This window comes from Daldinia vernicosa (assembly GCF_022497035.1).
Source record: "Daldinia vernicosa strain CBS 139.73 unplaced genomic scaffold F5Y00scaffold_2, whole genome shotgun sequence".
Lineage (NCBI taxonomy): Eukaryota > Fungi > Ascomycota > Sordariomycetes > Xylariales > Hypoxylaceae > Daldinia > Daldinia vernicosa.
This window is the reverse complement of record NW_025953918.1, coordinates 514081-581237: the sequence shown is the minus strand read 5'-3', so window position 1 is coordinate 581237 and position 67157 is coordinate 514081. Positions and strand designations below refer to the sequence as shown.

The window sequence follows — 67157 nt, the reverse complement described above, 5'->3', positions numbered from 1 at the left end:
TAAGATGCCCTAAAGGACGTGTTTACGGAATAAGCAAGGGTCGACATGGCTTTCAGGTCTTGCAATAACTTGCTACAAATCAGATAGATACCTTTTTTCTTGCCATTATGGCAATAAAAGCTATCATTACTGGGTCGCCTTTAGGACGGCTTAATTATGTATTGAGCTAACTATATCTTCTACACAAGATCGTGGGTTAGCCCTTTAGTATAGTCTTAATGCTGTATCTGAGTGACTCAAGGCTAATCAATTGCATTACTACAAGTGTTAAATCCACGCTGGAAGAGACCAGGACCGCACGGAACAGAATTCTACCTACTGAACTTACGATTAAAGAGAAGACTAAAAGTATTTTTAGAGAGTTCATGGTAACAAGAGCATAGGTAGTAATCAATTACAGGGACTGAACTGCGAAGTGAGAGCTTCTCTAGTTAAAGGGAATAAAGAATGAATATAGTAGACCATGCTTGAAGTGCGTTGCCTTAGGTAGCTTGGTGGAAGGCAACCGAAGAGCTTACACGAGTGAACTACCGGGGTATAAATAGGGAAACTAATACACATATGGGTGGGAGACTCTCTAGCATCCATTTAACAGGTTGGTACCAAGTATATTCCAAGTACAATATGTGACGCTTCGAGCATTGACTAGGTACTCTTCTTCAGATCCTCTACCTACTCCATTTGTCGGCTACGTTCTTTATCTCGGCCAGCAGCTTCTCCTTTCTCTCCTCGGTACACCAGCTACCTAATACGGCGCCATTCGCAATGGCCTCCCAGTCCCTTATGCTCAAGTCGAATGCGTCCTGCAGGGCACAGTAATTCTCGAGTATGTATCCCCCAAAATAAGCCGGATCGTCACTGTTAATACTAAACCTAATACCGGCATTTATCAGTCTTCTAAGAGGAAACGAGTCTATCGAATCGATGCAGTTTAACCTAACATTCGACAGAGGGCACAGGGTTAGCAGGGTCTTAGAGGAGGCAAGACGCGCAATCAATGCGTCGTCACCCTCCGTCAAGGCACGGACGCCATGGTCTATACGTTCTACATCTAGTATGTCGAGGGCTTGAGTGACGTAAGGTGGCGGGCCCTCCTCCCCAGCATGGATTGTCCTTCGGATGCCTGATTCTTTCGCGACATCGTAAAGATTCTTCCATAGGGGTGGTGGAAACGGTGCCTCAGAAGAGTCCATGCCCACAGCAGCGAGTGTACCGTTGGCATAATATCCTCCGTCTCTCGCTTGCAAAAACGTATCCATAGCTTCGGAAAGGGGTAGATGCCGTAGCAGACACATAATCAGCTGTGTAGTCATGCCGAAGTCAACCGCTGCTCTCCCTTGAGCTCGACTAAAACTCTCTATGATTATGGAGAGCTCGACGCCTCGGCTTGCGTGAGCTTGCGGGTCGAAGAAAACTTCGGCGTGACGGACATTTTGGGATGCGGCTTTGGTAAAGTAGGCGTACGCCAGAGTCTCAAAGTCGGCCTCATCTACTAGGACTGACATGCCGATATAGTAGTAGCTAAGGAAATCGTCCAGGTTCTGAAAGTTCTCGTAGCGTTTGCGGAGACATTCTGGAGAGGCAAAGGCTGGATCGGAGGAGGGGAGAGTTATATCATTCTTTGCTGCTAATTCAAACAGGAGTTCCGGCTCGAGGGAACCCTCAAGATGCATATGGTGCTCGACTTTGGGCAGAGCCTCAAGGAACGAATGTAGCGACGTATTGCACATATTTTACGGGACATAAAGAAATATACTATTTGGAAGGATTAGGGATGTCCTCCTTTGTAGACTGCTTTGGGATTTAAGAGACTGTCCGGACTGCGTGGTTTATGTGAGAAACCCTAGAAAATTCCTAATATCCTTAGTTCGATAAAAACATGACCTATAATATATTACCCAGGCAGTATAATACTCAGCGTAGTGCCTATGGCACAAGCAAGCAGCGGCAAGCCGAAACTAGGCTAGGTACCTGGATAGCTGTCGGCGCATTACGATAAAAATGTAGTACTGAGGAAGCGCCCACCTTTAAGGATGACGGTGGCTTGAAATAGGCTATCAACTCAGCAAGTACAAACGAGTATAAGTGTTACAATACCGAGAAAAGACCCGTCTGGCTAAGCCCCGGCAGGCAAGAAGAAAATGCTGAATGCTTATGTCGATAAATACATGACTACCTCTTACCTGCGCCGTCGATCAGGACGAAGTAAAACTGGATCCTCACCGGGACGCGCTAGAAAATCGCAGCAAACCGCGATGACAAGCAGGAGATCAGCGGTTATAAATTACCTCTTATAATAACACGGCTATGCACGCGCTGCCGTTTTCGGCTTCTGGACTTTGGATCTCAGCTGCAATTTCTAGGATGGCCCTGGCTTGGTGATAGCGACTTATAAGCATCTATTCGGTCGTTGCTGCAAGGGGAACGCTGGCTATTGGGCTCGCGTCATGTACTGGAAGTGCTGCTATACTGGGGATCCCGAACTCCGTTACGCATTGCGCATTTCCGACCCGTTTGAAGGCTTTCCGGACCCCCTCTTCCTCACACCCGGCATCGCGGGCTTGCTTATCTTGCAACAACGACCAGACCAATTACGGTAGGTTAGACACAGACACGTAGTGAAAGGAGCCACCGAATCTACTCAAGGGCGGAAGCAAGCGAAGGGAGACGCGGTGCCAAGGTTCCTCTACATACAGTAGCTCCCATAGCCATTGAACGATCTGGAAACCTGCCCATTCGATCAGTCAATACGGACAGGAGTGGCTTCGGAACCAAGTACGTTGTCGGCGTTCGTATGTAGGTAAGTACATGTTATTAAAATATCCGACGAAGGCGTTACTGCTACGAGGGCTGTAACGAATCGGTTTTCTCCAAGATGCCACGGGAAATCCTAAAATAGAAGTACGATACGCTCGCTCTTCTAAGCGGCGGTGAGTATTTGTATTTAATTCTCTCTCTCTTATCGTCAGCCCATGTCAGATGTGGCGCACATACTCCCCGTTTGATGGGCGAGAGGGATTCTCTTGCGAGAACGCATCAAAAACCAACCTCGAAGAACTTTCCCCCTTTTCCTTAACTACCCAATGTTTCTGATGGACTAGGTAAGTATCTGTATCGAGATCCGTATCCCGGGCGCCATGAAAAGAAAAAGAAAGTAAACCTCGTGGCACGCCTACGCCGCTCGCCTACTTGTGCATATCAAAGCGGTCCTCCCGAGCAGAATCCTGGCGCACGTGCGTTCCTCAGCCGCAATAAAGTCGCAGAAAGTGAAGAAAAGGGAAAAGAAAAACCAAATAAACGCAACAGGAAATATGCGGGTCGAATCCTATAGCTACGATTATTCCTTTCCTTTCCATTTTTCCAAGTTCCCGAATCTGTAGAGTTACAAACGCTAGGTAGGTAGGTAGGTAGTTAGAGGGTTTTCTATTTTACTATGTAGGTACTTACCTGCGGCAAGGCAAGTAATCCGATCCAATAGTCTTAGGTAGGTTGGTCACCTCAGTTTTGTAGCTGAGCCCAGGGACGCCCTAAATCGGAGTCTCTAGCTCTGGAGACTAGAGAGAGAGAGCGAGAAAAGAGAAAGGCGATACTGTTGAATAGTTGGTCGTTGTGATGGTAATACAAGGTCGTTCGTTTCACTGCATGTCATGTCTTGGTCTGTACTACTTCCATCTCCGAGACCATATGTCGTCTCGCGTAGCTTGCACGCATGGGGCGAACGGCCTTGGTATCACTTCGACGCATGCACTTGTGAAAGCATCTAGCTCGGTTGCGTACAGCGCCAATTGGTGGGCAGGTCGAAGTCCACTTTCGAGGCGCTTTTCTCTTTTCTCTCTCTCGCTCTCTCGCTCTCTTTCTTTCTCTCTCTCTCGGTGTAAATTACCTCCTTTCTCTCCAGGCCGTGCCGGTGCGGGGGTGAGTCATTTGAAGTGCCGCGGTGGTATTTAATTCTCTTGGCTGGCCTGGTGATGATTCAGGGTTCTCGTCTTGCTCTCCCTAGACGGGTGTTCACCTTCTTTTTGATACCATACATAGTACATAGTATATAGGTATGGTATGCACACGCTCTCCTGGAGGGGGACGAGGATCTCCGTCTAGGTCTTTATGCTTGCGTGCTAGTTTAGTGTATTAGACTTGTGATGCGTTGCACGAGAGACATGTTTTCCACGTCGCACGGGATGGGATGCTACTTCAGGAAACGGTCAGAGGAGGGATTCTAGCCCCCCCGCCCGTGGACACTCCACCACGTAGGAGCGCAGCGGCAGGGTAACGACGAATCGGGGTAACGACAGGAGACAAAGTAGGCAAAGTAGACAAAGATTCCATTGGGGATGAAGTCGTACGCGAGGGCTATTGTACGCATACGCATTGTGCATGTATAATGATCAGTAGGCAACCCAGGAGACGCGTCCGCTGCCGACCTATCGCTACAGCAGTACTTAGACCCCTTGAATCTCCCACGGGAGCCTCAGGTATCGAAAGAGGCAACGTCCGTGTTTCGAGTGAGTGCGGAGCCGATCTTGTCGTGGATTTGTCCCGTTCGTCCCGCGAGGTCGGCAATCGGCCGCTACCCAACTGGCACGCGGTCTCTTGGCTCCATTGGGTAAGTTTCCCCATGCGTCCTTATACTTACTACCATGCCGACTCGGTACCAGAGTTACCATCTGTGCATGTTGAGGGGGAATGGGGGAGGGGGATGCCGACACCAACAAGAATCTCGCTCGACGGAACATTATGCGTGCGTGTACCTAATGTATGTGTGCAGGTATGGTTATGTAGGTCTAGCAAGGCAAGATTTATGTAGCTGGCTTCGATGGAACTCGATCGTCTATAATGTTTCGTTCATCTGCCTACTTGATATGTATGTATCTGGCCACTTACGAGCGAGTTGAAGCTTGGTTTTCTAAATTTTCTATGCCCCGTGATTCTGTATACCTGGTCAACTGATTTTGTAATTGGCTAATTGGCTACTTGTTCCATAACCGTCCTCGTCGACGGGCATGGATCCTTGGGACCGGTAATGCCGGTGACGTGTTCATCCGCGGGGGGTGTAGGTTGTCGTAGAATCCACTTCGCCCTAGAAGAGAGGAAATATACCTGATATTCGTAGTAATGGTAATTTACTCTTCGGTTTATCCGGTGGGCTACATTTTACGCTGATGTTGGCCGTTTCACAATTTATGCGCCTTTTCATTCTCAGACCAAAACATGGAATAGGGAATAGGGAGGACACGGCTTGCTGCGGTATCGTGGCGGCATCGTGGCTTTTGGCTTTTGATCCTCCTAAATTTTCACCTCGAAACCCCTGCCTCGTTCGCTTGTAGGACAACCCGAATATTACCTCTATCTCATGCGGCTCGTAAATACAGATCGTCTCGGCGCAGCTAACGTAGGTACTGCTCGTCGGCGACCCTGCAGGCCAGTCGCGTGCGGTCCCGGAACGTGGAAGTATTCCAGACCAATATTGAAGGTGGGCAGATGCAGGTGTGATGCAAATTACCGTTGAAAGGGTCTTTTCTAGATTCTTTAGAGGTACCTAGACACCGCCGAAGCGCTGGTCTCTCATAACTAATAGACCAAGTTTCTCATTAACTTATATATACAGATCCCAATATTCGGCTAACCGGTTCCCGGCATATAGAAACCGGGGAGAAGGTCCATGTGCAACGATGATGAAACGGACCAGTCATGACCTATCATATTTCAAGACGGGTCTGGATCGAATTCGGTCCAGACTGGCCGTTAGTATGGTAATCTAAACTTATAGGAAGCACTCCAAAATAGTCGTCGCTGATGAGGGTTAACTGACTTGGTCTCCCTCGTTAAACTAGTTCGATATACTTGACTTAACTACCTAACCTATAGTAAGACTTGCACCATCCGTGGGGATAGGTGCGTGTACAAGTGCCTGGTGTTCGAAACGTCCGGAGGGAGCCGAGAAGTGATGGATGGGCGCGCCCAGTCGCACGCGATTCCAGGGATGGAGGACGCTAGATAGGTATGTTAGCTCTTCTACATAGTATGAGCTCTACAGTAAGTAGTACATACTATGTACGCTTAGGCGACTGCAGTAATAAATGTGATACAGATTTAGCCTAGGTTAGGCAGTGAAAGGGGAGGGGGATCCGTCTTCGCGGCGAGCTACAGAATGCCGGCTTAGAAAATCTAGATTAGATCGCAGGGTGAATATCCGCTAGCTTAATAAGATACCTAGCAGTAGATGCCCGATCTATCTTATTTCTTACCCCTTACCTGTTCAGCTCCATTGTCTTTCTAAATGCAGTCTTAGCTAACAAGCGGCGAAGTCCGTAAGTGAGCGAGAGAGTAACCTTCAACTAAGGATGTTAAGCCTTCCAATCCTCTATCATGGGTTATTAGATTTGTATGGTGTCATTCTCGATTGACACGGTACGCTCCTTGTATCGTTGTTGTGCAGGAATAGCTTCAATCTCCGACCAGTTTTATTACTCAACTACCTGTTACCGCAGGTCTCCGGGATGATACATAGGAAATAAAGATGAAGCTTACGTAAATAGAATCCCGGAAAGTGAGACATCATGCAAGCCGTGGGCATACGTTTCCTGTCTTGTTGTAATAGATAAATTGAATGTCAATTAAAGAACATTTCTAGAAGACCGTAGTTGGCTTTACATACCCAGTATGATTAACGTTGCTTTGCTATAGTATGTAGGTACATAGCACTCTACCGCGCACATGATGCTTAATGGAGCCCAGTCGGATGTCTTCCGCGCTGTCCCTTGGTCAATATGTACGCCGTACAAAGTAAGTTTCTATCACTGTTGATTTCGTTCGATGCGGTAACACTTACACGGCGTAACATGTGTCCTAGTTACTTTATATTTACTACCTACTTCTTAACCTACTTAGAAATTACGAACTAACCTTTACCCGCCTAACTTAACTCTCAAGTCTATGATAGTCTATATGATTGAATGATTGCTACTCGGGTTGTTTTGAAAAGTTACTGGTCATAATTTTAGCAGTTAATAAATTTATGCATACTTTCTGCATTATGTACCTATATCGAGAGCTTTTATATGACATGGATTTCGATTTTGCCGTAACAAACAACCAGTGCGGCGCAAGCATGAAACCGACAGCCCTAGAAATCGGCCATAATCCCTCCCGCTTCAGTGGAAGCCAATATATCTTCCCATGCCCGTGGCTCTCTCCTGCGAATATTCCCTAATACGTTCACACCTCCGTATCTCAATGACTGCCCTTCGGGTAGGTCGAAATCGTGCCAATAAGACACGGTACCGTCCTAACGTACAGTATATATAATCATATTCGATAACCCGGGACCGTCGAATCAGCAAGCTAGTTAGTTATAAGCATGCCTAGGTAGTAATCAGGATCCGTAACTCGGTGAAATGGACATTGCTTTATCCCTGTGATTTAACTTAGGAACTTTCTATCCTCCTAAAAGCCTCAAATCCCCTGACGATCTCGATATTTACCATGCAGCAATCTGCCGATTTTGGCTTGACTTCAACACTATTAGAACCATTGCTACTACCTAGATAGCATAGCTCGACCAGCGTTGGTGCGCGCGAGTTTGCCTAGTGGGATTATTCGCGATGAGTGGATGGGCTAAGTAGCTAGGTTAGGTTACTTTGTTGGGAAAGCCCGCAAACAGCATGCTTCTCATTCCAAGGATATGTATGCCCTAGCTCTTTAGTATAGCTCAGGTCATGAGCCGACAGAGAGAACGTGGGATAGCGTCCCGGATCTTCATGATCTGATTGACATGCTTATAGTTGTGCTGTTATTATATGATTTTTAAAGATCCCTCCCAGCCATCCATAAGCTTCGCACCTTAATACAACTTCATATCCTTGTCCCCTTGTTTTAGCTTGACGACTGGTTGCTACGTATCCGCGTGGCTTTTATCCATGATCCATTCGCAGATTCGTTATTCTCGCCCTTGCTCGAAGTGGGTTTCGGTGAAGATATTTTGGATAGCCTTTTCCCTTTGTATAAAGATATGATTAAATTTCCACACTTCCCTGCGCACCACGGCGAATTCAACCCTTATTCGAATATTTTTTTAGTGGATCATTTACTACTATATTTAAGAGTAAGGCTCATGCATGAGGCTACCAAGTAGACACTAATAATAGCGAAGCAGATGGCTTGCGATCCCAAGATGAGGCGTGTGTAAGACAAAGTCAGACAATGTCTTTCCTTATCAATGCTAGTTTGTTTGTTATTATTAACTAAAGTTTATACAACTGCAATTGGTTGTAACCGTTTACAGTAGTTTTATATAAACACTGTGGTCGAGCCCAACTACCTAGACCTGACCTAACGTATGCACGTCTACGCTGTTCATGACATTCGGCGTATTTGAGCGGCACTATTCATATGATTCTGTTGCTATCGGCCGGGGCTAGTGCTTCAAGCCAGGCTTTCAGTAATCATTCACCATCTTCTATATCTTCAATCTTGTTCTATGCTACGATGCAGCCACTACAAAGTGTATGTACGACGCGCTATGCCTTCAGGCGGCACGGTTCTCAGTTAGGAAACCCGGTAGGAAGAGCGAGTTATTAGAAAGGTGCAGGATCGTTTCGGCAATAGACTACTTAAAGCTATCTCAACCATTCATACGGCTGTAAGTAGATAGTAGGTAGCGAGAGACGTCCCATGCCGTCGCCGAGTATCTACCTATGTAGGTAGGTAGGTATGTTATGAAAGATGCGGCGCATTATCCACCCCTTCGTCGATTGGAACTGGATTTGTACCTTAGGTACCTAAGGTAGAAACGGAAAACTCCATTACCTATCCCCCTTGCCTATTCGGAATCGTCCCTCATCGTGGACTGGCGGGCTCCAAAGCTAGCATACTGATATGCAGGCTATGTATTGGTAGTGTGATCTCTTTGCGGCACCTTGCATGTTCCCCATGCCCTTTTCAACCCCAGCCAGATTACTACAGTCGAAGCCGAGGGGGGGTATTCCCATGCAAAGCGTTAGGGCTATCACCAGGACCAAACGTGCCTTGAAAATGACCAGATCGCCCCGGGATCAAATCACTAACTTAGTCGAGAAAGATTGAGGGGCGGGCTAGTAATAGTTGGGGGTCTTTCTTCTTCTTTTGTTTTCGGGATGGGACCTCCATAAAACGCCACAGGCTTTGAGAGATGCCACGAGCTCGTGGCACACCCGACTGCCTGCCCGCTGGGTCTCGTCTCCCGAAGATTGAAAGAATAAAGACGACAAAAGAACACCATCTCCAGAATGAAGGTAGGTATCGGAATCCCCAGCGCGCGACACATGGGTGCCAATGCCTCGGAGTTTATTAGTTTTAGCTTAACCAAGCGATCAGGTTACATCGGCATGAGCACGGAGAGCATTCGATCTTTGGTACGTTTCAAGCTAGCTGTCGTTAGTGACCATATTCAACCCTGTCGTGAGCCGTTGTCCACCAGTGGGACGCTCCTCTTTTCATATGCCAGGTTTTATTAAAAAGCGATCGGGTCACGGGCTCACAGACGATTGTCTACATAACTACCTACCTTACATACCAGCATACCTAGGTACATACACTATAACTAGTACATACGTTGGGTACAATACATACATGACTTGGTCCTAGCCATGCTTGTCAAAAGGCTGCTAAAACAACGGACCGGCCACTGCCGCTTACCAGGGAATCCCCCTACACGTAGCATAGGTATTATTGTTTTCCCTCGCACCACCTCTTGCTAACAGACACCTACATAGTAGCGTGTTGCCAAGTTGAGCAGCTGAAGGGCTGGAGAGCTACGGCGAATGGCCGGGCGGAAAAGATAGCGATGATGGGGGAAGAGACGTAGCGTAATGAAAGGCGCGGGAAGAGGAGGAGGAATGCGAGGAATGCGAAAAGGGCCCTCTACACCTGATTCCTGGGTTCCGAATGCACATCATGCAACCCGAACGGGCCTGGTCGAACCTGGGCACAGCCGAGGGGAGTGCCGACTCGCCAGCCAGTCCTACCTAAGATATCCCACGCTAAAACAATGCGCAGCTACTAGGTACGGTACAGCTTTCCAGTGTGGAGGTTGCATACTATGTAGTCCAGGTCCAGGATCCCTACATGGCCAGGACAGGCCAGCCGAACATTAGAACGGCCTACCGTAGTAGGGAGGGTAGAGTTGTCGCATGAATGTACTCGAGTACGCTATAGTTCATATTTAGCATCAAGCTGGGGGGAAAGGAGGGTTCCTCTGACAAGCCATTGGGCCTCTGCAAGCCAAAATGGACATCCTCTCCCTGCTAGGCGCATTCGCCGAGTTTAAAGCGCTACGGTACATGCCTACACACATGCCTACATACATACATGCTTAAGGGATCGGGGAGTAATAGTAGACAGACATCAGTTGAATATACCTATGCTATGTAGAGCAAGAACCGCGGGCCCTACTCACATATATGTACAGACATACATTATAGACATACATTATAGACATACAGACACCCATCCATCCATCCATTCATCCATCCATCCATACACACAGCCATACGTACACTACAGCTATGCTATACATACAGATATACATACAGATATATGTACATACATGGGACCTCTATTAAGCTATTTTGGAGCGGTTGCCCGATTCGCCATCGCGGCTTGCCCCCCTTGATCTGGCAAGGTCCTAGGGTTTTACCACAGTACGGCGACCTGTGCTTATTATATTAGGGTCAAGCTAGGGCCCAGGCCGGCGGCCCACCTACATACACAGCTCGAAACACCGTAGCTAGCTAGCTTCTTTTTTTTTTCCTCTGTTGTCGACGAGCCATCGCCCAAGGGCCCTGCTTTAACTGCCTTCCTTGTACTATTTACAGGGGTCAGGAGTAAGAAGGATTTAGTTCGACCCCTCCAGATTATATATTTCCGATTTTTGCTTCGGCGCCGGGCTAGGGCGGGAGAACCAGATGGATATACACCTGCGAACTAGCAGTAGTAGTAGCAGTAGCCTGTCTATCGACAGCGACAGATTTGCCATCGCCCTTCTCCTCAAATCACTGCCCTTTCCAGAACTTGCTGCTGCTTTCTTTTCCCGTCACCGGCTATCCTCGAACGTGAGGCAGCTCATTTGCCAGACCCATCGTCGTCACCCCGGAGTCCCTCCTGGAGTAACACCACATTAAACCCGTATCGTAGTTATAATACTTTACATTTGCACATGATCATTGTCGCCTACCGGCAGGCTCACCCTTCCCGTTTAGGCAATCGACCATTTCTCAATCCCTATTGATGCCGGCGAAAGCCTCCAACCGCACGGAGAATAGCAGTATTGGATCCTGGATCGCAACAGCCCCAGCCCTAGCGCTTCCGAGACTCTGTTCCCAGCCGGTCGTCCGTCCCGCGTAGTTTGGGAAACCCCCCCGCCGGAGCTGATCTGTTGGGTGGTTGAATGCTTAGAGGATGCGGGCTAGGCGAGGGACTAGAACTTGAACGAATTCGTCTAGTAACACAACGCTGCTGCAACACCGCAAAGGGCAGCTGGTCCCTAGGATTTATCGAGAACGAACAAAGAGACGGTTTTACGTGAACCAGGCTCGAACTCTTGCTCTTGTGGTCTCGGTGCGAGGATAGTGGATAGTTAGCTCTTCTCAACTCCTCTCGTCGAAAACCCACCGCTTGCCGTATGTTCATCATCCTAGGTCTGGACTACGGTGGAATGGTGCTTGGAAACTGTTCTGATACTTGGCCGTCCTTGAAGAGACGACTGCAGCACAGCTCTCTGCATGTTCCTTGAGCGGCAACTCTCCCCAGAAACCCGCCCGACTGGGGAGAGCCCGATCCGAGGAGAACTCCGCCCGACCAAGCTGCCAGCAGCTTAACCGTAAGCCTCCCAACGATGGCAGCTTCGTCGCACAATCCATTTCCCCGTTCCCCCAACCCATCCACAAGATCGTATGACTCTTCTTCGGTCTCGTCGGCAACTTCACCTCGCCCGCAAGTCCAGCAGCTTCTGGGAAACTTGATGGGCTCAAACGTGAGGTCAAACGCCGCGCAAACTCCACAACCCATAGGTATTACGCAACTACCTCCAGCATCCCAGACGGGATTTCAACCCTATACGCCGGTGACGGCAACCTCGGTGATGGGCCGGGACTCGTTGCCCCCAACCGAGTCGGTGGCAAGCACTCCAGGACTTTCTAGCGCTCAGCTGTCGGCGAACGTCTCGGCCCAGAAGCGCGCCTACCGCCAAAGGAGGAAAGATCCAAGGTATGTGTTCGGTAGCAGCGTTCTTTTTTTATGTATGTTCTAGTCTCGTAAACGAGAGAAGTTCGACATAATAATTGCTAGGCACCCCTTTTTCGCGGTAAAGAGATTTGATGCTGACTTCTCCGTACGGGACTTCGAGAGGACGGGTATTGGTTTTTTCTTTAACCACCTTAGCGTAAGAAAATCCAATATTCGCTTCTCAGTGTTCCGTACACGTGTAAAGCTGCGATGCCTGTCGGGAAAGAAAGGTTAAGTGTGACGCTACAGAGACAGCGAGTTGCTCGGAATGCTCGAGCCGCAATGTCAAATGCCAATTCACCAAGGAGACCAACCGGCGCATGTCATCTATCAAACAAGTGCAAGACCTCGAGAAGCAGATAGAGAGGGTACGGAGGGAGAATAGTAATCTAAGACGCACGTTGGCTGAACGGGGCGAGCACATGGATGTCGATGGAGAAAGTGCTGAGCAATTATCGCAGCAGTTTCTCCCGGACTTAAACTCCGAACCTAGGAGGCGGAGAAGAGCGGCCCCTCCGCTGCAGGATCCCTCACGAGCGAGGGTGGCTTTCCGGAACTTCTCAAGAGGTGTCCTGAAGCCGCCAGCAGCGTATCGACAACTACCGACGGCTGTTGTCGCGTTCGACCTTCCCAGACCACCGTTACCTCCTAAAGCTACCGTAGACAAGCTTCTCCATACGTACTACGGGGCGGCACACATCATGATGCCAATACTTCATTGGCCGACGTTGCAGCATCAGGTAGAGGAATTATACCAAAACACTACTAATATACAGCGGGTTCCCATCTCGTGGCATTCTATGTTCTTCGCGGTTTTGGCTGTGGGGAGCCTATTTAGTAACGAGCCGTATCCAGACAGGACGCTACAGGCCAGTGAGCTACTGGAGGCATCGCGAAGCTTGATGGATCCCTGGAACGATAACTTTGACCTGGATAACGTCCGAGCGTCGTTTCTTGTCTCGCTTGCTTTGAACGAACTGAATTTGAAGTCGGCGGCTTGGACTTGGTTGGGCAGCGCCGTACGAAGTGCGCAAGACCTCGACCTCCACCTGGAAGTAGTTGGGGTACGTTCCAGAGTCGAGGCAGATATGAGACGGCGGGTTTGGTGGGCAATATACGCTCTCGATCGAACGCTATCCATGGACTTTGGACGCCCCTTTATGATCAACGATGCCGACTGCGATGTAGCCCTCCCCGAGCCGTTCGATGATCATTTCCTCCATACCGAGGGCCCCGTACATCCCCCAAACGCCATACCCCTAACTCACTTTCTACACGGCATAATCAACGTGGTACGGTCTTTCTCTGCCGTAAGAGAAGCCTTCTCCAGTGCCGTGATCGAGCCGCCGCGACTAGCGACGTTCGACAACCACTTTATCGCTTGCCAGAAAATGTTTCCAGAATCATGCGAAGCGAATAATACCTCTCTAGTTGCTCCTCATGTACTAATGCCCCTTGCGTACCTCCTTAGTATTCGGTTGCTTCTACACCGTCACAACCTTGCCCCTGGCTGCCCTATAGAAGCTCGAAACGACGCAATTCAGCAATGCAAAGCGACAGCGATAGAGACGGCGAATCTAATTGCCAGGATCAACTCGACTCTCGCAGATACCGCTACAAGCCTTCTAGTAACCCATATATTCCGCTCTACGTTGTTTCTACTTCTTACGGGCTATTACGAGTTAGCATCCACGTGTCTAAGGGCTCTCAAGTCGATTGATGCGCGACGAGACATCACCATCCCCTGTGGACGCTTTTTATCATTCTTCCTACAGATCCTAGAAGCCAAGCAACGTGAATTATTAGCCGTCCTCCCACGTTCAGCTACGCCTAGCTACGCTCCGCAAATAGCTCTACCCGATCTTAGAGCCGTCCAAGATGCGTTGTCGAAAGATGAGGAGCTCCTGACATACGTGAGTGCAGATATGCAAGCTAGCACCGAAACAGCCTGGGTCTGGTTCGGGGCGGAGCGCGAGGTACCATTAACAATGCCTCCGTCAACTACTGGAGGTGGCCTAGCACATCCGGACAACCGAACGGGCCTAAACGCAAGTGAGAGGGAGGACTGGGGTGGATGGGATAGCTTAATAGAGCTTACTAGAGGTCTAGCATCAGGGGCAGCGAGCCCAGCTACGGCTTACGCGCCTCGAGCGCAAACGCTTCCGCCGATCAAAGTGGAACAAGGCGTGAATATACCAGGGAATATACTTGGGGGCGGCACGGTCGAAATCGACAACAGTAGAAATAGCCCGACTGCTGGAGCGGCGTCAGGAAGCCGCAGTACGGAGAGGATCAGCATTGCGAACATAATCTAATGGCAGCAAAGGAAGTCCCAGCTCGTTCTCACAGGGGAAAAAAAAGAAAAAGAAATTCACTAGAACGCGGAGGAGAATACCCGCCGGACGATACCCGACGAGACTACGAATTTGACGAACGAACGAACGAATGAATACTCCGTTTATCCTTTCAGACGAGAGTACTCTTGAAAGTTCCGTGACGCATTTGTACGACTGTATTTATATATATACCATTCTTTGCATCACTACGGTAATACCCATTTTTCGACAAGGTGTTAGTAGACATGTGGTAGGGGCTTTTTTTTGTGGTTTAGTATGCGATTTTGGTCTATTGTTTTCGACTCTATCTAAATCCAAGTCTTTCCAAGGCGTGCCCGAATACACGAGAACAATATAAGACTTTATTTACCGTCGCTACTGAGACTTTTCTTCCTTTCTGCCCCCCTTTTCTGGAATATGTACGACATATTTGGGCCTAAGGGGGATCAGCTTATGACATAAGCAGTCCCTCAAGAGTCGGTATCATTATATCGTCTCGAACCTAGGGCGGATCGATTGGGCTGGAGGAGCTCGGATCGAAAGGCTGTCACGGTTGGCATTCAGAAGTAAAAATGTTGCTTATACCTCATGGCCGTGCTTCGATTGGGGGGAGGAGGCAGGTAACTCAACTCGACGGACTGTAGCAGATACTCAGCGTTACAATAGGCTTGATTCCCCTAGTCCTACATGCATAATACGTGTATATGGCAACGTCCTGAACATAATTTGCGGGCGCATTGAGGAACTAATGCACTCCCTTTGCTGACCGCGGCCTCGGCCTCCTTTGTGAACGCCATGGTAACACTCGTATGTACTTACAGGCAAGGTAGAGAAAGACCTCGTCAGGTTCCAAGTTGCCGAGGGTCCGGGCTAACGAATCATACTTGCGAGTCTGATATACGGCTGTTTGATAGACTTGGCCCATATTAGCTCAGGTCAACAGAATAAACAATACTGCCAGATGTGTGCTAGCTAGATTCAAAACCTCGTCCGTCGTTTTTCCACGTGCTATCTACATAGTAACACAGGGCTTGGTGGCGTTCACGGAAAACTAAAATCTCACAATATCTGTTCCGGGCGAGTTGCCTCGGTCTCAGCTCTATTTGAATTACTTCGACAAGGATTGTTCGGCCACCCACCCGTCAAGTATGCAGCCCAACCGCCTTCATATGTAATCTGTGATGGTGTGGGAAGATATATAGCGACCTGCCGGATCTTCAAGCTGCCGGAGCCAAAATAATCGGCCCTCTAGCCGATTCCGTCTACGATAGAGTCCTTACATGGACGCTGTATACACACCACAAAGGCCGTTGTCGGCTATGAGGGCTTGATCCGTCAATGCACGTTGGTATCGATTGCTTCAGGCGACTGGGTGGGACGAAGTAGAGGGGTAGGCAACGGGCTTCCTTCGAAGAGATTCTTATTGGTAAATGCAACGGAGAAGGAGTTCTATACTGCACGCCCTCCTGCAAGACACGGGATCGTGAAACAACAAGGGTACTTGATTGCGTTGTGCCCTGGTAACCCAACGGCTAGGATGTTCAGCTCGATGTTCCGAGTGCCACCGTGACAGCCTCAATCCTATTGGAAATTCAACGTTACCACCTATACTTAAAGCGTACTTAAATCAGAGGAACTTTTGATACGGCGACTATTACGCCAAACCCGGTACATCGCGATACTATCATGCTGTTGTGTCTTAGTAAGTCGGGTATTGCGCCCTCGGGTAATGCTCTGCCGAGGGTTTCGAACGCCAATTGTAGAAGTTCAAGCGGCTACAACAAGTAGCTGTCATGTGCTATCATCATGTCAAAAGAGGCATACCGGTTGTAGATCCTATGAGGCTACACTCTACCATATGATATTCAGGTAGCCAAATAAGTAAATGCTCGTCATAAATTTTTATAATTAGAAACTGGCTTTCAGGCCCGGTAATGTATTCATCCGAGGCAGTTGGCAGATACTATACAGCTTTCAGCTATTTTATACTAAGTGGAATACACAGGCTCGGCAGATCATCTGGTGAATATGCACTGTACCGAAGATATTAACCCTAAAATTCATTAGAAACCATGATTCCGCCTAAGGGAATATTTTGCCTGTGTGAACAATGAATAGAATGGCCTCGTAACCAATAGATGTAATTAGTAAAGGGCCTTTGATCCCGTGGGGATCAAAGGCCCGTCCGATATAAGTACGATAGATAGAGCACCATAGTACACTGAATAATGATAACTCAATTTGCTCTCAGCCTGTTTATAAATACGAGAGACCCAAAGTTCTATCAAGGCCGGTGAATTACGCAGCCCCTGTAGACTACTCTAGAGTGCCATTCCCTGAGAAGCTTCAACAATATTTTCATTGTAGATTTGCTCATGTCAAGCGTCCGGTAGACATCGTTTAACTACCTGAAAATATTCTGCTCGCTCGTCCTGCAGTTCTTTACCGGTATGAACTCATTTGGTACAACCCCTGTGGTTATGCTATTATAGATATCAATTCTCCAGGTATGCCCAATGCCTTAAGTATTTCATCTACAAGCGTCACTGTCGGTATAAAGTGGTCATAATTCAACTTAGTTTCCAAGGAAATGAGCGGTAAGCGAAGTAAAAGACCGACGATGGCTCACCATAAGGGGAAATTATTTCACTTCAATCTACCTATTTGACTAAGTTGACTCTCATACCAGCCCCTATTTACATGGTTCAATATAGGCAGCTTAAACCATGACGTGAAGATAATTGTTACAGTACTCAGTCATGAGGCTACCTACCTAGCGATAGTATACGATGGATTATTCTCAGTATGTTTTGACAACGCTCTGGTTCTCTAAAATACCATCGTTAATGATACCGGCTTTTCGCCTTGGCATTATAATCATCTTTACGAAATACTGAATAAAATAGGTAAATCATTATTTGCCTTTACAATTCTCTATAACAATAAGGCAGGTAATTACCTGATCTATATATAGGTGTTTTCTATTATTACCTTCGATAGAGTGTAGTGACGAGAAAATGTGCGACTCTAATATTTGCATAAGATGTACGACTTTAGGGGATTTTAAGCGGTTAACAGGTACCTAACTCGACGCAATATATGCCCATCATTGAATAATCCAAACCTCTATATATGAGCTGCAGATTTGAATAAGTGGTATGGAAGCTATTCTCAACATTTGCACGAGAGAAAACTAACAGCATTGTCTTTTGGGGGGCATTCCTCTAGAAAGATGCTGATAAATACGAGGCTGAATTATTTCGGTAATCGGCCAAATGTCTTGTTTTATTCCGGGAAGATGAGAACTCAGGTAGACACCGGACTCATGGAATATCTTGATCAGGCTCTTCGCAAATCTCAGCGTGGAACTAAGGAGGACTTGATACATCGGCTTTATGCCTCTACTCGCTATCAAGTGGAAATAGCACCGGTATTCTCTTAACTTAACCACCACCAGGTGCGCTCAATCTTCATCGTGTGTCCCGGTCAGAGAACTAGCAAGGCCTTGCATACGTCGTCCGAGTAGATCTTCTGAACTACCTAGTTTAGTGATGCTCTTAGATTTCTGTCCCATTCCGGACCGCCCATTAGATCTTCTCTTCTTCGTGTTTCCGCTCGGCTTGTCAGCGTTGATATCCTCTCCTGTTGGTTCAGAGCTATTTGGCTTCAGCTTGGCGCTATCGCTGATGGTACGGGACCGCATTTTTGTCATATTTATCTCGAGTGGCCGATCCTCATCGCCGCTAGACTCAGCACGTGCGTGATAACGCTGCGACAAGCTCTGCTGTTCACGTTTCATGCGCGTCTCCGCTGCATCGAGAGCGTCCACCGCCCATCGCGCGCAGCGATCGATCAGCTTCCACGCAGGTGGGTACAAATTCGGGAATTGCGTGAAGCCATGGCTAATACCGGGGATCAGGACGATCTCGGCGACGTCCTTTTCATCGAAGTCCGTAATATCATCTAGATCTCTCGTCCCTTGAGAGCTGCGCTGCGAATGGTAAGCATGCTTAGCGCGGCGTAAGCGCCCGGCAAAGATGACTGTGTCGTCGACTAAAGGATCACGCTCGCCAGTGAGGAAGTAGGTTTTCGGGAATTTTTGCAATAGGAAATCAGGGGCCAAGATAGGAGATAGGAGGTAATCCTGCGAAAAGTCGGGCCGGTTGTGAGGCCCGATATACAAGATTATCATCGCACGCATCATCTCAGGGGTAAGAACCCGGTCATTGAAATAGGAGATCATGGATGCCATGGCCAAGCGCGTCTTCATTGGTTCGGGCCTATGCGACATTGACTTGGCGGTCCGGTTTGAGATCAGGGTCGGCTGTTCGGATTTCGCCCAGGTCTGGCGATTGGCGTGAGAGTATTCAGGCTGAGGGCTACGAAGTCCGCCATCTTCAGTAACGGTATCCAACGTAGATAGTTTTTCACCAGAAGGCTCTTCATCCTCATCATCGGACTGATGAGGAGTTCCCACTAAGTCGTCGTATTGTATACTCTTTTGGCGTAGGTAGTCCTTGTTCGTCGCTCGCACCCGCCGGTCCTTAATTAAAGACATCTGCTCGTCAGACATCCAGTTCCCGATGTTCATATCCAGACCAGGGTAGAGAAGTATAAGCCCGACAGGAAGAGGAAGCTCCGCCTGAGTCGGAGATTGACGTCGGTTTATGGTGTTCTCGATTATCATCAAAGTCATGGCTGTTGCGAGGTTTCCACCAGCGCTATCACCCGTTACCACTACCTTCGGGGTCTCTGTGCCTAACATCCCTATGCACCTCCCCTTGCTTCTGGCAATGGTCGTGTACACATCGAAGCACTCGTTCAGGGCGTACGGATACGGGAACTCCGGTGCTTTCTTATAATCTAGACTGAGCACTGGAAGGCCGGTTTTTCCGGCCCATGCGAAGAGCTTGTCGTCGTTGCATCGCGGATCCATAGCTACAAAGCCCCCTCCGGGGATGTCTAAGATCATCTTATTGATGTGTTCCAAGTCGGATATCGGCCCATCGTAATACAACCACCCAGAGACCGGTTCTTTGTAATCGCTAGAGCTAGGCCGAGGGATACGAATCGCTCGCGGCGGCCACCGTGTGAAACGGGGGCGCATCAAGTTTTGAACGGCTCGTAGATATGGCGTGGTGCCCTTGTTCCAGCTTACCCGTAGGTGATCGACAGTCAACGCACCTCGAACTTTCCTAACCTTCTCGTCCGCGCGTTCTGCCGCCACGAGATAAAAGAGGGAGAATGCTAAGCTAGCTATATCTCGTATCCATTTCTTCTTTATTTTCATGGCCGTCCAAAAACCCGCATCGAGCGCAGTCAAAACCCACGTTGCGCGAAAATACTTAGCATCGTACATGTTCGCCATAGGCTCAGGGCTAGCAAGCCCGACGAGGGTGCTGAAGTTCCGAGCTGCGTATAAATACATCATGGTTAGAACGACGGTCTGCCATACTGTCAGTACTTTCGAGGAGGCCTTAGACAAGTATCGAGCAACGGGCGGGCCATGTCGATTCCCCCTAAGCCATCGTTAGCGAGACTATTCCGCATGTTGACACGGAGTCCTTACTTATAAAGATATAGGGACCAAAAAGTCAGCACAGCAAGTACCTGAAGCCTGCGCGACTTTACGGAAGGTCTACCGAGAACGTGATCGATCATGCTGTGTAATAGTAGCCCGAGTTGCCCATCGAACGGAGGAAGGAAGATTAAGAGTTTAAGGAATTATGGTAACTTTAGGGCATATGAGTTGGCATAGCCATTTAATTCGTGCGAAAAGCAAAACAACAAGGGAAGTCTAGGCTGAGACCACCTAGTCAAAGTGCTCTCGCGAAGTCACGCGGCATGTGAAATACAGCATAGTTCCTTACAACGATTTACAAGGAAACCCAAGTTGGGGACTGGGGGTACAAGTAGCAGACGGGCTAGACGGAGAGTTCGGATGGCAAGCTGACAGGCTCCAAGGGCATTCGGAAGCAGACAATAGGAACGGGTTCGTAGCATAAGGTCCGAGGACTAAAAAGATGATATCGACCGCTAGGATAGAGGCATTGTGGGTTCCCGGCCGAAGCTGACATGATAGTAATGAATTTGAAGCTCGTGAATGGTGGCCTGGGATGAAACCTGGAACCTATCGGCTCTTCTGATGACGTTTGCGGCGAGAATCTAGGATACAAAACGCGAGCCTGACATGTGAAAGTCGGTTTGGGGGCAACTAATAAAGCAGGGTCACCCCCACATTCGCCTAGTTCTCTAGCGGGTTCAAGCCTGTCGAGCTCGCTGGAGTCCGGGGGTTTCACCAAGGGGCTTAGTTGGAACCCCGCGTTGGAGATTTGGAGAAACCTGTGCGATACGACATTCCAACAAGACCCGTAATCCGAGGAAATCGCATGTGACGCCTTGTTGAATCCATCGTGACTTAGATGAAGCGGATTGACCGTACTAAGCCACGAACTGCCGCAATATATATATACCTACCTAGGTATATATATATTGGTTTCCGAGTCAGACCGTATACTATCGGGCTCTCTTGGATTGGTTACGTTAGGTACCTAAAGGGAGTTAAATTCGAAAGCCTTGTTAGGCAATTGACGCGCTGTTGTTTTCCATCTCTGACATTCTCAAGGATAGAAGCCATGGAACACGACCGAACGACTCGAATTCAACAAAAATCAGTGAGAGATACCTACTTAAAGGCTCGAAGTAGTCTCGTTTGGCATTCATGTTCAAATAGTGGGAATGGGAGGTTGAGAAAAGATGGATTCGAGTGGCTCAAGCAAAACTCAATTACATAGGAGGTACCTTCAAGCCCCTCCTCTTGCTGGCCTATTACATAAGAGCGCAACTCTAGTTCTTTCCTCCTCCAATGTTCCAATGCGAGATCGGACCGATATTTAGGCTAGAGGCTAGCTTCTTATCGATATAGCGATACAGTAACAATTTGCGCATCATTTTCTACCTCGATTTGGAAGAAGGTGAGGTACATATTAGGTAGGTACCTACCTCTTAACTTAATACTTAATATCTTGTAAGTGGGTTGCGTCCTAATTGCTCCAATCGAAGCTCCTCTCGATATCTACTCCTCCTTCTACTTCTTGCTAACTCTACTACCTTACCCAGGTATTTTATTTGTTCAGCTCCAGGCCGGTCAAGTCGACAAGCTTCTTCGATATTGTTCTTCGATATTGACCAGTATTAACCAGTATTACACCGGCCTCGAGATGTTCATCATGGCTTTTCGAATTCCTACTCGACATTTCACATATGTTACGGCTAGACGCCTCTCCTCTCAGGCGACAGCAGCGTCCAATCTCCCGCGAGATGTCAAAGAGACCATCGTTCGCGAGGCAACTCTGCCAAATCCCGATCCGTCTGACGACTCGGCCAGTGCTGCCCTAGTGAAGGAGCATTCCAAATTTATGCTGGCAACTTATGCCAGGCCACCTCCGGTATTCGTGAAAGGAGAGGGTTCGTACTTATGGGATTTAGAAAACCGTAAATATCTAGATTTCACCGCCGGCATTGCTGTCAATGCGCTCGGTCATAGTGATGCCGGCCTAGCGAAGGTCATCTCAGATCAGGTACGAACCCATTCGCCAGTTCATCTCTCGTCTCCTTATATGATTCCTGTATGATTTCTATGCTAATCGACTCTTTTGGACCAGGCGAAAACACTGTGGCATGCATCCAACCTTTACTACAACCCCTGGACTGGAGCGCTTTCCCAACTTCTAGTAGAGAAAACCGTCGCATCGGGTGCTATGCATGACGCCGCGACCGTCTTCGTCTGCAATTCGGGCTCTGAGGCTAACGAAGCCGCAATTAAATTTTCTCGAAAAGTTGGCAAGGTGTTGGATCCTACTGGTGCTAAGCACGAATTCGTCTCCTTCTATCAATCATTCCACGGAAGGACTATGGGGAGTCTCTCTGCGACACCGAACCCTAAATACCAAGAACCATTTGCGCCGATGCTACCGGGTTTCAGGTATGGGAAGTATAACGATATCAACGCCATCAGTGACCTCGTGACGGATAAGACGTGTGGTGTGATAATCGAGCCCATCCAAGGCGAAGGGGGTGTCAATGTTGCCAGCGACCAATTCCTTATCGCCCTAGCGAAGCGGTGCCGCGAAGTAGGTGCCGTTCTCATCTATGATGAGATCCAATGCGGTCTGTCGAGGACCGGCACGCTCTGGGCCCACGGCCACCTACCCAAGGAGGCACACCCGGACATACTCACTACGGCGAAAGCACTTGGAAATGGCTTCCCTATTGGTGCTACTATAGTCAACCATCACGTTAGCGAGAAGATCAAGATTGGCGATCACGGCACGACCTTCGGCGGCAATCCGATAGCGTGTCGCCTCGCGCACTATGTAGTCTCACAGCTCTCGGACCCTAAGTTGCAGCAAGATGTCCTTTCCAAGTCCAAGATATTCGTAGAGCGGTTTGAGCGCATGCGAGAACGATACCCAGACCTTATAACTGAGATTCGTGGCAAGGGCTTAATCCTTGGCGTGCAGTTGACCCAAGATCCATCGCCAATAGTAAAGGCCGCCCGAGAGAGGGGATTGCTGGTGATCACTTGTGGGACAAACACACTCCGATTCGTCCCACCTCTCACAGTCAGCCAGGATGAAATCGAGAGTGGGTTAAATATTCTAGAAGAGGCCATTGATGCGACTCGGTAATATTCTTTTCGTACATAGGCATGGCGTTGAAGGTTATCGGAAAAGGATATATTTCCAACTAAACTTGAAATGTATATGATGAGATACGGTAATTCATGTCATCGGATTAACAAAACCACATTACATGTAATAAAAACATTATTCGTTAACTGCCCGTCATATATGTCTTTAATCTTTAGCACTTCGGGACTCCTAATACACATGCGGCACAATTGATTGCTGGAACTCGGCCGTTATATGTCAAGATGTTTTCCACTCCGACAACTCAAATACCTACCCAGGTACCTAAAGTATACCATAATACTATAGTAGGTGCTCTAGCAATTCTATAGTTACCAATATCTCACTCTGAAGTTCAACTTTTGCTAGTGAGAAACATAAACTGGGGTGTCGGGGTTTATCGAGAAGCATGGTAGGTATTTACTACTAAGATACTTTGATAAGTGAAGGGATATTACAATGATGGTGTAGCGCTTAAGTAGTCACAGGTAGCATCAAGTAGAAATATGATTCAGGTACCAATACTCTCATTTTCTATAATATCGATTAAATACGATATTCATCAACTCGCAATAGAACTTTCTCTTATGAAAGTAGTAAGCAGCCTTTGAATGTAATATATTTCAAAGAGCCTAATTAGCATCGCAAAACGTGGTCTCATAATAAATGCATTGATACTCCTTAGGTTTAGAATAACACTATACCCTTCCCGACAGGAAACACAAGTGAAAAGAGAAAATTCAGAATGAGAGCTTACGCGTAGAGTTCCTTACAATATAATGAATAAACCGCCTGGGTACTTTTCCAATCCTAAGAGGTATCTCTGACGTAGTACTTAGTCTAGAACAACGACTCTAAAAGGAAAAAGTTAAAGTAATAGAACGACTTAACAATTTTAAATAGCTAGCAGATATCAGTGAGATACATATACGCACCGTTATCTTAGCGAACTCCCAATAGACAGGAGTAAGTAGGTAGGTAGGTAGGATTATCGTAAGGTATCCAGGAGTATAGCTACTATAATGAAGAATAAAACTTCAATACCCTATTGGACATAAGAGTTGGGCGTGGCGTAAAATAAGAGTGGATGATGATGATAACGTTTATGTCTATTGGCCTGCTCTATGCTACCTACGTAGATACAGCGGCGCATCTTTGGCGCTTTAGACGTCTAGAGTACTCCCCAGGGGGGGACAGAGCTAGAGTATCTCCTGACATAAGAAACTAAAAAATAAGAGTGGAAGTCGCCTATAAGTCAATACCAATACATACCTACCCAACTACCCAATAACTAAGCCGCCTAGGTTGATAGTTTTGCCATAATCGACTAATTCGTATAAGAAATATTGCTATCATAAACGTATCTGTTTACTTTTTATTAGTCTCCTCCTAGTCATACCTAAAAATAGGGAGCTAGAAGATATCGTGAAGCCTGCCAGACTAGGAGTTAAGAAGCTTAACCATAATTCTACTGTAAACTCTTCAAATCAAAAGTCAAGAGTAGCACTGCAGTACACATACATTGGAACCTATCTCGTACTGAGTATTTGATCTGATAGCTTTATGTTTAATATGTTATCACATGTAGCTACGCTAACCCGACTAGACGAGTTACTTAGATAAATATACAGGCACTCGATTCTTAAGCGTGGAGAAGGCAGTAAAATGGGCTTTATTAAGTCTTTTCCGAGGAAGTATAGTTTTCCCTCTTATGACTACCTACGTACCTGTTAAACTCATTATGAGTTATTTTAGCTCTACAGAGATTAAAAAACCATTATGCTATCTCTTCTCTTGATCCTTCTATATAAACATCGATCTAACTAGACCATTAAGGCGTGCTTTCACTTTTTGCCGACACCTATTGTGCTTGAAAGTGATCATACGTACGGCCTCATTTTAAAGAAGACTTATAGGCACTCATCATAGCTGTGAGCCTTGAGAATATCCATACCGTTTGCTATCAAGGAATATCATGATATTTTACGCTTATATCAGCATCGAACATAGATACACGACGTAAAGCACTCGGGCTCTTTCAAAGACGAACAGATACTCGAAAAACGAGGGCATGCAAACCCCCAAACCGTACTGCGCTGTGCTGATTTAGCTACCGCAACATCTTACTATCTACGTACTAGTAATCCTCTATGACTACCTATCTTAGGCGCCGAGAAGATCCGTACCCCTCAAATGCCAACGAATCAAGATATAGTACCTCAACCGCTGACGGTTACCGAACCAAGAACAGTCATGAAGAGAATAGAGAAGAAAGAACGCAACGACGCCAATAGATGCAGTCCCCGGAAAATTCCCCTCCGACGTCTAGGACTTCCTCGTCCGTACCTGCATATATTAATTAATTCCTGCGGTGCCACATCTTGATCGACACGTAGGAGCTGTCAAAGGGGGTTGCATTCACCGCCTCAATTAGAAAGTGTTTGCTGCTTTGCGACTAGTTGCTTATTGACCGTCCACCCGGGCTTCGACCAAGGAGGAAAAAAAAGCCTCGTTGGACATTCCCGTTAAACTGAACAGAAAGACTTTTGAATGCGTTGTTACATTGAGAGAGTATGTATATGTGCATTCGGAACCTTACATTTCCAAGACCCTAGTTCACATACTCGTTACTTAATAATAACTCGTCAATAGTTGTCGATTCTTACGAATCTCATGATATTCATATCGTCTGGCAGCTGTACGAGCAATAAAAGACGCCTTGGGCGTTGCCGACGAGCTTGGCATTCACCAAATAGCTATCTGACCTACACATTATTCAGCCACTGAATAAGAACCTCGATAAAGATAGCTAGTGTACGATCATGTTCCCCCACGCGATATAATTAACGAATGGCGTCACCAGTCCCTACCGCCAAACGTTGATCGCCCGGAAGCTGACACGACCCGGGGTAGCCTGCGGAATTTTCTTTTATTAATTCTAGATCCGGCAGCAAGCCGCTGTAGGCAATCTGAGACTCTTGAGATAAACAAACCGGGAAGCCTTTCGCCACTAGACGGCTACGCGACTAGGGTCTAACTTTGGTCGGCGATATGTACGCAGCAGGCATCTTAACAGAAGAAACCAACACGTTTCTACATAGACTTCTCTCAACCCTGTGCTCCGAGAAGAGAGAAAAACTTTTTCGCTCCCTTCTAAATAGGGTAAAACTTCGCGGCAGCTCTCGTCAGCCCGATGTGATTTGGCTTTCGTACCTTGCAGCTGAACCATGCGTCTAGGAGGGGTTCCATCACATTCCCGCCCGTCTAGCCCGCACCGGCCGTGACGGGGCTGGGGTAAACCAATAGAAAAAGGAAAAAAAGGAAAATAAATGGGAGGGATTTCCCAAAGAAAAAGAAGAAAAATTTACTACGTATTATGTGCAGGTACGAGTACTATGTAGTATCTCCAATAGGATCGTTGCCATACGAACCCAGCAGAGTATGTAGCTTAGGTACCTAATTGCCTTGGTTCGTAATTCAAACCGCCAACAGTATCATTCACTCTCGTTCTGGTGAGGAATTGGTGATATATGCTACCTTGAGCTCCAAATAAACAGAAGAGACGATAAATCAGAGAAGCTATCTAGACGCTGATAACATGAGGCGAATTGGGAGCTGCCACACAAACGCAACCCCTGGTAGTTTACAGAATTATCCCACGCTTTTACACTATACGGTGACATCGTCCCTTGCATTAGCTCTTCGGTCTGGTCTGGCCTACGAGCCGCGAAGAAACTAGAGAGTCTTCCTTGTTCTTTGCCCTCGGTTCAGGCTAAATGAGGTCAAGTCGAGGCCCTGAGAAATTCTAGAGCTGGCTCGTAAGTAAACCGCATAAGTTATCCCGAAAACTGTTCGGATGAACGTGTGCTCTGGAAGAAAATGTCACCAACCCGTAGGTCGTGAGATGAGAGCTACATACGCAGGTAGTGTAGAACATATGAAAATAAAGTAGGGAACTCTACCCCCTTCTTAATACCATAACAGATATCTAACGTCAGCGACGTTCCCATCGACACAGTACCCCGTGCCACACCAGCACCGCACGTAATTTACCTTTCCCAGGCCCATGTACGAATTGCATTGATCCTCGAATCAATCCATGGGCTTGGGAAACCATATCCGGGATTCGGCTGAAGGATTACCCAGTATTTTATGTGCGTACCTAGTGTATGTTAGGTATGTACACGTTGTAGCCGTTCCAAAGGATCAGTCGGGAGGAGCCACTGTTATCCCTGGTATACACGTGGGTGCTCCTATCATGAATGAACGAGATGGATCTTGAGTTCGGGTTTTCTTTCGACTCGCAAAAACTAAGGGCCGAAATGGCAGGCATAAAATAGAAATAAATTTATCACATTGCGAAGGTTTCTTTGGGTAGCACACTCGAGCTCGCTGACCACCCAAGCTCTTCGAGATCCGGAGAAGTGCGCATCTACCCGACTGGATGGTCAGCAGTAGACGAGATATCAAGTGGGAGGATTGGCTCTAAAAGCGCCACTGACGTGACTCTGAATGGGGAAAAGCAATATCATGTCTAGGTACCTAAGGTAGAGAGTCGCTATCATTTGCTGCAACCGTCCGTCACACCATACATACGTGCAGGTTCGGATTTACGACCTTGTGGGGGATGCAACATAGGCTTCGAACCAATTATAGCTCTTATGATTATGATCACTCATACCAAGAGGCCCTGTTCCTAACCCGAGGTTTTGTCCCCGTTGGATAGTACATAGTATGTATTTGGGAACCGAAGTACTTAGACGGATAAAGTAAAGGAACTACCCGTTCGTCGTATCAAATCTCACGACCGTATCTCCGGGTGTATCTACGGGGCGGGTGTGTCGCACATACATAAGGGTGATGAGATATCGACTACCTGACCGCAGTGGTGTGGATGCGGCACCTCCCTCTGTTTCCATGTGAGGAGGAACAGCGACAATGATGGCATCGTGGGACATTGAAACCTTGTATTCGAGTAATCTTGTCGTAGGATTGACGACGTCATATTTATCCAGTGCCAGTAGTTCAATGGCCCAGTGCACTGGCTCGGGATCGTAAGGGAGGGGACGGGGAGCTCTCGACCGCGGTTTGGGGCCTCTGGGAACCCACAATACGGGATAGAAATGCACCTCTACCTAGCATATGCCATTGACGAGTAACTGGATATAAGCGTAAATCTGGTAGGAACAATTTGCGCATCGACTTTCAGGGTACTACATATAGGGGATACATTTAAATGGATCTTAACTTGAAAAAATTATTAAACCCTTCAAGGTATATGAGAGCATGGACTTAAAACTACCTTTAACAATCTTATGAATCCTACGGCCTGTCATTAGTAATGTAAGTCTTACATCGGTCAGCAATTCCCGTAAGCCAGACAGATAGCAGGAAAACTGTCCGTTGCGTAAACATCGGAATGTCTAATATGAGTTTTTACGGGCCCGTAACGCCATAGTCGAGTCGTGCTTAAGATAACAACCTATCCAGCTTCGAGAAAATAGTTGATAGCCTAGAACATTACTAGCGTTCGGAATAACTTGCCTATCCATAAAAACCGACGGTGCCGTCTGGATCACGCTTGTAGGATCCGCAGTTTAGTTTAGATGCTATAACTGTGTTAAGTGATAGCGGACTCCACATGAATCGTGGAAGAGAACAATTTTTTTTCTCCTTTAGAAATGCCGTACCTAGCCCATTTTCCTCCGAGGCTCTTGTATCCACTTGGGATGCTTAGATCCTGTATCCCGTAAGCCTTCGTCAAAAGCTACTAAGATCGATCTTCAGGAGTACGGCAATAAATATATTCGGGAAGACATGGTTAATGTGGTGTGCAAGTATCGATATTTGCTGCGCTCGTCAAATAGGCATGTGGCATGGCCCTACATTTCAACTAGGGCTAATGCAAGGTACGAGCGAGCAGCAGACTGCGTTACGGATAGGCTACGTACTATGTAACCTACGCGATCGGCATTGGCTTCTGGTGCTTACAAAGAAGTCGTTCAGAAATTGTTGGTGTCGTTCAATGCCTGCTTAGGGGGTTTCTATCTCGCGGATGAACTAACGAGATAGTTGCCCCTACCTACCCTAGATCCTAGGTACATACGTCGCCGGGATGATTCTGCTTCGGCCCACTCATGACTTTCTTAAAAATGTCCGCTCTCGCATTGTCGTAGAGGTGACGTATTAACAACCTGCTGGAGACTACCTATAGTCTACATGTGGTAAATCATTCCATTACCTACCTTAGGTAGTTTAGACGCGTTAGGGGGTTTCGCCCATGGAAGTGAGGCAGGCTGTAGGTTCGATGATTGTGTCCATACTAGCTAAGGGGGTTTCTAGGATAGTTCTTCTCGAGTAGGCGTGTGTCATGATCGGCGGATAATATCACGACTGTCACGAGTTGTGGCACGTTTGACAAGAGTACCTAGAAGCTCGATTCCACCAATGCAGATAAGCTAGGAAGCTTTTGAAGCTTCCCGCTAGATTGAGCACGACAGGTCTTTGCGTTACCTACCACAAGGCAAGATGACCATTGCTCTCTTAAGGTTGGATATTCGGTTACTTGAGGTTGTTGCTGAATGGACCTGTTAAATGGGCAGGCCAGATGAATTAATTTGAAGACCTCGATCAACGAGGGAGTCGCACGACTAATCAGACCTCGAAACCTGGCACGTAAGAGGTAGTAGTATTGAGTACGTGTATCCTGACAAAGTGAATATAGGCTGCTGTACGAATCTTATTACCAATTCCGACAGCATCTCAATTTTATATGCGGAATTTGAACCACGCTATCGAATAGCGTGACGGAGCGCATCTAGAGATCTCTCATTGGTGGTGCACAGCTTAGAACGAGCTCAAGCAGCTGGTTATAAGTAGGTAAGTCATCGTAGCACTGCGTATCAGAGAGGGCGGAGAAGCAGAGTGAAACGGAGTACAATGAGACTATTACACGAACACACAGTGGCAGAGCACTCCGCTTCGACTTGCTGGTTATCGGCGATCAATCTAGTCAAGACGTAGCGGGAGGGTATCGACAGTTGACGGGACGGGGCGTTCAAGGATACGTGCTTAAGAAACAGTCAGCTGCGGCTGGAAAGACGGCTGCAAAATCAACTTGCGACTTGACTGAGATAAAGTTCATCTAAAGGTATAACTATACAGATTGAAAGCGTTCGATTAAGATGCGGACGAGTCATGTAATATTCCTGATGGGAGATAGGCTTGGCTAAGACCGAGAAGTTCAACCATGGACGACCTCTCCTATTGAGGCTATGTGAGCTTGCATCCGTGTTTGTGTTTCACAGCTGATGAAAAAAAACCAAAGTATGCTAGGTTGATTTAAAGTCTTTACTGAGTTACGGTTACATAAAAGAACAGTAGAAGATACAGTATCTACTGTATATAGGCGTGGGCGTACATCATCTTATGTGTCATAGTTTTTTGAGCGTCGGTCGAAAGGCGGATAGGGCGGTCACCAAGTGTTTGTTTCTCTCCCATGTTCTCGAAAGCGTCACTTGGTTAGATAACTACTAGTTTTTGATCCTGTCCAACTATATAGCAGTGCCGGGTCGGTCTATGAAGAAAGAGGAAATCTGAATGCACTGTTTCTGCATACCTAGTACGTTCGCTTTGATCCTTTCGCTCACCCTCACCGCGTCACGCTGCGCTTAGGAAAACAACGCGACTTTCTATTCTAGTTAAGCGCGTCTCTTCTCGGCAGTTAAAAGACATGGCAATACCTAGATCCGTCAGCCGATGTGACCTAAACCGCCCGGGCCATTGCCTACTCTCTCCCCGAGGAAACACGTCCTGGTATGTAGTGCTGTAAGCTAGTTCACCGAGTCCGGACTTCACATAACCGCCGGGGTATGTGCAGCGCGAAGAATTTGACATGAGACTCCGAAAAAGTGTACCTTGGTTAATTTCTCCGATATTATTTTCGGTTTATTGAAATATGTAGTAAATTTCTATGTAGTAAATATATAGTATACCTAACTAATGATGCTTATGTTGTGTCAGCCATACTATTAAGAGATATAATAATAGTTACCCTTAAAATGAGAAGCCTTCGTCCCTTTCTACGTCTGCTGCTTTGTCTCACCCCGACAGTTGTCCGCATGAAATTTTTTTTTCTGAGTCAAATACCTGCCTCTCTCCGATATCCTGACCCCGAACGACGGACTGGAGACACAGTATTGGCAATACTTAAGTACTTGAATGCTCTTCTATTCTCACCAGGTTACCCTCTGGCATCATGTACTATTAAATAGTAGTAAAATATACACACTGTACTACGGTTTTCGTTCCATAGGTCCCCACCACTAACAAGCCTGCACTAACAAGCTTGCGCTTTGCTTGCGCTTTGAGCCCAATTCGACGGCGCGTGAGGGTGGTAATCCGATGTAGGCTAATCCGATGGAGGTTGAACTACACCCCTGTCCTAGCTCAACTAGGCAACTGGGTACCGCGTGTATACGGCGTGGCCACCAGGAATCGAAGCCGGGACCATCAAGTAGCCAAGAAAGGGAAAGTCGAAATACGTGTGTAGGTACATTAGGTATGCATATAGTGTATGAGGTATGTATGTATGTATGTACGAATCTGAAAAACATTTTCATTATGGCGTAAGTACGGATCCGTAGACCATAATCATATGTTCTGTCCACAAGGTATCAAGGTATCAAGGTAAAGATCATAATTGCGTCAAGCTGTTGCATTTATAGTAGCTCTCGGGTTTGCGTAATACTTACAGTAGTGAGGGTATTGCTGCATCTGGCTTTTAAGAACCGAGATATATAGAACACGAGATCGATTATCTCCTTAATTCAACAGATCATTCGGCTTCACATGGGGTTCGCACACAGACCACAAACAAGCCTTGCCTCGCCCAACCTCCTCTCGTGTTTTCAACTAGCATATGTATAGTTGCGGCTGCGTAGGTATATGTCTCCTATTATTTATTTGGCTTAGGTTCGTTTTGACCATGTGAGGACTGGGACACGTAGGGGCATGTATGTATGTAGGGGCTCAGCCTTTTTTCTAGGCGGTGGAGAAAGATTGAAGGTAGAGATTCCGGTACACTAGAGGGAGCGCTGGGAACGTCAGGGAGCATCGGGGCTCAACTTCTCTGGGTCGGCTGGCTAAGAATTGTTCGGTTTTGTGGAAACACTACGTATCGTGCGTGGCTGCATTTACCTTACTACCTAATGTACATATGTACTCTATTAGAATCATTACCTGAATCGTTAGAATACACGGCCGCCGCCAGAAAGACCCTCTCCTTCTTTCTTGGCTACAGTCCACTGCCTCCGAGCGGACCAGTAGCTTGGTGGAAGCTCTCCCCGGACCCCTGCTGTTAAGCTTAACCTGTAAGCAGCCTGGGCGGTCGAGGTGTCATCCCAGTTGGTCGGGCTCTTGAGCAAGCTAAGATTTACAAGGATTAGTTAAAAAAAAAAAAAAAAAGGGAAAAAAAAAAGGGCAAAGCTCATGATTCCACGGAAGACTGCAAAATGTCAAAGAGTCCAAGACGGCGGGGCGGTAGGGCCGGCCTCAGTGGACCCGTCCATAATACATACACTATACAGGTTCAAAGGGGGAGAATACATACACATACACATACACATACACATGGCATGGTCTAAGTGTAAAGCCACCCGCTCGATCCCGTTTTTCCCACGCTCACCAGCCAACTAGTGCACCCTGCTGCAGTCCTTCCAACTCGAGCCAAAACAGAAGAAAAGAAAAAAAAGGCCTTTTCCCTTAATCTTTCATACGTACGGGTTTCCTCCTTTTCACTCCTACCCACCCTCGCACAATACAACCGTGACGCCTGGGAACTGCCAATAAACAAGCTCTTTGGTCTGACCCGAGATCCTGGGGAATAATAACGGTCAACTTGGACTCGCACGATATATCACTGCAACGCCTCGCTCGTCTAGACTTATTGGCTCATGTCGTACGCTGCTCGCAGACTTATCAATTTTGTCAAGGTGCAGAGAGGGACGACCTTTTAGAAGGCCAGGGGATTGTGTGTCAGTATCGGCGTGATACTATCTAGTTGATTGGCGAAGCGGTATACATTCTCGAGACGGCCCAGGAGCCTGATTACAACCCCACGAATCTCAACTACCCCAAGCTACCTCACCCAAGCTACACCCAAGCTACAGTGCCCAGAACACGTGGACCAGTGTGACTACCCGAACGTCGATAGGGCAAGGTAGAGCGTCCACTGGTACACGTATATACTTGTATGCAATTGGGCATTTTTCCAAGAATACCTGTCACGAGATTTGGATACCAGCATAACCTCAGGGTCGTCTTGTTACCAGGTCCTTTATCTTTCTATAAGACGTTGAAGTTGGTTTATTAGGGCCGAAAGAAGAAACACTTTTTTTTTCTTCTTTCCCTTTGCTTCCCCGTCTCCGTCTTGTCGATCGACAATCTATTCCCCAGCGTAGCGCTGCCAAGAATACTGGATGCTGTATTTACCCTGACGTATTATCACCCCCACCAAGCATCACCACGAACTTACATATACCAACAACGATAACGCGACTACGTGAAGCTGCCGCCGTAATTGTTGCAGTACGCCAGGATTGTGTCGATTTTTTACAACATGTCTCCTAAATTACGACCTCTACAGTTGCCCTTGTTGGTGGAGGAGAGACGAAGGAAAGAGGAGGAAGAGGCGGCCCAACGCGAGATGGAAGTCGACGTACCGTACAATTTCTATACCACAGACTCTTTCTCATCCGACGCGACATCACCAGTGACGCCGACGTTTTCGACGCGTGGTCATTTGCGCTACTCCAGCTCCATGTCGTCGTTCGACCTCGCAACGGTAGCGAGCTCCGAGAGCCCTTCGTCGCCAACACAAACGCAAACAGCGCAGAACTCGAGCAAACGCATACTACCGGACGTGAAAGAAGAACCCATAGAATGCGAAGACTCATCAGACTCAGAATCCGAATCAGATTATGACGATGATGATGCGTCTGGGTTATACCACTGTTTATGTACGTTGCGATTGCACTCGCCTAGAGTCTGTCCCATTGCTCTCAGTTCTAACAACTTTCAAATTATAGGTGACGAGCCTTGCATCCACAGGGATGCTGATCTAGTACAGAGCACATCGAATTTCTATACCCAAAGTCGTGTGGGCGACTATGACCTAGGTTTCTTCAGCGACGGCGACTTCAGTTTTAGTTTGCGCTCGTCTAAGAAGCGTAGAGACAACTCCGAGTCATCACTTGCAGGATTCTCGCAGCGGTTGGGTTCCAGATTCCCGTCTTTTACCAGGTGGAAAACGACAAAGCCGTCTAGTATCATTAGTTCTCCTGTATCCGACTACGCGTTTGAGCGGCGACCAGTCTTGTCTCGAGCAACTTCAAGTCGATCTTCGTCAGTCTCGGCACCCAGCCGGCACCATCGCGACCGCTCAAACGAACCCGTCGTCCCCCCCACGCCTGCCCTGTCACGTTTTGGGAGTAGCGACAGCTTTATCGCCTTGGATGGGACTATCGATTCTAAGCAAACCCACGACGTCCTTTCAGCTATCGAGCATGAGCGGAAGCAGGCAGTAACACCGCTTCTACCACCTATGATGGCTTCTACTTCGACCGAGCACATCCTGATGCAACCCTCTCCGTTAGAATCTCCGAGCGTCGCCTCTCCAGCTTCCCCAGTAGGGGATGACGTTTATTCGCCTGGTCTACTATCTCCGCCACTTAGCACGAGGCCCTCAAATTCATCTCTCCGTCTTGTACCAGGCGCAGTAGAGCTTCCCCAACTTCCCGCGCCAGATGCCTGGTCTGACCGTCTAGGACATGCGAATTACACGATTGTCCCAAAACCGTACAAGCCCGAAACCGTCGACTTAGATGCTCTACGACGATTCCGAGCGGACTGGGAGACAGCACGAGTAAACTACACTAAACACCTCGCGCGAACAGGCGAGCATTACGGCCAAACGTCTAAAACCTACGCACTTACGGAAGCCAAATGGGCCGAGACCCAGCGGACTTGGCGTAATCTCCACGATGAGATAGCCGAGGCGATCGTTGCTTCTGGCGAAACGATCATTTGCGACAAGTTTGATGAAGACGTTTTAACTACCGTTCCGAGAATCTACGCCGAGGGAAAGTTTCCAGAGCGCGGCGACGAGGATATCGTCGGCCCAATGGTTCGAGAGGCGACGATGATGTCCCTCGATGGCGCGGACCGTAAAAGTTTCTGGCGCAATCTGGCTGGCAAAGTCGGCTTGAAGAAATAAAGCCTCACTTATATTATGCCGGTCACTGATCCCAAGTGACCCTCTCTTTTTACGACCAACAACTTATTTAATGACGATTACGACTCTGATGTCACTTACGCTCATTTTCTATTTGTTTCTTCTATCTTATGTCTTGCAGCATAGAGAGATACCATTTGCTCGTTTATTTGGATACCACTTAGAGGACGACCGCGACGATAGTTACTAGCCTGCTCTAACAGCATTCACATGCATCGTAAGGGCGTTGGCGTATCGAATTCGAAAAAATTACTTATTTATTTTAAAAAACCCCCCCTTTGGGCCATAATCTTGGTGAGGCTGCCTCGGCCCGAGACCGAAAGCAACCCCCCCTGCATATACTTCACTGTCCGGGTCATTTCTTTGGTGTGTCTAGTCCTGATATTGCGCAATATCGGCGACCTACGTTATGCATCTGCACATACGTGGCTGGGATCGACAGAATATGCCGACTCTCGGGACATTACATAGACTTGCTCATTTTCTTCCCTTCTTTTTTTGTACCCCTTTATTCCTCATGTATACAGAATTCATACCCAACGTCTCGAGGGCGGATACTGTACCGGTTACATATGAGAAACAAAAGTTTTTTTTTTTCTTTTTCTTTTTTTTTTTTTTTTTGAAATCGCGCAGCATTGGAACTTTGGAGCACGGGATGTGGTAACTTGGATATCTTTCCGGATATCATCTTTTTAATTGGTAATCCTTAGTGTTTACCCGCATATCATTGCATCGGCGCTTGGAGTGTAGGAAGGGGGGAAGCAAAAGAAAAAAAAAAGACTTTCAACGGAAGAGGATCGCCTATTGCAATAGCTCTGTGTGTATCACTGTACCTGCTGTACATCGTCTTGTCCAACTTTTGGAGATCGAAGAACAGGAGGAGAACGATGATGCCACAGAGCACAAGTTTATCTGGCGTGTGGATGAGGGCGATATTAACTTGCTGGGTCGATCATTAGCGATGACCGCAGCCTCCGGCTCTCAAGGGTCAATTTCGACTCCGGTTAGCGGGTCTTTTGTTGTCTTTGGGGGCGACGAGGAGATGATGTGTGAAGGAGGATGAGAATCGTGTATATGAATAACCTTGCCATGTAATTAGATCGAGATAACGTCTAATTTGGATAAGGAAACCCCGTGGATAACATGAGTTTTTTTTTAGTATATTATCGTGCATACTTTTGGGGTTACGGCTGGTGGATGATACAGTATGTACAATACGGTATGTTCGGTTTACTAGATCTTCCACCTACGGATTCTTCGTGCTTTGTGGCTTCTATGGAGGGTGAGGGGGGAAGAGGAGGGGGGCAACTCGAGTTTGACAGCATATATCGGATGGCTTGATGTTAAAAAACGTCTACGGTAGGGTGGTATTCGAGGTGTCAAGAGGTATTCACTGCCCCCGGACCATACGTATCACTCCCAATTGCAAACGATTTAATCCAGCCATCAGTAAGTCTATTGAAAGATCGGCGACGTAAAGTATGTACATGGAGCACTCGAGAATACGCCACACGTCAACGCCCAGCCTCGTATATATATACTTGGTCTAGTTCCCCGATTCCGCAGCAAAAGACCCGCATGCGGGATAGGAGGGGGTATCCAATTTCTACATAACGGAATAACCTGGCTAGTTCTAGAGTATATACCTGAAGCCTGCGGGAGTAGTTGTAATTGGGTCGCCGGGCTGCGCCTGGAGCTCGTTCGACTCGTAGGCCTCGCGGGTAGCCAGTTTCCTGTTTTGTCTCTGCAACACAAGCCTCGCGATAATAGCTAAGACGGCAACTAGGAGCGCGTCGGCTGCTGTGGCGCTTCCACCAGCAAGGTATCGCGGCCCGTTGACAGATGGATACCTTTGAATTAAACGCAGTCTGCGGTCAGCGCTCTTGTACATACATACTCCACACGTACTCCATACTCCATGTTTCTGCTAAGAGTCTAGGCTCCATCACGAGGTTATGTGCAGAACTCGGTGTGGCTAAATACGTACATGTAGGTGCCGTAGATATTGGCCGTGTTTCCGATCATGTTGCCGAAGGAGATGCAGGCGCTGCGCTTGACCAGAGGGCGTGGAAAACTATTAGCTACCCAGGCGAGAATGATCTATAGTTTGGACATTCTCCAAGTCAGCCACACCCAAGACTTTTGGTAAAAATAGACTACCTAATCTACGCAGGTACGTGTCACTGTATTTGCCAAAGAGAATAGGGGGAATCACCTGATAAGCAGGAACTGCGCCCATTGGCAAGAGGAACAAGGCGAAGAAACGAGCTGCATTGTTGAGCGTGGCCACTACAATAATATTGCCCGCGACAGAAATCAGTATCAAGCATACAATGTGAATGCTGCGGTCTTCGAAGCGTCCGGACGTATACGTCACGACCAAGGAAACCAAGAAGCATAGTACCCAGACGGGGACGGTTAGGAGCAGGGTTTCGATATTGCCGTATCCTAAAGTCTGCAGGATAGTTGGGAAAAAATACTGGAACGTCTGTGAAAGGAGCGAGGCATGCTGCAGCAACGTGAATAGGTAGAGGCGCGGGTCGCGCAGTGCCAGCATTACCCCTTCTTTGATGGATGAGGCGTCTGCCACATCCACCTCTCCCGCGTCCTTGACAAGCCTCCACTGCGCGTACGCGCGTTCTTCTGGAGATAGCCATTTCGTCGTAGCTGGGTAGTTGGGCAAAATGAAGGCCGAGCAGATGGCAGAAAAGACTGTTATGCTACCCTCGATTATGAAAAGCCATCGCCTTTTTCAGTTAGCCAGTTTAATTGCTTGTATCGTGGATACATGCTTACCATCCAGCGATGCCGTGGGCGCCGTTCAAATTGCCCAGAACGCCAGCGCCTAGGAGGCCGCCAAACGCGTTCGCCACCGAGTGCCCGCAGTAGAACCATGCGATCCTGAGCGCCAGCTCGGGCCGAGTGTACCAACTTGACATTAGGAATATTGCACCTGGAAAGAATGGCGCTTCCGCTGTAGATATACATTAGTGCTTTGACTCAAGACAATACTACTTCGGAACACTCATGCTTCTCTCATGCATCAGGGTGCAGCTCATGAAGGACTCTGCATGATAGAAGGCAAAGAATAGGAAAGCAGCTTAAGCAATATAGAGGGATTGTCTTCGTTGCTTAACAACATGATACGTACCGAAGCCAAGGAAAAATCGACATATGACTAGAGAAGCAAAAGTGCGAGTCGCCGCCTGAGCCGCAGATATAGCTCCCCAGATCGTCATAGCTACCCCTAGATAAACCGAGGGCGACACTCGAGTTATCAGAAGATTTGATGGAAGCTGCATGATGATGTACCCGACGAACAAGATGCTCGTCGCGAGGTTGAAGTCTGTGCCCGTCATGCCAAGGTCATCTTCTAACGTCCCGAGGCGGGCTTGCGAAAGGTTGCTGTTCTCCTTTATTCAGATAGGCCCCAAAGAATATTCAGCGCAAAGGTTTCTTCTCATGACTTACTTTCGGTCAAGGAAGTTGAGCATATACATCAACATTAACATCGGAAGCAGATGAAGGTCGACTTTCTTAGTGAGCTTTTTCGTTATCCCACGATGCCACTCCAAGCTCGCGGCTTCAAACTGCCTAAACAGGACGATCTGCTCTTCATCGACACTGCAGTTCCCTGGCGCAACCGTAATTGTTTCCCCTTGTTGAACCTCCCCGTCGAACTTCTCTGAAATGCTCATGCTTCCTAATTTTCTGTGGGCTATCACCACACCCTCCAAGTCTCTCCTCGTAGCTCCGTCCGGTGGGACAGTCTTAATTTAAACTGCGCAAGGACTTACGCATTAGTCAGTGTCCAAAAACCCCCTACCTGATATTTCCAGCTCGGTATTGAAAGAACTTGGGTTACCGTTCCTCGGCAATGCAATTTACCGCCTGTATGTCAGCCGGATCGACCCGCGATGGGACTCTACGGGACCATCAGGATGTGGGGAGAGCGGGGGAGTCTGAGATCAGATGCGACTATATTCGTATTACAGAGAGCTATACGCTATTCGATTCGATGAATGGATGAGCTATCTTGTTATAATACTCCATGTGGCTTGACAAGCCCCTAGTATTAATGCTAGGAGAATGACACAACACTAATGCGAGATTGCGGCCTTGTAACCCCAAGGTAAGTGGGCACCAGTCGGAGAGCTCAGATGGATATCGTGACCAGATGTATGAACTATATTGTCAGAACCGTCGTGGGGGGTAAGCAAACTGCTACGACGTAGAGCCCAGGAAATATACTCGAAGATTTTATTCCCATCTTTCCACGCATCTGGTCCGGTTTGTCTCAAGGATCGAAAAACCCCCATCGGTATTATTCCCGCCGTGTATAAGCTAGAGCTATTTAGTCTCGCATTCTACAGTCTTTATATTCTCTCTTGGTGAACTGATATCCGCCTTATAATTGCTTAAGGGGTCTCGGAGAGCTAAAGCCAATGTTGAGAGCTTATGATAAGCCTTCGATATCAATCCATTTTACTATGGTTTCTAGATATGCCATGAAAATCAAAGCTTTTGAAATACCCCGATAAATAGGTTTTCTGTAGGTTTATCAATGGTCTTAATCTAGGTCCCTGTGCGAAGCATATAGGAATTATGGGATATTGACCGTAACGTTTTCGTTGCAAGTTTAACCCGAGAATCATCTTGACGAACTCATTAGAAGGCCTGGTGAGGCACTTGCTACGTTTGGATTACTTGCATGTGCGTTGCTGGGCACCTATAATAATAGAGGCTTTACTGATTGGAACCCGTGGGCTTAATATAAACATGATTGAAACGCCCTCAATAGACGAATAGGTCATCTCACCTAATCGGTAAATATTACAAGCTTCGTTAGCCATGTCAACAGCTCTACGCAAATTTATGTTACGAGTTATTTGCAACTCATAACCTTAGTGGTGCTAGATAGTTTGATTATTTATGAATAATGACTTAACCTAGCATCTTTAATCATTTTACATCGGCATATTCCTGAATAATACAAACTAAGTTTTCCTAGGTAGATCTAGATATAACTTCGCTAATGCAAGATACTAACGAACTGAATATTCGACTCTTACTTTTTGATAAGGGCTATAGCAACCGAAATGTACAATCGGGATAGTATATTGCTAGGAGTATGTTGACCTTCGATACTCCTTATAGCATAATTTATATCTTGTTCGCGAACGGCCTTCGCCAGACACAAGCCCGTTTGAGTGATAGACACGCCGAAAGCTCATTAACTTCTCGCACATCCAAGGTTGCATACTTTAGACAAAGGCCGGCTTATACCTTTGGATGAAATTGCGTATAAACCAATCCTCGTTTATTAAACTGGTATTGCATATCTTAGTTGTTTAGGCCGAATATGCCAAGTCTATTGCTCCGAATACAAGAAGTAGAAGCGTAATAAAGATACTACAAGTCGATCGTCGATGCTTCTTATAAGGTGTGGGCTTAATATATGATGGTCTCTTTCTTCATGGGTCGTAACTCTGCTTTGATTAGATTCTTGTGACTATCTAGTAGTAGAGAAGAATGTGGAAATACAGAGATATATGCAGCTCATTGTTAGTATCAACTTACCTTCGAACCTCGTACACATTATCCAAGTTGGTTTCCCGCGAGTCCCTTTCCCATAACGAAGCATAGGAGACAGGCCTATCGTGATCTTCGGTATAGCTCATGAGTAATACTAAAATTCGAACTCGGGATAACTTATATCACCAAAGAGGCAGAACCCTTCTATTAGCTGACGGCCGTGCGTTCCAGAGGTACTATTTCCTAATTCGCTCCCGGTACCACCTGTAAAGTTACCTGTTATTAGTCGACCCGTATGGGAATTCGAATAGAGTAGGCGACCTCGGATATGAATAGGGAACTCGGTCGACGGCGACCGTAAATAGTAAAATATATCCGGGACGACGTCAATGATCTCCACGACAAGTGTTTGCGCCCTGGGAACAAGATCGGCGCGACTGAGAGGCCATAAATATCTATCTGCTAGATCTCCCACATAGTCCACACCTTTTTCAGCAGCTACGATACCCATTTTTCGACCTCTGGCGGGCAGTAGCAGGGCAATGATCTGGAGAAACTGTAGGCTAAGTCTGACCTTGATGCTACCGAAAGAACGCAATGGAGGTGGAGAGTAGCGGGTCAAATTTCCCTGATCGTCGAATATTATTTCCAGAGATCGTAGATGTCGTATTGCCTCCATGGGTATGGTACTGAGGAATTCGCATCCAGGATATCGTCTAGGGGGCAGCGTTGTATTACGTACGAGGGAGGACGGGCGACTAAAGGTGTGGACGACAAAGTGATTATGAGCAAAGAAAACTGCTTCAGCAGCTTCTCGAAAAGCCCGGCTGACGAGAAAGAAAGCAGTAGGGGGAGCCCAACACCGACAGAGAGGCGAATACGCGGCGTGGCGGCGGGAGCAGAAGCACCCTGTGTAGGTCTGATCGCCTGCAGTGCTACGCCTCTCGCAGTCATAAAATTGGCAGGCGTAGTGGAAACATCGCCAGCAGTGCGATTCGGGCCCGTATCTTACCCTACTATCGCCATGAGGACACGCCTTGCAGCTCTTGCCAGCATCCTTGCTTGATACGCAGGCTCGGTGGTCATTTGGGTGACAATACGGCGGTCCGTACTTGCGAGAGTCGCACTCTCTAAAAGTATGGTACCCTGCTCCCGGATTCCATCGAACCTTATTGAAAGGCGTTACAAGATCTGTATACTCTAGAATCCTGATACGTATCTCGGGTGGAAGACGTAGAAACTGAAATGTGGATGGCGGCGCTAGGCCGACGGCACGTTCAGCGGCACTCCAGGCTAGTTGGCGAAGTTGACGGTGAGGTTTACGCCCAAGCCGAATATGGCATCGCCTCAGAATAGGCAGTTGGCGAAGAGGTGCGAGTACGAGGTTTGCGGCATTCGCCCGTCTAGGTTCGCAGTCGCAAATGAGTGCTAATTCCAACTGCCGGGGTCTAATATGAGGGGCAATATGGTCGATAGCGGCCTTCCACTGAGATATAAGAGGATCAGAATCTCTCAGCCCTTCACTGTCATATCCCCAATATCTCTGTCCGCAATGTGTAGTGCCAGCAACATTCAGGTGTATCTTGAGAGAAGTAAGATATGAGAGTGAAGATTTGTTAAGCCTTATAAGAGGATCCAAGCTGTGGGTGACTATGGTATTGGCCGAGTATAGATACGATGATACTTCAACATGAATAGCTCGACAGACGAGCAAGAGGTTTAGGACATCGTCAAGGTCCTGGTGTGTTCCGCTATAAGGACTACGACTGGATCGGGGGATGTCAAGATATAGAAAAGTGTTTGTAGGTAAACCTACGTGGCGATAGATTAGGTGCCGAATTGGGTTGGGGAGGCTGATGAGCTTGCATGTTTCGCTAGTCGAGAACGACAGCGATAACATGACGCTGGAAAGGAAAATAGTTGAGGCTGTAATCTTGAGGCGTTGTGATAATAGTAATAGATAATAGATAGTAGATAGTTGATATGGGGGAGGGGTAAGGAAAGGGTGCGATAAGGTGTAGTATACCTCGCTGCATCATACCTACCTCCTAAGGTATGTACCTCCTACTTTGGATGTTACCTAACCTTACCTGCCCGGTGTATGTTGGGTTGGGTACCTAACGGTAGGTACCCTGCTATAACTTGCAGCTGCATATATCCATCTATTTTGGTAACCTTGAAGATAGAAATATATCGTACTAAAAAGTATTTAGTTAGTTAATACCTAATTTATTAACTTTGCAATGTTTTAAGTGGTAGCACATCTTCCACCTTTTTTTTTAATTTATCCACTTATACTAACATACAGAATGGAACTCTGCGTTTTCAATCAAGGACCTTTTTTAATCTTTTCGAGCCCTGCTTCGTATTGAGGTTAGGTACCTAACAACTTTATGATGTGGCTCAAGTGCGGATATATGTATCGTAACCGCTTATTAAATACCTCGGTACCTATATGTACATACCATGTCAACATCAGCTACAACTTCACTAAGATCGCGCTTCTTCACACATTTACACGCTCAAACATCTTCTACTTCGTACCCAGGACAGCAACTTCACCAGGCCACCAACTACTCTACAAAATGGCGTCGTCGTCTTTTTCAAATACTAGCAAACGAAAAGAGCTAGAAAAGTCTATATCTCCTCCACCTCTAAAGCGCAAAACCCAAAGTAACATATCAAGTTCGTGTGTGGCCTTTGAACTTTCTCGACCAATTGCGTCCTTTGCTAATTGTAATGCTACTACCAGAGAATGCCGTGGCTAATTTCTTCACCCCGACGTCCCAGAAACCAAAGGACCGGACGACCTGGACCGAACGCGCTCCCGATGGTAGCGATTCGTCGCCTTCTCTGCTTGTTGGTCGTTACGAGCCCGAGAAGATAGAGGAGTCCGATCGGAGAAAGAGAATGAAGATAGCCGCGTTCGATATGGTACAGACCAACTCTCTCCCTTCTTTACTTCTCTCGCCCGCCCGGTTTCGACGGATGGCAATCGTGCTCAAGGTTGACGGTTAAATCAGGATTCGACCTTGATCACCACGGTATCAGGCAAGAAATTTACAGACGACCCTAGCGATTGGAAGTGGTGGGACCCTAGCGTGCCGTCCCGGTTACGAGAACTATACGCAGAAGAGTATGTGACTACGGATCTTGCTACCGTGGAGGCTGCCCCAGCTACAGTTGTAATATCTCATTAGACTTATCTCGCTTACACGTCTTAGCTGTCGAGTGGTGATTCTCAGCAACCAAGGCGGACTTACCCTGCACCCGGATCCAAAGTCCAAAGCTCCGAAGGCTGGTAGTAAAGCCAAAGTCGATAAGTTTAAACAGAAGTGTAGCGCAGTGCTTGCCCAACTCGATTTACCCACCACTATATACGCTGCTACCGGCCACGACGTCTTTCGCAAGCCACGCACCGGCATGTGGTCGGAGGTGTGCCGGGATTACGGCCTAAGCGAAGATGAGATTGACCTTGCGGGCAGTATTTTTGTGGGCGACGCAGGTGGCCGGACGGCGCAGTTGAAATCTAGTGGGAGGGGCGTAGCCGCTGCTAAGGATTTTAGTTGCTCGGACCGTAACTTTGCGCATAACGTTGGTATCACCTACGTGACGCCCGAAGAGTTCTTCCTTGGTGAGCCACCACGGGAATTCACGAGAGACTTTAACTTGGCCTCTTTTCCATATCTCGAGGTGGAGGGTAGCGAGGTCCTGTTCGAGAAGACCAATAAACAGGATATCATACTGTTCTGTGGGCCGCCCGGCGCCGGCAAAAGTACGTTCTACTGGCGGAATTTGAAACCGCTAGGTTATGAACGTGTGAATCAGGATACGCTGAAGACCCGGGCCAAGTGCTTCAAGGCCGCCGGGGAGTTTCTAGGCGAAGGGAATTCAATAGTCGTTGGTAAGTGACTTTGTCCATTACGCATATCATATCAATCCTCCCTGCGCCTATTTTCTACTGTAAACCCCAAGAATATTGCGTGCTAAGAGGAATTTATAAAGACAACACAAACGCCGACACGGATGGCAGAAAAGAATGGATCGAATTCGCGCGCAAGAATAACGTGCCTATTCGCTGCGTCTGGTTTAATGTGCCCAAAGCGCTGTGTGAGCATAACGACGTTGTCCGGGCTCTCAACAAGCCGGTATGTACACTCGAAATAGAAAAATATCCATATTCATGTCCCCTACCTGTAAGAACATGACGTGGTATACAGAGAAATTGTTGCTAAATGAGCTATAACTGCAGATGAACCCAGAAGCCCGCGCAGCGCTTCCCAGCCTCGCATTCAATGGATACTTCTCTCGCTTCAAGGAACCAAAAGTTAAAGAAGGGTTTCAAGACGTAGTCGAGATCGATTTCAAGTTCCGCGGCACTAAAGAGGAATATGCTATTTGGGGGCGTTACTGGCGATGAGATTAGGGTAACCTACCTAGATTCAAACATTTAGTAGTAAGAGGTGTCTGGCCAGCATGAATAGCACAGGTATGCCGAAGAGTATTAAAGCTCAGGGATGCTTTTGTAACAGGTATATTTTATAATCGGTTTACCACAGGCTCCATTGTACATAGATGCGGAAATCTACGTAATAATTCAAGCACGGTCTTCGATACCAACGACCCATTTTTCAGAGACAAGTGATCTTCGTTCTAACCCAGCTGCTGGGGCTATAAATTTACATAATCATCCTATTGTATTTTGTCTCTTAGCGACATCGTACACATCATAGCAAAGGAAAAATAAGGCAACGCTATCCTCTACACGACCTCCACACGACCACGGGGTATCCCTATTTCTCGCGAACTGTCGTCTCGGCTATCGTCTCCTCATCCTCATTCTTCCATACCTCGTCTGATAAACCCCGAAGCGCCAAACTCATGCTAGAACCCTTTATGGCGACCTCACAAAAACGTAACCCTTTTGACGCACCTCCAATGCTGGGAATTAATTTCAGTTGAACCTCCCCACCTTTGCATAAGCCATAGATACATAATGTAACTGAGAATATGGGACCCTTTATATAGGTAACGAATGCTCGGTGTAGTTGATTCACCTGGACAGTTCGTCCCATCAGGAGGTCACGGCTCGATGCTCTCCATGTCCTTCATAATTGAATGCCATCAAATTATAAACCATCAGAAGCATCGAGAAATGCAGCTTGCCCGCCGTTCTGCTCTGCCGCCGAATTCACAACATCTAACATCGTATGTTTGTCATACTCGCACGGGTACAGCTGCGTCCTATACCCGCCAAGATAGAGCGGGGGCCTCAACCGAACAAAGCAGCGCCGCCTGTCTCGATGGCCTCAATCTCGGCCGCCGTGAGGGGAACGCGGTGGAAGCGCTCAGGCAGCTCGTTGCGGTCGAAGTAATAGCCCTTCGGAGGTTCAACAGGGCCGAGGTTGGCGGCCGACTGGGCGCCAATGCCACCGGCGGCGCCAATGGTCTTACGTAGAGGACCGTGCTGCTGAGCGTGGTCGCGGTACGAGGAGAAAGATGTGTGAGAGTTGCCGGCAGACGGGAGGGCGCCGCTGGGGGAGGCCGGGTGAGGTTGCGGGGTGTGGTCTACGTTTTCTACGGGAGGGGATTGGTGTTAGCAAGAGAGGTGGGCTATCTAGTTGAGGAGAAAGGGCGTTAAGCCCGGGCTCTTCTTAATATTTCAAAAGACATACCAGGAATGGTTCGCTTGCCGATGAAGCGAATCAAGGGAGTGCGCTCGGCGTGTGCTGCCGCTTGACGTAAAACTCGTGTAGCGAACATTGTGATTGGGAATGAAAATATAGGACGTTTGTTTTCTAGGGTGAGCAGATTGGAGGAGAGAAATATGGCAAAAAATATCTTTGCCTCGGCTTTATAAATTAATAGCGACAGAGGTAGTTTTATACCGGCGAAGTTCGGACTTTCTGTTGGGGGAAAACGCGAAGGTTGGAGTGGAAGCTTAGTAGAGCAACCAGTTGATATTGAAGTATAATAGACTTTTAGATAATGATGTTGGATAAACTTTCTTATAACTTTCTTATTGGGTTTTTCTTCCTCTTTTCTGCTTATTATTAATGGAGCACGGAAGAGTGGCTTTGATCAGAAATTGAGCAAGAGGAGAGTGCAATAAAGTGTCAGTCAAATCCTGATATTTCCGAGTTCCAAGTCGCACTTATTAAATTGTGGGATGGGATACGGATTAGTTAACAGGACTAGCCACTCCGACTAAGTGAGCCTAGTGTGTTAGCGTGCTGTAGTGTGCTTAGGACGAGCGGCTGTGACGGGCTGTCTGACGCCGATTGTGGAATGAACCCTAGATGGGGGAAACCGGGGGGGTTTAACGCTAAAGTGCCTGGACGATCAGTGATTTAGTGCCTAGTTTAGTACCTAATAGGCCTAAGAAGGTCGGGTAAGCAAGCTGCAAGTCGCTGTGATTGTTGGTATTATCGTGCTGCTATCGTACCACTTCCAGAGCTATCGGTGGGGACCGATCTTCAAATGGCCAAGTAGTTCCAGCGATGTTCGGACAATTTGGGTTTTTTGTGCCCAAATACAATTTGCCAATAGCTTTTTTTTCTTGGAGTGTCTTTCTTTCTTTATTCTGATTCCTTATCTCGGGGCGAGATCCTTCCATGCATACATATACGCTACCACCCACATATCGTACCTAACATACCTAACCTACCTAATGTAACAACTGCATGTCCCACTCGTTTGTGACGCTGAGCCCTCAATGCCAATAGATATCATAAATCGGCTTAGGTACTTCTATTCATTATTCTCGTCTTTCATAATACCTACTTTACGGTATTACTTTACGTGTAACTACCTAGTAGAAGTCGTACAGACAACGTCACTTACACATATTTACGATCCTAAGGGTCTGGGATTATATCATAGCAAGCCATCACCATCGCCGCCGCAATCTATCTAGGATGGCACAGATCTCTTAGGGTTCGTGACGCAGACCCCTCCATGTATATTATCACCGAATATAGGTACCTAGATACCAAATATTCGTGACGTAATTGGTAATTACTCAGAAGACATGATATTTCACGAAAACAAAGACCAACACTAATATGTAGACAACAACCTTTGGTGCAACATCGTGATATTCATTATTTGGGTATTTGGGTAACGTATGAGAAGTTGAGCCTCTGGGTATAGTAGGCTGACAATATACACATATATACGCGTTTAGACATGCATGAAGATCCTAACCAAATCTTACATGAGCTGCACGACTAGGAACCATGAGACCCTCGTGGGTAACTCCGGAACCGCGGGGCACGGGGCACGGGGATATCTGCCCACACTGGAGACGTATACATTCGGGGGTCCTGGGGTTTGAAGCTTGAACCAATGTCATAATGTCATTGGGATCCCCCATTCGTCCGTCAGAGCATCGGAGATAACACCTAAACTTCGAAATGGTCCCATTGGAAACATTCGGGCTTTACATGTGTCATATGATCTATGTAATACCTTTTCCCCGGATGCTGGACGCCGGGGGAAGAAGTATTGCATGTCATACCACGCGTCCTAAATATATTCTTACAAGATATTCGTATAGGATTTCATAACCTTGAGTTCTCCGACGTTCCTTTTAAGCGACTCTCCAGGCCTATTCATTATGTACTGGTGCGAGACTGACGTGACTGAGAGCTAAGCTGACGAAATACTTGGCTGCGATTGAACCTTGAATAAACCCTATCCCATGATCCTAGCTGTCAATAAGTTATGTAGCATAGTGTAAGTTTTACCAATAAGTATTAACTAACCTAGTTGCGTAGATAATTAGATAGATCTGCACCATAAAGATATGAAAATATCGGGAGATATGTTGAAGTCCCAAGTGCAGATTATGATTTGCTACCGCCCGAAAACTCATTCAGGGTTTGACGCATCGCAGACTCTGGCTGGTTCGCATAGACACGGCCACCAATCCCATTGACGATGTGAGTAATCTCACTACCAGGCACTCCGTTTAACCACACGATAGTCATGTGGTGCAATTTGACGCCCTCGGCCTCCGGAACTTCGATGGCGTTTTCCAGCTTCGTAGGGGAGTCCCGGAAGTACGAGTAGATGCCTAGCCCCCAAGCCTCGTGGTTCGTCACACTGTCGGCAACCTTATACGAGGCGAACCCGTTGGTCCTCCCGTCTTTACCCTTCCATGACTCCTGGTTAGGGGGATCGTAAGGGATTTCGGACTGGTAAAAGTAGAGACGGCCATTGTTTCCGTTCCAGACAGTCTGAAACTCCTTGTGATGCTCGTTGAACAAACCATATATCGTCACGTTGTCGCCGTTAACCACCACGCCGTTGTTCGTAGGGTTAGCATCCCAGGCTGCACCGTCGCCGTGATCCGCGCGCCAAAGCCAAAGCTGGTCGCCGACTACATTGCGGCTATTGATGGTGATGCCGACCTTGTTCTTGGCGTGGCCGGCGGTCCGTATCGTCAAGTCGTAGAGAAACGTCGGGTTTGACCCGTGGTCGGCCGAACTATTCGGCGGTCCGACTTCGATGAGAGTCGGTGAACTAATCTCACCCGCATCAATTATGAGACCCGCGAGCGTCACACCGCTCACATCAGCAACGGTTAGAGCTGGTTGGCCGCATGTTGGAATAAGTGAGGGTAGACCCAACCCGAGGATGATGGTGTCCGCCCGTGAGACACGCAGGGCGTGGTCAAGTTTATAGATTCCCGGTGCGAAGATGACGTGTTTCCCAGAATCTAAGGCCGAGTTGATACTTGCCGCACTAGATGTAGAGGGCTGAGCAATATAGAATCGATCAATAGGGATAGACACGCCAGCCGTTGAAGACCCATCCGTCCAGCTAGGCCCTTTTGTATTGGTCTGTAATGCAGGCACGAAAACTTCGTATTGACCTTGAGCTGTGATGTAAAGGAAAGGCTTCTCTCTCATGATAGGAGTTCGATCCACGGTAGTATATGGGGAATCTGGGAAGTTATCTTGGCTAGGTGCACTGGAGTCACCGACGAATACCATATTCCACACGGCGTTAGCCCAGCTACCGTACCTATTGTTACGTGATAGCCATTGCTGCTGCGAGCCGGGAAGCACCTGGTAGTCGACCACTGAATCGGCCATAAACCCTCCGGAAGCCCAACCTCCCGCTCCCGTGCTCGGGTCGACCTGGAATAACCAGAGACCGTTCGAGCTTCGCACATGCATGCGTCGCAGTGGCGCGGCTTGCGACACTGCAATCGTCGTTGTGTTATTAGTGGCCGCCGAGGCGTTGATAGAAAAATTCTCGAATGCTCGCCAAAAGTTACACGTGGCGTTACGGTTCGGCATCCAGTAGGCCGGCACGTTGGCGCCGCCTTCAATCAACACATCATCCGGATTCCGGCCGAGCCCAGCGACCTGCGTGTAGAAGCCTATATCGAATAGTATGTTGTAGACTCCTGGCTTAAAAAGAAGAGCATATCTCTCCGTACCAAACTCATTAGCTTCCATCTGCTTGAAGATGGCTGTTACTTTGTCCTGGATTTTAGCTGCGGGCATCCTCGGATCGAAGACGTAGACGTTAGGACCGAATATAGTCGCATTTGCAGTGGCAATAGAGCTGTTATCAGTTATAGTAGGAACTACCCTCCTGGAAACTGAAGATGAGCCAAGGTCATTCCAATACCCCTCTGTTACTAATTTGAGGTTGTCTGCACTGAACTCTCTGAGGCCTCTCTCTTCTGTACTCGTGCGAGTCCTCATCGCCGGCGTCTCCCCCGTCTGGCCTATCCGAGCATCCGGGAGTTCATGGTGACACAACTCCCTCTTTACAAGGCATCCCTCGACTGCCCATCTTGGTACGACTTCTTCGTAGACGATGTTCTTCTCCTGACGCATCATCTCCACTAGCTCTTCGTGGGTCTTATTGTGTATTTGGCTATCGCTAAATAAGGTACCCGCAAGCGCATTGATGCTGCTCGTTACTGCATAATCAGAGCATCGCCAAAGCAAGTAGTTTAGAGCCTCCTCGATGCTCGGCACAGTAAAAACCTGGGCGTCAAAGTAGACAGTGCCAAACAGGAGCTCGACCCCACCTTGAAGTTGGTCCCCGAGATCTGGGTCCAATGCAGCTTTAAGATGCGCGTTGAATCGCACGCTACAATAACCAGCAGCCAGAGATGCGAGCTTCTGCACCGGCTGGGTAAAGAATTGGTTATCACCTCTCGGAAACACTAGCGTGATTTCGTCAGAATGTGTGTAAGCGACAGTAGCATCGGGGAAGAAGTTCAGTAATAAGTCAGAACAAGTAGCGATCATGGCATCGTGGATGCGTTGGTCAAAGGGCCGCCGAAAATATGTCTGGGTCGTAAGGCGCGAGAAGCAGTGACCATCTAGACGTAGGACGATTGGAGATGAGATAGGTAGCGTCAAGCCGAATGCGGCTTCGAATTGCTTCATTCGATTCACGAGGACCATTTTTACAAATAAGTATTGTAAGAGAATTAAAATTATCGTGGTTTGTTGGAAGAGTAGGAGAGTATAGGTACCTCCTTAGATCCAATAGGTACATACTCTCATGTAGGCAAACAAAAGTTAAAGCAGCGGTGATGTCAGTTTTAATCGGCTCGGGCCGTTTTAGCTCTAGGTACCCGATGGACCCACCAAAGTCCGGGCTAGCTGTCCGTCCGCATCGGACTCTACTCTTTTCTTAAATTATGATCTCATCATAATCGTCTATATCTATGCCTAATCAGCCGTAGCACGTATAGAGATGGAGAAGACATCCGTATTAGAAGTGACCCTTTCTATGGGGATCATTCCTCTTGGGCCGATTTGCTGTGTACTCCATTGATCTCGCTTTCGTGTGCTAACTCTGGAAGAATTTCCGCTTGGGGAAGCCCTCCATAAAAATTCAAATAGTCCACCATTAACTGATCTTTTTTTTTACCATTTTCAAAAGGTTGGATTGAGGGTACCGGCCTCGTAGGTGGCCATAAACTGACTGATGGGCCATGTCATCTTACACACTAGCGACTGAGCATAGAAACTGCGTGTATTATTGGCATATCGTTGTGCAGGGGTTACAACCACAGCCAGGAAGAAGGGAATAGAAAGGTTATTTTCTGCCGTGTGGTCTTCCCAATAATAAATTAAGAAGAATGTATCTTCATGGACCTTAGTGCCCATATATATCCCTCCTCTAATAGTTCTATTAAGAAGTATCGAGACGACTTCATAGTTTAGTCGAGAGTCTAATAGCGACGATGTCATCATTGTTTCAGGTTCCTCACAATCCAAAGAAGCTGTAACACCTTCCACAGCTATTGACAACTCAGTCGCGTTCTCTATCGTTGCTAGAGCCTTCTCAGCATCAAATGTTTGGAGTGCTAAACCGGGCATTGTAAAATTTGGATTGAGACCTATGGACCAGGAAGCTCTCTCTGAGCCGTAGAGGCGCGGGTCATATATAAAATCATTTGGGATCTCTGGGATATGGTCGGAAAACCGGTCGAGTAAATCTGCCGGTACGTCGTGATGGAATACGGTAAGATTGGTAGAAAAGAGGCCGGATGTGAGAATAATCTGGACTCTCAAGATAACCGAAATTAGGATGGTGGAAAGGACTAAAAAGTGTTTATTCTTTATTGCGGTTACGATCGCAATAGGGAGTGGGATGTCATCATAGTCCAAGAGAATTGTTTCAGGTGCATTGTTGTGTCCAGGACTGACATGTTTATATCGTTTCCCAAGAGCAAGCCAAGGCATGTATCGAAGGGCCTGGTATTCAACCCTGGACCAAAATGCAAGGATTATAGTGAGAAGTAAGGAAAAATTAGATATATCCAGACTATTCCTCGTGAATACGCACTTATAGTTGGGCCGAGAGACCATAGGTAAAACAAATTCTCGTTAGCGGTTCATAGGCCGCTGTATTGTAAAGAAACTGTGTTCAGGATTTCTAAGACGACGATCGCTATTAGGAAAATTATGTTGAATATCACAATTGTTCGTCTCTGTAAATAGCTAGGTCGCCATCCATGAGATACTGGTAGTTCAATGGGTGGACTCTCGATTTCTGCTGTTTGTCTGGTTGAGTTAGAGGCCGAGTTTACTTCTGTATCGACTGTAGACTCCACATTGTTACTTTAATCATCAGTTATATGCCTGGTAGTACTCTCTGTTTGGATGCTTACAATAAGGGTTGTTGATTTGGCCACGTCCTGTGCCTGTCCATTATTCTTCTATTCAGCTGGCCTCGAAAACTTGGCTAAGATATTCCCGTCTAAAGTTCATTTACCTATGGTTTATGACGCTAGCACCTCTTAAACGAAGGGTATAGTTTCTCTCTTAAGTTCTAGGAGATATGGAACCTACTGAAACTGATAGCTCGTATCTTCTATTGGTCTGGGCATTGCAGTTTAAATACCACTTTTGTTTTAACTTGAACGAGTTTCAGCTGCGTATTGTACCTAACCCACGTAGCACAAGATGAAGTGCCTGACTCGTAACTGTCTCGTAGGCTTGGGTGTTGTAGCGGAGATCAAATTGACTACAATGGGAAATTAAATTTCTTGTTAATTCATAGATATCCTACGTTATATACCTTAAATGCTCAGCAAATAGTACAGTGTTATTTAGCTATTCAGCCTTAGAGTCTACCTGGGCGTATTTTACGTTATTGGGACGTGACGGGGCATGGTGATTCACTTGTTGGCTCATTATCCTTAAAGCGCCGGGAATACAACCTCGGAAATTTTAATTATTGGAGGCCACTAACTTCTCATCCAGCCATTCACATAGGTAATATATTGATACAAATTTGGAAAATCTGTTAGGCATAGTCTTATGCGGAACAGAGGGCTTGACTATTATAGAACAATGGGGCTACGATAGGATATAGTTTAGCTATCTTATTCGTCCTCTGAATAATGTTGCACCCGCCAATGTAAGGGCGATGGCTGACCCAAAACTTTGGGGGTATTGTGTGATAAGTCACCTTCAGCTGACTTTGAACATATATACTCTGCGCTGCCTGCCTGCGCAAGACATTTTAAGGGTCCTCTTGGCGACGATATATTTCTGACATGTATTTTCTATTAAAAGAGCAAGGCTTTAAAGAAGTTGCCTTAGACTATGGCATCTGAGTTAACATACATGTAATCAGAGCTGAGGGCTATAGAAACCACGTGACTATCACGTGATATATTAGTCTAGTATTTCTTCTATATTTACAATTGATGCCAGTTCACCAAATCTACGTCCCCTGCTCTACTTTCTACTCTATCTTGCGATCTATTTGGAAATCTCCACACCGCCTACTGCCCCTAATGCCTTCTTTATGTCGCCATAGATGGCAAACTGTCCAGCAGTTAGAGTGCCTACCATGAAGAGACGAGCACCGATACCGCTGTAGGATCCGCGGAGGCCGAGTTCCTTAGCAATCTTGATGAGACGGCTAGTTGTGCTCTCACCGGGGAGACCCTTGGTCTTGTTGATCTTGGACAGCATAGTGTCGGCGGGCTGGGAGACGATGGCAGCAGCAAAACCAGCGATCAGACCAGATCCCAGGTTGACGGTGGTTTGCAGACCATCAGACATCTTCTCCTTGGGGTATGATCGGTAGATGGCCTCAGCGACCTTCTCGTAAACAACGAACTTGGCCATGGTGTAAGGAACCCTGTATGTTAGGTTAGTTTTGTTCAACTGGACTCTCGGACGTATAGATACTTACTGCTTGAACAGGATAGGGCCGAAGCCGGCATAGAAAGCACCGACACCCTCCTGCGAGAGCATCTTGCTGAAACCGCTCACGAGGCCGCTAGCGTAAGTAGGTTCGGAAACGAGACGGATACGGGTGGCCTCGAGAGGGCAGAGGGCAATGTCGGCGAAGAACTCGGCGAACGCGGACGAGACAAGGTAAACGCCGGTTCGGTATTGCGAGGCATTCTCATAACCGAGAATGTTGATCGATTGCTGCTTGAAGAATTCATATCCACCGAACTTGAAGGCGCCCTGGAGGAAGTATCCAGCGAAGGTAGGGCCGACACCGGTCAGAAGGGCACCAGCACCCTCATTTTTGACGACCTGACGGATACCGCCAATGAGACCTTTGTTATATGTGACGGGGTCAAGTTGGATTCTTGTCTTCACGCTGTATATGATCCGTATTAGCTGAAGAAGTTCGCCCGTATAATTATAGCCGGAGAGTAAGTGGAACGAGCTGTAGTTCGAGTGCCGTGGGCTCGGAGGTATGCCAACAAAGGGGGAAAAGGACCATAACACCTACACATCGACGGGGGTGAGCGATCCGTGGGTGACGGAGCAGCAGATAGCGCCGGCAAGGGCAAATTTGGAGTAAAGAGAAAGACTGCTGTCCTGAGCAGGCGCATTAACAGGCTTCGCGGCAGCCATTGTGAATACTGGGCGGAGACGAAAATGGAAAAGAAAAAAAAAAGATTGAGAGGAGAGTTGAGAGGAGGTGACGACGGATAGTCAAGTCGTACACAAAAGAGGCCCAATTGGTTATGCCTTGGTCAAGGATTTGTGCTGCTTTGAGGCTTTTTAGGAGTGGAGGAACAAGAAGAAGCCGTCGTGTGTGTTGACTTTAGAAAAAAAGAATTAACAATTTGGCCGGAAGATGGCGGATAGAGTGGGGCGGAAGGACGGAGAAAACCTATCAAAGCGGGTCGATAAGGATTCTTTAGAGAATATTTCGGGTGTTGATTCGCCGATAAGTCTGCTTAAGCCACAGCACATTATCCATCAAGCCTCGCCGCTTAGCGCTTTGGACCACTAAGAACGGGTAAAGGAACCACATGTTAAATCGGGTATTAGATGCCATTTAACCGCGATGCGGCTAACATTATGTTAGGTACCTGGTAACCAACGGGCTTCAAAGGCAACCTACCCTTCTTTAAGCACCCGGATAGGTGTCAATTCTCTACACATTATGTACTTCTCGAATCTATCATACGGTATCATTATTGCAATTAGAATGTAGTAGATGCTGTCTCGAATGTGTATCTGCCACCACCCGGAATAATTAATAACTCGGGTTTTGAGGATCGTATTTTGAGGATCGTATCTGACTTGAATTTGGCGGCGATAAGCCCAAGTCTTGGGCTTTTTTTTTTTTTCGGGCTTATCGCCGCCAAACTCCACGGGCTGGGACATATGCTACGACAGAACGATTTAATGTGATACAAACAATCAGTATGTCCTACCCCAGAGATTTTGGCGTTGTATGCATTATTCACGAAACTTCGAAAAATACAGTCTCCTGATTTAGGTACTTGGGTACCTAGGTAAGATGAGAAAAGGATTTATATTCTCAAGTGACCTATTATCAGCTTCACGTAGGGACGTACTTTGGGTAGGAGGTAAATAAGATATAGAAATATTGGAAAGTTAGGAACCTAAGGTATCAGGTAAGTGATAGAAGATGAAGTGGTTTCCCGTTTAATTCCACCTACAGCGGCTAAGGCACTGCCAAATTAATTATGAGAGGGATACATTTAAAAGTTACACGACGGAAGCTGTTTTCAAAGGCAATCGCGTACATTTAGGTAGTACTAGTCCTACCGTAAATATCTATAATTCAAACCCAAGCTTCTTCAATGTAGTTGTCGTATTCTCTCCCATCCAATTTCCTAATTGTACTCGATCAAGGAATCAACAACAATTCAGAGTCGACACCCAAGTTAATTTAATCATTCGAAATTTCTTCAATATGCAGTCCACTACTGTTTGGATCACCCTCGTCTTCTTCTTCGTCGCCTCTTTGGCGTCTGCGGTGGCCGAAGTCCATCAAGGCCACGCTACCCCTGGCGAGACTCTGGTTAAGACCTCGAGCGAGTCTTTCAATCCCTACCCGAACACGTCTCAGACCGGATTACCGACCGAGTCTTTCTCTCATTTCCCGACTATGTCTTTTCCTCCCTACCCCAGCGGATCCACAACCTCCTCTATCTCTTCCGCCAACTCTGTCCTCAGCATCGGCAACGGCACGCCCCTGAAAGATTTTCGCCTCCAGTGCGATAGCGACAGCCTAGGACTAGTTCAGTCTCAAACTAGGCCCGGCATTTATTACCTTCGAGGCACCTGCGGCGGCTTGTACAACGATGCTCATGCATCACGCTGCTCTTTCCTAGACCTCAGCATGTAAGGAAATGACACCACTCCCAAATACCCCTTAATCCGAACAATCCTATGCATACTGATAACTAAAGGTGTTATATTAATGACGGGGGAAACATACGCCCTCAGAGGATGGGCCACTTCCTGGATTCATGCGATAGATGCGTCTTATACGCGTCTCGTGGTTCGAATATGCTGGCCTGTACCTGCGCAAAAGGCGACCACAACGGCGGCGGAACACAAGAGACCGCAGTCCAGCTGGGTAAGTTCGGTTAGGGTTTAGTGAATGGAGCCAGGCACCAATGCTGACCTTTGATTTTAGACAACCTCCTATATGTGAAGAACGGCTTCCTAAGCTGCCACGGCTACACCAACTTCGAATGTCCGGAGGCTAATGTGCCTTTTTAAGCTCTTAGTATCCAGCGGCTGGTAAGCATGGAGGTGAGAAGGTAGCTTATTATCATGTGAATAGCGCACCGGGCATCTTGAACATGCTTCCTAGATGAGTGACAGTCACCTACTTATATGAGGAATAACCTTGATCAATAAGTTTCCTAATGATACCTAGGTAGTTCCCTGAGGAACACTCCATAGTAACGAAATCAGAAAATAGAGTAGGCAGTCAGTCTTTTTCAAAAATTGACAATTCGCCAAAGTAAACATTAGCAATGGATTTTGTGATATTGTCAGGGGATGGTGGGTCAGGGTTGCTACAGGGGTCTATCTACTATATATAAGAGGCGCGAAGCGCCCCAGTTAGATAGAAGGCCAGGCGTTATTAGTTCAATATATCTATCAGTTGGTCTACCTACCCTAGACACTAACTCTGTGTATTACTAATTTCACTGGGCATTAATCCTGACAGATATGACGTGGAGGTAATACCCAGGGGGAAATAATTATCGAGGCGCGGCTAGCGATTCGATTCAGGGGAAAAAAAATCTATTCGTTAGATTTATGGAGTCAAATGATTGAAGAAGAAGAAGAAACCGTATTGTTACCAAAAGTCTGGGAATATTTGGTAGAGTAGCGGTTATCTGTAATATGTTTCTTCTAATATAGGTGCCTAGGCAGGGCCGTAGGGAGGTAAACTTCCAGACTCTTCCAATAATAACATAAATACTAATCAACCACCTCAGTAGCAAACATGTTTGTAGATAATCGTATATTAAGCACTTGTTTACGATAGAAAATTCTTATTCAATTATGGATTTATCGTCACCTTTTCTTTTATAGCTCGTACGATGCGTTATTAATAGGTAGGTGGGTATTACGAGGTGGAACCAAGGCATGGAAACAACTTCGCTGTCCTAATAATTACCAAGTATAGCTCTTTCACGATATAAGATTCATGCTTATTAAAGTATATTAAGAGCCTTTAAATTTGATAGTGAAGTGAACTTGTACGAAATATTTACGCCGTTAAGTCTTCCTTTGAACTCGAAGTGACAGTGCTTTAGTTTTTTAGTTTTTTAGTGTTTCAGTATCAGTATCACTATCATGAAAATCGTCTCATTTCTAAGAGAGATGTGTTTTTTGAGGTAATTTATTCCCATGTGTTTGATGCAGATATTACGTACATGTAGCTGGACACCGACAAACTTTTACGGATGTTGCCGCGTTGCACCTGTTCTATGTCCCGAGCCAAGCTTCTCCAATTGACCTTCTATGATCAGCAGAACCATCATGAGGAGACTAGAGAGGGGTTGCGAAGCATGTCGGGGAAGCCGGCGTCATTGACGCAGTTTCACGCCCAGATACTAGTAGCAAGTTGGGGGGATAGTGGAACTCCCGGCGGTATTATGATTTGGTATTGCCTTGGACTCCTTTCTTTCTATTACCAACGATTGACCGACGAGGTGGAGTTATCTATTTTCACGATGACACTAAATTATCTGATACGTGCAACTATTATCTAATTGTCTATAATAGGAAAATGTCTCCTTAGCTAAGGACATAGTTAGTTAGATCGCATGAATGGGGACGTGCTGTCGTAATTGCCATTAGCCTTACTTTTGAGGGTCAGGTTCTTGGTCAGGTTCTTGGAAACATGGCAGCTGCATGGAAGAAGACTTCCAGGGATATAAGTTTAAGATGGAGGGTTGTACGGCATAATGTAAGACACGGCAGGGACGTTAGCCAATAAGATAATGCGATCTACAAGAAGGATCGACTAACCTACACTAAGACCCTTCGCTGCCATGACGGCTTTTTTCCTAAAAATCATATTTAGGTTAGTATTCCTAGGTAGCCTGTCTGATCCCAAGTAGGTACCGTTCCCTCATCGCACTATACTATGAAGAGAAAGGTTCGGGCCTCGGGCTAATTGCGGCCTCTCCACACTCCACAACTCCACAGAACTCCAAAGGGGGTTCGGGGCTCTCTCCACACCCTAAACCCCCGGATTCCTTAGCCTCTTGGGGGCTAGCCTGAATGGGGGAATTACACTAGCAACAGCGGTGGTTGCTAAGATATCAGGTGTCAGGTATTAGGCCAGGTATTAGGTATTAGGTAGGTATCAAAGTAGCACCGCCCTTCAACCGTGACCGCCTATGTAAGCGGGCGTGGGAAAAGACGCCGGGACCCCTAAGGAGCTGATAATTTATATTAAAATAAATAGTAGGGTGCTTGCTCCTTCGTCAAGACAACTCCCGAGTTCTCGGCTCAAGACACCGTCCACCATCCACCAATTTACCTCCGTAGGGGACACAATTCCTACCGTGACACCCGTGACCACTTATAGTCTTGCCAAGATCGCTTCCTCGAGCGTTTTTTTATAGTACGCCGGTTCGCGGATTGGCAAGATGGGCTTCAAGGAGTTCGTCAAGCGACGCTCTCTTCGAGCTAGGGACGACAGGCGCACCAAGGCCGCCGAACTGACTCTCCGAGAGTCGCTCTATCCCATCTGCCTAGTAACGGTTCTATTCTTCCTCTGGGGATTTAGTTACGGTATGTAACGATAACCTTTTTTTTTTTTTTTTTTTCTTTTTTTGCGCAACAATTAGTGCTTGGTTATACACGTATACGATGGCGCGTGGCATCCTTGCTAACTCGTTGTAACTAGGCCTTCTCGATACTCTGAACAAGCATTTCCAAAACACTCTTGGTGTTACTAAGTCGCGCTCGTCCGGTCTACAAGCCGCATACTTCGGGTACGTCTACCTCGCATGGGAGACACGTGCGGAACCATCGCTAACCATATAGCGCAGCGCCTATCCTCTCGCCTCGCTCGGTCATGCCAACTGGATCTTGCGTCACTATGGTTATCGGGCTACGTTCATATGGGGTTTATGTCTATATGGTACGTAACACCTTTTGTATATACACATACATAAATATCAGAGTATGAACTCGTCTCGACTGACTACAAGTGCTATAGGTATCGGTGCGTTGATCGCCTTCCCATGTATCCAGGCGAAGTCTTTCGCTGGGTTCTGCATGGCCATCTTCGTTATTGGCAATGGCCTTGGTTCCCTCGAGACCGCTGCGAACCCGTACATCACCGGTAGGTCCTACAGCTCTATTATGGATGATGATTAGGTACCTATACTTACATATATGAAAAGTCTGCGGCCCGCCTCGATATGCTGAGATACGCATCAATATATCTCAGGCCTTCAACGGTATTGGCACCGTAGTAGCCCCCGTGTTGGGCTCGTACGTCTTTTTCACGTTCGACGACGTGACGGCATTACGAAATGTGCAATGGGTGTATATTGCGATTGCCATCTTCGTATTCGTGCTCGCCTTTGCCTTCTTTCTCTCCGATATTCCCGAGATTACCGATGCCGACATGGCATACCAAGCCAACGAGACTCATGCCAACGCTGACGATAAGTCCTTTTGGAAGCAGTACCGACTCTTCCACGCCGCATTCGCTCAGTTCTGTTACACCGGCGCTCAGATCGCCATCGCCAGCTATTTCATCAACTACGTACGCGATACCCAACCCCTTGCCGATGATGCCACCGCTTCACGCCTACTTGCCGGCGCCCAGGGTGGCTTTGCCGGGGGTCGCTTCTTCGGTGTGATCTTGATGCGATATATCCGCCCGCGCTGGGTGTTCCTAGCCTTCCTAACTTTGTGTGTTGTGTTCATCGCACCGTCTATCACAGAGCGTGGCTGGACGGGTATGTCGATGCTATACGTGACGCTGTTCTTCGAATCCATCTGTTTCCCAACAATCATCGCATTAGGTATGCGCGGATTGGGTCGTCACACGAAGCGCGGCTCCGGATGGCTTGTAGCAGGAGTGATGGGTGGTGCGTGTGTGCCTCCGTTGACTGGTGTCGCAGCCGATGCGCGCCAGACAGCGTTTGCTATGCTCGTCCCCCTGTGCTTCTTCGTCGCAGCCTTATCCTATGCTCTCGCCGTTAACTTCATCCCCGCGTATAGGGATCCCGCGGATGCGTTTTCGACGACTGAGATTGGGCTGACACACCAACGCACTGGTGTCGACGAAGAGAGCGGTAACGAGGCTGGTGTAATCGCCGATGAGAAGGTTGCCCCCACTGAGATTGAGTCGTAGGTACTTACTATTCAGAACTTGGGGGCTGGTGGATAACAAGGAAAGGAACGTTAGAATGTGAGCTTGTGCTAAGTCCTACTTTGCTGTCATAGGAGGCTATGCTCAGGTAGTCTGGCATGGCACAAGCTTGTTCTTTAGTACATAAGTCATACAACCTATGGAAGTATTAATGAATTCGATTTTACTTCTGTAAGACATGAACATGACAGAATGCTTCGCCCAAGATGAATAGGTATATTAATGAGAGAAGGGCCCACCATATGCATGCGCCATGCTAATATCCATCCATCCCCAGTATGAACGACCCAAGCAATTTTCCATCAGCGCCGAGTTCCCGTCCTAGGATTGTATAGGGAGTACGTAAAATAAGAGTAAGATCGTGTGGGTATAACCGATAAACGCCGTACAAGCTCCTCCCACCCAAAGACAGTAGAAAAAGCGGTATAGAGCAACCTCCCATTTTAACACATCGGCCGATACAAGCCTAGCGACAATATACTCTCATGTGTACATTCTATATTCCTATAAGCCGTCCATGCCCCGTGATGGATATTTGGACTTCAGTCATATAAGGTAGCGTCGTAGTACAATGTATTTATGTGTCATACCCCGGTGATGAGCTAATAGTCGAATTCTTATGATTGAGCTTTGCGGCAGTTTGGCCAACTGCGATATCTGGAGATCCATAATATCCGTGTAGTTCGGCAATCTCGGTAAGCGTTCCTAGGGGGGCTGTTGTCGGTGTCACGCCCTCGCCACGCGTTACTCGCGAGTTCCCTGATGGGTCGCTGGACCGTCTGACTTGGGCCCTGGGAGGGCGCGTTGAGCTGTTAGACCGCCGCCTTGTCGCCTCGAGGGAGTCAGGACTGGCTAATTCTGATACGCCATGTGCGCCGACAATACTGCCGTCCAATTCGCTCGCGTCGCTCCATTTGCGCACGTGCGTACGAGGTGCCTCCGAGTCGACGCTGGGTCGTGCCGGAAACAACCCGTTATCGTGACGTGCGCCATAGGAATCTAGGCTTGACTGACGGCCGTCTGATGCGTCAGATCCCGGAAGCTGGGGGAAATATCCGGGCCAAGCAGGCGGCGTCGCGGAAGCATTGGAGCCATAGTAGTTTGGCGTCTCCGAACGGGATTGCTCGCCCACGGTAGACGAGTCGGATCGGGCTCGAAAGTGGGCGTTCCGGGTCCGCATAATAGAATCCACATCTGTACCGTCGACTTCTGATATTGATAATTGTCCATAGCCCGATTTCTGCGAGCGCGGTACGCCGCTTGAGTCTCCATGTCTGGACTTTGCCGCGGCTTTAGCAGCTTTCTCCGTCCGTTTAAGCCGCCATATGATAACTACGGCGATGACGATTATGACAGCCAGCAATGCGATAGCACCCCCAACTATACCACCAATTTCAGCTTCACTGAGACCGTTGCCACCGCTACCACCGCCGCTACTAGTCTCGAGAGCTGGCAACTTAGAAACAGTACTGGGAATTAACTTTGCTACGCCAGCGGCTGTAGCAGACGATGTATCCGAAGGATCCGGGCCCGGGGAAATGACTGAAGAGATCGTGACCATTGTTGTAATAGTATTCCCCTCGGAGTTAGTAGTGGTTACCGTTTCGCTTACTGGAAGCGTTTTTAGGGAGGTTCCATAACAAGTAGCGCTTCCGCAGACCATTCCGTCTGGGCAACAACCGTACCCAAGAGAAGCTGCGCAACCAAACCACGACGACGGGCATGATTGCGAATATGATACTCCGGCCGGCGGCAAGCAGTCCTCTGTGTCGCTCCCGCAAAGAAAACCCACGGGACAACAGGCTCCTGCGCGAGGATATAAGTATTTATATGACTTCAGACAGATGCCTTGGGTTGGTTGACTTACCTACACCAGCTGTGACTGGACAGCTATAATATCCTGTTGTTCCACATGCGGACGTAGGTCCCGCCGTTGTGGCATAACAGGAGGATATGGCACAGGCGTAATTTTCGGGACAGCATCCACCATCTGCAGAAGCGGGACATAGAGTAAAACCTGATTGTTGGCAAGTCGCTTCGCGTTTTGGGTGGCGCAAGATGTTATGATTCTTTTCTAACTGGTGGATCTGGTATCGATCGTCCTCCATAGCGGTCGCGGTTGGAGTTAGAACTGCCAAACCCACCAACCCAATGCAGCCCACGCAATTTCGAAGTCTACCCATTGTGAGGCTTTTCAGATTCGACGTTTTCGACTACCAGATACCCCAAGAAAACTCCTAAATGCGTGAGATTTCACCAGATTTAGAGCTTCGGCACCTGGCCTCTCGTCTCGTAGCACCTCGAGGGGACTCATGTAAGTGTGCTTAACTTTTGACTTTGTGACGGATGACTCGCGTAAAAGATTGCCTTTCTACAGAGTAGTAACCAAGAATCACACGGATATAACTGAAGATAAGAGGTAGAGAAAAAAAAACCACAAATTGCAAAGCTGAGGCTCTGTTAGTACAGGGCCACGTTGGTAGGCTGGTAGGAAAAGATTCGATGGTGGCAAGTAAGCACTACTTGGATGCTGGCTTACGAGCTGGCACCTCTCAAAAATAGCACTCTCTAAAAGGCCTATCACCAAGATCGTGATGGTCCCATCAGACTGTAGTCATGAACACGCCAAGTGAGAAACTAAGAAGAGAGTCGATCGACACGATACGCTTCTGGGACGACAAGGGTTGAGACAAGGGTTGAGGGGAATGGACATGTCGAGATGGGATTCTGAGGTGGAGGTCAAAAGATATTCGCTGGTGTCTTGGCCGCTGACCTGCAGCAAAAAGCGGGATGGAGTTTTCCAACTGCAGTTAGTTCTATCCATTCTATCAGGTGCAGATGGAGAACTCGCCATTCAACTTGATGAGTGTGTCTCGTAGGTGTAACGTCAGCTTCCCCAGCTGCATGGCTGGCCCCCAAGAAATGCACATCCCGGCCGCGAGGATTCGAGGGGTCGATTTCGGGACGCTCATGATTGGGTCAAATGTATAATATAGGAAATATGGATGTCCGCTACTTCTAGTACGTACGACTTGGTATGTACGACTTCTCTGCCTACCTACCTAGATAAGCATTTGCGCGTTGCAGGCGTCTGTTTGTTCGCGTTGAATGGCTATAACCAGCATGGTGAGCAGTTTTGATAGATGAACTCTTGCCGGTTTACCCCAGATCCTATAATATATGCTAAGCCTTATAACGGGCCAAGACCTACTTACGTATGTGACGATGTCTTACTAGATACCGGCTTGTTAAAGCCTATCGAGTTAAAAGCCTATCAACTTCGCGCGACCGGGGAGCATCTGGTCTTAAATAGGGTCTCAGATGTGGTCTTTTACTTGCAGGTGACCTTGTCCTAGGGCTGATGGCTTGGTGTTTATTAACATGCGTGTAGCATGGCAGAAGAATGCCGATAGCCTGGATTTATAACCTGTTCTGGCGATATGCGGTATTACACTGATGAAATATACGCGATTGATTGTTGAGTAGATGGTAGACAGTAAGATGATGGATGAGATGAAAGTTTAGAAAGATGTACCTAACATGACCTAGGCGCTAGTTAGTCATTACTTAGGTCCTAGATAGCCTGCTAATCGAAGTTAGTTAGGGCAATGGAGGCTGCTGAGGTAATTGGTAACTGGATTGTGCCACATTCTCACGTCTGCGTGGTCGCACAATGGCTTGAGCGTCGAATAATCATTCATGGAATAACGGGATAAATACCCGAGACATTCTCGTAGCAAGGAAATACCCCAACTTTTTCTTAGGTTCACTTGTGCGACCGATAAAACACAGTAGTATAATGTAAGACTCTATTTCTACTTCTATTTCTATATTTAAGCATTGGCAGAGACGAGCATGGACTAATTAAACAACATATTATTCGCCGCGAAGACTCCGTACTATATTTACATTAGATATATTGACTACCTGTTATACTTTCTTGAAGAAGTGTGTTACTCAAATTGCAATCGGTTTATTAACCATCAAGAATTTATAGATAACAAGACGGCTTGTTCCGACTTACAAAACGATACAAGTATTAGTATCATGCCCCATCTTCATCACGCCAGCTTCAAACCTCGTGATGGTGACACTAGCCCAAGGTCTAGTCTAGCGAGCTGCTAAAGTAGGTCGGTTAGATACATAGGAGGTAGGTAAGTATTTATCTAGCGGTTAGGTACAGACAGCCAATCACCCTGAATCAGACGTATTGTGTCTTATAGAATTCAAGATGAATGAGTTCTGTATAACTAGGTGGTACTCTGCTGCATTAATCCGTAGAGGTCGGAAATAGACGGCCGCCTCTCCTTTCATATCTTCCTTTTCCGTCCGTGTTATTAATCATCTCGTCTCGATAGGAGGTGGCATCCTTTCTACTGTGTACGGTTGGTACAAGTGCTGCTCCGTAAAGCAACTCTTTTCGAGCTCGCCCGTAACGTGTGCCGGAGTCACGAGGTATAAGTATCGACCAGACAAGGGCGTTTATTTAATTCAGGATAATAAGTGAGGCTCAATTCGGGTCTCCGTCGATTTTAGGCTTGACCTTTTCCTCTATCTCTATCTTCCTCGTCGGGACTATTATGTAACAAGGTCTTGGGTTTGCCCTGGTAGCTCTAGACTGGCTCTGACTGTGGGTTCATCGTCAAGAAGAATCAAGCGAAAGGATCACTTCAATATGTACCTACAGAAACCGCAACCCCGCAAGCTGATTCTGTCGATCGTCAAATTTCTCCACATTTGCTTCGTGATGGGTTTCCATCCTGGCTCTCTTACATAGCAGCCCTGGTCTATTTAGAACTTGGATCTGCTACAGGTACTGCACTAACCCTGGGGCTTCTAGTAGTTCTAGACTTCATTTCCGAAATGCCTAGGTACCTAGGTAAGGACTCCAACTGTCAGATGTCTTCATTTCTACCCGTTTCGGAACCCGTCTCCGGTCACCGTCCTTCTTGACTAGGCTACGGACCTGCATTTTTCTCCACAACGTCACGATGATGGCCGAAAACTGAGATCGGACTATGTTACCTAGGTTGTTGTTTCTTTCTACCCCGTTCCTTTCTATTCACCATCTCCTCTAACCAATCTCTCAATCTACTCTGTTACTATATCTCATACTGCTCTAATCTCAGATTGTTGGGTACACAGACGATAGAATAACGCCTCAGCCATTCTGGCTTGAGCAGCATCTAATCTGAGGGGTAATGAGTCCGTGTGGGGGGTATTACGACAAGCTACGAGACACGATATGAAATATGAAGGAATCATAGTATAGCTTGTTGCTAGCTGGCGATATGTTGCTATACACTAAAGTCGCGCCCCCGAAGGTGCCGAAGAGGCGTTCTCGAGCAGGTCAGTTAGCTTCCATAGCCCCCCTTTCCCTACTCAATTCCTTCTCTGCCTCAG

The 67157-nt window shown here is 47.3% G+C and overlaps 16 protein-coding genes across 16 annotated transcripts in view; 7 read left to right on the top strand and 9 right to left on the bottom strand.

The window, feature by feature from the left end:
- Positions 1–668: 668 nt before the first annotated feature.
- On the bottom strand, positions 669–1783 carry F5Y00DRAFT_269195 (adenosine deaminase; the record flags this gene model as incomplete). The annotated part of the gene is made up of 1 exon (XM_048012394.1): positions 669–1783. The coding sequence occupies exon 1, from the start codon at positions 1728–1730 to the stop codon at positions 669–671; it is 1062 nt and encodes a 353-aa protein (XP_047869743.1). The 5' UTR covers positions 1731–1783.
- An 8479-nt stretch (positions 1784–10262) lies between these two features.
- On the top strand, positions 10263–14573 carry F5Y00DRAFT_257115 (fungal-specific transcription factor domain-containing protein; the record flags this gene model as incomplete). Its single annotated transcript, XM_048010511.1, has 4 exons — positions 10263–10312; positions 11785–12240; positions 12322–12386; positions 12508–14573. The coding sequence occupies 4 exons, from the start codon at positions 10263–10265 to the stop codon at positions 14571–14573; spliced, it is 2637 nt and encodes an 878-aa protein (XP_047869742.1).
- A 3473-nt stretch (positions 14574–18046) lies between these two features.
- On the bottom strand, positions 18047–20342 carry F5Y00DRAFT_60594 (alpha/beta-hydrolase). The gene is made up of 2 exons (XM_048013880.1): positions 20164–20342; positions 18047–20113 (listed from the first exon to the last, which is right to left on the bottom strand). Exons 1-2 carry the CDS (start codon positions 20253–20255, stop codon positions 18058–18060), a joined length of 2148 nt encoding a protein of 715 aa, XP_047869741.1. The 5' UTR covers positions 20256–20342; the 3' UTR covers positions 18047–18057.
- Positions 20343–21627: 1285 nt separating this feature from the next.
- F5Y00DRAFT_223697 (putative acetylornithine aminotransferase precursor) lies at positions 21628–23472 on the top strand. The gene is made up of 2 exons (XM_048005906.1): positions 21628–22174; positions 22259–23472. The coding sequence occupies exons 1-2, from the start codon at positions 21815–21817 to the stop codon at positions 23282–23284; spliced, it is 1386 nt and encodes a 461-aa protein (XP_047869740.1). The 5' UTR covers positions 21628–21814; the 3' UTR covers positions 23285–23472.
- Positions 23473–33441: 9969 nt separating this feature from the next.
- On the top strand, positions 33442–35672 carry F5Y00DRAFT_60464 (uncharacterized protein). The gene is made up of 2 exons (XM_048013879.1): positions 33442–34302; positions 34372–35672. Exons 1-2 carry the CDS (start codon positions 33903–33905, stop codon positions 35556–35558), a joined length of 1587 nt encoding a protein of 528 aa, XP_047869739.1. The 5' UTR covers positions 33442–33902; the 3' UTR covers positions 35559–35672.
- A 1537-nt stretch (positions 35673–37209) lies between these two features.
- On the bottom strand, positions 37210–39274 carry F5Y00DRAFT_257110 (MFS general substrate transporter; the record flags this gene model as incomplete). Its single annotated transcript, XM_048010510.1, has 6 exons — positions 37210–37426; positions 37564–37676; positions 37792–38323; positions 38373–38550; positions 38728–38981; positions 39048–39274. The coding sequence occupies 6 exons, from the start codon at positions 39272–39274 to the stop codon at positions 37210–37212; spliced, it is 1521 nt and encodes a 506-aa protein (XP_047869738.1).
- A 1882-nt stretch (positions 39275–41156) lies between these two features.
- On the bottom strand, positions 41157–43145 carry F5Y00DRAFT_223660 (uncharacterized protein). Its single transcript, XM_048005905.1, has one exon. It carries the CDS (start codon positions 43009–43011, stop codon positions 41266–41268), a length of 1746 nt encoding a protein of 581 aa, XP_047869737.1. The 5' UTR covers positions 43012–43145; the 3' UTR covers positions 41157–41265.
- Positions 43146–43383: 238 nt separating this feature from the next.
- On the top strand, positions 43384–45821 carry F5Y00DRAFT_223656 (PNK3P-domain-containing protein). Its single transcript, XM_048005904.1, has 6 exons — positions 43384–43796; positions 43864–44045; positions 44135–44247; positions 44336–45015; positions 45117–45259; positions 45364–45821. Exons 1-6 carry the CDS (start codon positions 43505–43507, stop codon positions 45529–45531), a joined length of 1578 nt encoding a protein of 525 aa, XP_047869736.1. The 5' UTR covers positions 43384–43504; the 3' UTR covers positions 45532–45821.
- F5Y00DRAFT_223653 (uncharacterized protein) lies at positions 45739–47260 on the bottom strand. Its single transcript, XM_048005903.1, has 2 exons — positions 46787–47260; positions 45739–46688 (listed from the first exon to the last, which is right to left on the bottom strand). The coding sequence occupies exons 1-2, from the start codon at positions 46872–46874 to the stop codon at positions 46384–46386; spliced, it is 393 nt and encodes a 130-aa protein (XP_047869735.1). The 5' UTR covers positions 46875–47260; the 3' UTR covers positions 45739–46383.
- Positions 47261–48722: 1462 nt separating this feature from the next.
- F5Y00DRAFT_60376 (glycoside hydrolase family 55 protein) lies at positions 48723–51638 on the bottom strand. The gene has a single exon (XM_048013878.1). It carries the CDS (start codon positions 51545–51547, stop codon positions 48959–48961), a length of 2589 nt encoding a protein of 862 aa, XP_047869734.1. The 5' UTR covers positions 51548–51638; the 3' UTR covers positions 48723–48958.
- A 354-nt stretch (positions 51639–51992) lies between these two features.
- Positions 51993–52837, bottom strand: F5Y00DRAFT_269191 (uncharacterized protein; the record flags this gene model as incomplete). Its single annotated transcript, XM_048012393.1, has 1 exon — positions 51993–52837. The coding sequence occupies one exon, from the start codon at positions 52835–52837 to the stop codon at positions 52025–52027; it is 813 nt and encodes a 270-aa protein (XP_047869733.1). The 3' UTR covers positions 51993–52024.
- A 1219-nt stretch (positions 52838–54056) lies between these two features.
- Positions 54057–55877, bottom strand: F5Y00DRAFT_223648 (mitochondrial phosphate carrier protein Mir1). Its single transcript, XM_048005902.1, has 3 exons — positions 55359–55877; positions 54804–55223; positions 54057–54749 (listed from the first exon to the last, which is right to left on the bottom strand). The coding sequence occupies exons 1-3, from the start codon at positions 55481–55483 to the stop codon at positions 54365–54367; spliced, it is 930 nt and encodes a 309-aa protein (XP_047869732.1). The 5' UTR covers positions 55484–55877; the 3' UTR covers positions 54057–54364.
- An 854-nt stretch (positions 55878–56731) lies between these two features.
- Positions 56732–57616, top strand: F5Y00DRAFT_269188 (uncharacterized protein; the record flags this gene model as incomplete). The annotated part of the gene is made up of 3 exons (XM_048012392.1): positions 56732–57232; positions 57301–57470; positions 57531–57616. The coding sequence occupies exons 1-3, from the start codon at positions 56802–56804 to the stop codon at positions 57614–57616; spliced, it is 687 nt and encodes a 228-aa protein (XP_047869731.1). The 5' UTR covers positions 56732–56801.
- A 2396-nt stretch (positions 57617–60012) lies between these two features.
- On the top strand, positions 60013–61736 carry F5Y00DRAFT_250487 (MFS general substrate transporter; the record flags this gene model as incomplete). Its single annotated transcript, XM_048009736.1, has 5 exons — positions 60013–60157; positions 60273–60360; positions 60418–60509; positions 60588–60713; positions 60775–61736. 5 exons carry the CDS (start codon positions 60013–60015, stop codon positions 61734–61736), a joined length of 1413 nt encoding a protein of 470 aa, XP_047869730.1.
- Positions 61737–62064: 328 nt separating this feature from the next.
- F5Y00DRAFT_60274 (uncharacterized protein) lies at positions 62065–64348 on the bottom strand. The gene is made up of 2 exons (XM_048013877.1): positions 63622–64348; positions 62065–63560 (listed from the first exon to the last, which is right to left on the bottom strand). The coding sequence occupies exons 1-2, from the start codon at positions 63935–63937 to the stop codon at positions 62332–62334; spliced, it is 1545 nt and encodes a 514-aa protein (XP_047869729.1). The 5' UTR covers positions 63938–64348; the 3' UTR covers positions 62065–62331.
- A 2114-nt stretch (positions 64349–66462) lies between these two features.
- The window catches only part of F5Y00DRAFT_60056 (fungal-specific transcription factor domain-containing protein), a 3186-nt gene continuing 2491 nt past the window's right edge, over positions 66463–67157 (top strand). Inside the window, exon 1 of the mRNA XM_048013874.1 lies at positions 66463–67103. Within this exon, the coding sequence (XP_047869728.1) occupies positions 67046–67103 (58 nt within the window). The 5' untranslated portion in view covers positions 66463–67045. The remainder of the gene's footprint in view (positions 67104–67157) is intronic.

Coding starts and splice junctions, on each gene's coding strand:
- F5Y00DRAFT_223697 (XM_048005906.1), top strand. CDS start 21,815: ATGTTCATCATGGCTTTTCGAATTCCTACTCGACATTTCACATATGTT. Junction 22,175..22,258: donor CGAAGGTCATCTCAGATCAG/GTACGAACCCAT, acceptor CTTTTGGACCAG/GCGAAAACACTGTGGCATGC.
- F5Y00DRAFT_223653 (XM_048005903.1), bottom strand. CDS start 46,874: ATGTTCGCTACACGAGTTTTACGTCAAGCGGCAGCACACGCCGAGCGC. Junction 46,689..46,786: donor CGGCAAGCGAACCATTCCTG/GTATGTCTTTTG, acceptor CCCCTCCCGTAG/AAAACGTAGACCACACCCCG.
- F5Y00DRAFT_60464 (XM_048013879.1), top strand. CDS start 33,903: ATGTCTCCTAAATTACGACCTCTACAGTTGCCCTTGTTGGTGGAGGAG. Junction 34,303..34,371: donor TGGGTTATACCACTGTTTAT/GTACGTTGCGAT, acceptor TTCAAATTATAG/GTGACGAGCCTTGCATCCAC.
- F5Y00DRAFT_223660 (XM_048005905.1), bottom strand. CDS start 43,011: ATGTTATCGCTGTCGTTCTCGACTAGCGAAACATGCAAGCTCATCAGC.
- F5Y00DRAFT_60376 (XM_048013878.1), bottom strand. CDS start 51,547: ATGGTCCTCGTGAATCGAATGAAGCAATTCGAAGCCGCATTCGGCTTG.
- F5Y00DRAFT_60594 (XM_048013880.1), bottom strand. CDS start 20,255: ATGATCGATCACGTTCTCGGTAGACCTTCCGTAAAGTCGCGCAGGCTT. Junction 20,114..20,163: donor TGGTCCCTATATCTTTATAA/GTAAGGACTCCG, acceptor ACGATGGCTTAG/GGGGAATCGACATGGCCCGC.
- F5Y00DRAFT_60274 (XM_048013877.1), bottom strand. CDS start 63,937: ATGGGTAGACTTCGAAATTGCGTGGGCTGCATTGGGTTGGTGGGTTTG. Junction 63,561..63,621: donor TCCAGTCACAGCTGGTGTAG/GTAAGTCAACCA, acceptor ATCCTCGCGCAG/GAGCCTGTTGTCCCGTGGGT.
- F5Y00DRAFT_223648 (XM_048005902.1), bottom strand. CDS start 55,483: ATGGCTGCCGCGAAGCCTGTTAATGCGCCTGCTCAGGACAGCAGTCTT. Junction 55,224..55,358: donor TCGCTCACCCCCGTCGATGT/GTAGGTGTTATG, acceptor GATCATATACAG/CGTGAAGACAAGAATCCAAC. Junction 54,750..54,803: donor GGCCCTATCCTGTTCAAGCA/GTAAGTATCTAT, acceptor CCTAACATACAG/GGTTCCTTACACCATGGCCA.
- F5Y00DRAFT_223656 (XM_048005904.1), top strand. CDS start 43,505: ATGATGTGGCTCAAGTGCGGATATATGTATCGTAACCGCTTATTAAAT. Junction 44,248..44,335: donor CGAGAACTATACGCAGAAGA/GTATGTGACTAC, acceptor TACACGTCTTAG/CTGTCGAGTGGTGATTCTCA. Junction 45,260..45,363: donor TCCGGGCTCTCAACAAGCCG/GTATGTACACTC, acceptor CTATAACTGCAG/ATGAACCCAGAAGCCCGCGC.